This window comes from Rhinopithecus roxellana, chromosome 13 (assembly GCF_007565055.1).
Source record: "Rhinopithecus roxellana isolate Shanxi Qingling chromosome 13, ASM756505v1, whole genome shotgun sequence".
In the NCBI taxonomy this organism is placed as follows: Eukaryota; Metazoa; Chordata; class Mammalia; order Primates; family Cercopithecidae; genus Rhinopithecus; species Rhinopithecus roxellana.
In genome coordinates this window covers 6,473,847-6,544,476 of record NC_044561.1, presented here as the reverse complement: position 1 = coordinate 6,544,476, position 70,630 = coordinate 6,473,847, and the positions used below count along the sequence as shown (strand labels likewise).

The 70,630-nt window shown below is 51.4% G+C and overlaps 1 long non-coding RNA gene and 1 pseudogene across 1 annotated transcript; both read right to left on the bottom strand.

Moving 5' to 3' along the window:
- Positions 1-38,700: 38,700 nt before the first annotated feature.
- Positions 38,701-41,797, bottom strand: LOC104666757. The gene is made up of 5 exons (XR_748596.2): positions 41,698-41,797; positions 41,476-41,542; positions 40,557-40,640; positions 39,657-39,773; positions 38,701-39,111 (listed from the first exon to the last, which is right to left on the bottom strand). It is a non-coding gene; the product is annotated as an uncharacterized LOC104666757 (long non-coding RNA).
- A 1,075-nt stretch (positions 41,798-42,872) lies between these two features.
- On the bottom strand, positions 42,873-64,481 carry LOC104676263 (annotated as a pseudogene).
- Positions 64,482-70,630: the final 6,149 nt, after the last annotated feature.

Here is a 70,630-nt window from a genome sequence, read left to right as displayed (position 1 = left end):
GGGGGATGGTGCTGCTTCCAGAACACTCTCTCCTCCATCTACTTAAGGGCAAACGACCTTATAAGGGAGTCCTGGCACCTTCTCAATTTTTCAGGCTCAGGAGAGGCTCCCTCAATGAGGCGAGCAGAGTCCCTGCCCAGAGCCCCCCACTACACACCTCCCCAGGACGCTGGCCCAGGAGAGGCCACACCCTTGTTTTTCTCCTGCTTCCCCAGCATGGCCTCAAGAATGCGGCCCCAGTGGGGAAAAGGTTCTGGAGAGGAGACAGGCAGGTGAGTGCCTCACTGGCATCTTACCCTGCCCAAGGACCCCTGTACCCTGCGCATCCTGCCCTCTCTAGGCAGAAGCCTCCAGGACTGAGAGCCAGGTCACTGGTCTAGCTCTTGGGGGGTCCAGGGGCCCCATCATACCCTCCCCTGCTGTCTTGTGGGGAACCAGGGTGGGAGCTACCCTTGGAAGCAGTCCAGGAGAGCGGACACTCCCTCTGATTGTTATGCAAATTCCTGGGCTTCGCTGATTACCATACATGCATATTAATCCTGCCTGGGCTGGGATGGGACAGGCTGTCTGGGCCTCATGGCAGGCTGCTTCAGGGCTGGTTTGGGAGCAGTTGAAAAGCAAGGGAAAAAAGGCTGCCGCTCTCTGGCCCTGCTTAAGTGAAAGGTAAACGAGGGTTTTGTCTCCAGGGGTCCTGCTGGGTTCAAGGTGCCAGATGTCTGAGGAGCCCCAGGAGGGTGGAGCACTGACAGGCACACCTGGTGGGCTTGGAGGCGGGATGTAAGGGGATCCGGCCCCAGGGCATCCTTAGCATGGTGACTGACAGTACCCGGGGAACTGGGGGATGGACGCGAGGATCGGGGCAGGAGGAGACCACTGCCGAATTGGAGCCTGGACAGAACGAGCTGGCCTGGAGGGCACTGGCGCTACTCTGCTGCCCAAGTTCCACTCCTGGATTCTGATATCAGCAACGCTCTGGAAGGCAAGACAGAGCATCCCCATTCTACAGATGAGAATGCAGAGGCTCAGACAGGGGAAGAGGCTTCCCCGAGGTCACACAGTGGGAGGGGGCTGGCATCGCAGCCTAGGCCTGCCCCACGGAGGGGTCCCGTCAGGTCTGTGCTGTGTCATGGAGTGGGAGGCTGGCCTGACCTGACAGGCAGCAGGTGAGGGCTCAGCTCTGCCTCTCTGAGCTGGGAGAAGTCGTACTTCCCCTGGTATGTGTGGGTTTCCTCCCTGGGAGATGCATAAATCGTCACACCAGCCTACCCGGCCACTGTGAGGGTTAAACCACAGAGCTCTAGGAATCTGCCTCACTCTAGCTGTTGTTGCTGGTCCTGGGAGCATAAGTCAGGTGGGGAAGGGAAATGGGGCATCACCAGGGGTCCCCTAACAGTGCCTTAGGATCGGGAGAGGCTGCTGTGGCTGGGACCCAGTCTCGGACATCCGGAGCCTTCAGAGCTTGGGGGCCCCAAAGAAGTCATTGGAACTTCGTTTGTGGGGGATGTTGCTGTTTCCAGAACACTCTCCCACCTCCCGGATTCAATTGGGTAAGGTTTTAAAGTCATACTCACAGGTGCTGGAGGTGAGGATCTCAACCTGTTTAGGGGACCGCATTTATACCCACACCTCCCTTCCCTGCCGCACCTGACCCTGTGCCTCTTTGCTGTCTAGAAGCTTCCTTTCTGCTGCATTTCTGAGGCCCCTTCCCTCTGAACGCCCCTCCTGGGCCTCCTCTCGGCCATGTGTGTTTGGGGCCTGTCCCGGGTACCTCCGCTCTTTCCATGCCTCTCTCTGGGTCAACTCAAATTCTGACGGCTCCCAGTATCTCCATGAGCCCGACTCTCATCTGAGCCTCTGCCTGTGCCCTCCTGCAACCCCTGTCCATCCCCAGCCTTGGCATCCCCCAAGGAGTCCCCAGCTCCCTCAGTGCACCCCAGGCTGAGCCTCCCATCTCCCTGGGGCCGGGCATCATGTCTGACCCTCCTCCTCCTCCATCCCGGTCCTCCTTCCCCACCTGCCAGCCACCCCTCTGCTCCATCCCTGCTCAGGCCTCGCCTCCTCCCTGGGCCCCTGCCTGCACCTGACTATTCTGCAGCCTCCACTCTTCCTCCCTGGCAGTTTGCTGATGTCGATGCTACAAGTGGCCTAGGCCCTGCTACCCCTGGGCGAGGGGGTCTCCATTTTCCAAATCTTGCTTTTTTTACCACTGAAGACCACCTTCTGATCCTCTTAGGATGCCACGAAACATCCAATATTTGAAAGTGTTCTTTGGACCTCAAAGGGCAAGAGACACCTTAAAATGTTTGCTGGATGGCGGTAGGAGGGTAGCGCCCTGGTGGGCGCACCTGGTGGGCATGGAGGCGGGGCGTAAGGGGATCTGCCCTCAGGTAGGAGGGGGGGAAGGGAGGAAAGCCACAAGCTGCCTGTGGCCGGCAGAAGTGAGGGAGCGGGGCAGGGAGGTCGGCCAGGTGGCTGCAGAGGGGCAGCAAGACGTGTGGGCTCCTGATGACAATGTCCTGTCTCTGCCCTCAGAGGCTCTGCTGCTCATCTTCATGGAGTCCCATGGCCCCAGGCCCTTTGAGTCTCGAGTTTCTGGCTTCAGATGCCCCCAGTTTCCAGAAGTTAAGATTTCTAACAAATGGACCCAAACCCCAAGCCAGCACCTGGAAGTGGCAGCTGCATGGCTGTGTGGACCCCGGTGCTGGGAGCCTTCTAGGGGCAGCTGAACACGGGGGCTGCGGTGGGGAGAGGGACGCCGTTCATTTTGACATTTCGTCTAAATAACATTCCAAGTATTCTAATGAAAGCCTCTGCACTCCCTTTGAAATACTAGCAATTACAAAGATGAATAATTGCATGATAAATATTAATCTGCACCATCGTAATGAGGCCCAGAAGCATCCTGCTGCTAAGTGAGAATTTAGCTGTTTCCATTCCCGGGCTGGGGAGGTGCTGCCCACAGCCCCTGGGGGATGGTGCCCTGCTCTGAGAGGCCCAGCGCCACCGTGGCCAGCTCATTGGGCTGGACAACAGCAAGCCCGAGCACCACCCTGCTCCTGCCGCTACCTCACTTGATGACAAAGGGCACATTGCTTTCTTCCTCTGGGCCTCAGTTTCCCAAATAGACTTGGTGGGCTAAATTGGGTGAGATTTAGCAGTCCAGGAGGTGACATCTCGAATTCCAGACTGCCTACGATCCACTGGTGGGAAATCCATCCCGTCCAGAGCCTCCCCTCCAGGCGCTCTCTCTCTGGGTGCTCCCGCTGTGCTCGGCATCTGGGAGATGAGCGGGTATTTGCTGAATGAACAGCGATATCCCTTTGCCCAGAAACAGCATCTCACAGCTTTTCTTCCTTGGTCTTCACGAAATCAAAACTGACAAGTTGCCCTCCTTCCAGCTGAGTAAGTGTGGTCATCACACCCCACCCTCAGGAAGGAGGAAAAAGTGGCAGCTTGCAGCAGAGATGGAACATCTCATCCCCAAACCACAGTGACAGCACAAAAGGCTGCCCGTCTGGTTCCAGTCTCCCAAGTAGAGGATACCTGGAGCCTTCGCAGAGCCCGCTGCTTCCCCTGACGGCCCTGCCTTTTGGTGCTGGGCGTCTGCAGACCTTTGGCAACCTTTGCAAATACGATCCTCGCTGCACCTCTTCTGTCTCAAGCAGTGAACCCAGGACACCTGGCGATCTCGGGGCTTGTTTTTTTCCTTTAAACACCTGCTGTGAGTTTTATTGGTCAAGACGTCTTAAACCCTCTCTGGACGTAAACGGTTTCTCTGGGTATCGTCCACTGCTGGATGTGATCCTCTGGCAAGGATCAGATTCCCTGTGTCGGCCACCCAGCAGGGAGCCTGTGGGGCCACTGAAGCCACTTCCCCCAGAAATACAGCAGCTGGGCTCCAGTCAGAGGCAAACATGTCAGAAACCGCGCACATACACACACACACACTCTACATGCCTGTGGGACTGAGGCTCCAGCCCGTGGGGCTGTGTGTGTGGCCTCAGAAGTGCATCTTGTGGGCTCTCTGTGCTCTCATGCCCTTCCTTCCCAGGGTGGCCTCATGCAGCAAGAGAAGGGCTGTGTATGTGTGTATGTGTGTGTGGTATCTGTGTGGTATATGGTGTGTGTGTGTGGTGTGTGTGTGTTTGATGTGTGTGTGATGTGTGATGTGTATGTGATGTGTGGTGTGTGTGTGTTATCTGTGGTATGTGGTGTGTGTGTTTAATGTGTGTGTGATGTGTGGTATGTGTATGATGTGTGGTGTGTATGTGATGTGTGGTGTGTGTGGGGGGGGGTCTGTGTGTTATCTGTGGTATATGGTGTGTGTGATGTGCCTGGCGTGTGTGTGATGTGTGGTGTGTGTGGTGTATGATGTATGTGGTACATGGTGTGTGTGTGTGTGTCGTGTGTGGCATGAGATGTGTGTATGGTATATGTGTGCTACTGGTATGTGTGTGGTATGTGTGTGTGGTGCATGTGTGTGTAACATGTGGTGTATGGTGTGTGTGGTGTATGTGTGTGATATGTGCTGTGTGGCCTGTGGTGTGTGTGTGGTGTATGTGTGTATGGTGTGTGTGCTGTGTGCCATGTGATGTGTGTGGTGTATGGTGTGTGTGGTGTATGTGTGTGACGTGTGTGGTATGTGATGTGTGTGGTGTGTGTATGATGTGTGTGGTGCATGTGTGTGATATGTGGCATGTACTCTGTGTGTGTGTGTATGTGTGTGGTTTCTGACATGTGCCTCTGATTGGAGCCTGGCTGCTGTATTTCTGGGGGAGGCCGCTTCGGTGGTCCCCTGGGCTTCCCGCTGGGTGGCAGACACAGGGAATCTGGGCCTCTCTTTTCGTTTTTTGCCCGTGTGGGTCTGTTTGCCTTGAGGGTCCTGCTGTCTTCAGCAATGGCAGCACCCACCGCTTGATCATGGGTTCCAAGATTCTGGTTTGGTGGGCTCCTGACCGCAGGCTTGGGAGGGCCCCTGCGTCTCATCTTCACCGCGTGTGTATATTGTGTGTCTTTTCCATCGCAGGCAGGGTCCTCTCTGTTGATCTTTTGCAATTCCAATGAGTGAAAATCACTCCCGAAATGCATCTTGCGCGGCCAGAGCAGAGAGCAGCCCCTTGAGGTCTCCGGGGCTCGCGGAGCTCCGCGTTTCTGGAGCTGCTGCAGCCGCCCAGTGGGTTTTTGTGTCCTGTGCTAACTTGTGACTCATGGTTAAAGTTGTGAAACTGAGTCTGTGAGTTATCCTTATGTGCGAATGACAAAAAACCATTTTTTCCCTCCTTGTAAAAGGAGGATCCTTGGCCTTCTATGCTGGACTGTTTGTAACGGAACCGTTCTGCGTCTGTGGCCTGCTCGGGAGCTCCCTCGATTGCAACTGTCGGAGAGCCAATGGTAATAAGAATTGAACATTCGTATGTACGTTAGAGATTTCTGGAACAATGAGGAGTTGTGTGCCACAGGCTGAACCGTGTCCCCAGGCCCCACCAACTCTATGCTGAAGTCATCATCTTCAGGCCCTCAGAGCGTGACTGCATTTGGAGACAAGGTCTTTAAAGAGGCGATTAAAGTTAAATGGGGTCACTGGGGCAGGCCCTTATCCAACAGGACCAGTGTCCCTATTAGAAGAGAAGGTGATAGGGACACCAGTCCTACTGGATTCGGACACAGACATATTAGTGTGGGACGACCATGTGAGGACATAGGGAGAAGGTGGCATCTACAAGCCAAGGAGAGAGGCCACAGGGGAAACCAACACTGCTGACACCTTGATCTCGGTGTAAGGAAATAAATCTCTGTTGCTTAAGTCCCAGCCTGTGGTACTTTGCTATGGCAGCCTGAGCAAACTCTTTTTATTTATTTATTTTAAAGATAGAGTCTCACTCTGTTGCCCAATGTGGAATGCAATGGCAAGATCTCGGCTCACTGCAACCTCCGCCTCCCGGGTTCACGCTATTCTCCTGCCTCAGCCTCCTGAGTAGCTGGGACTACAGGCATACGCCAGCACGCCCAGCTAATTTTTGTATTTTTAGTAGAGACAGGGTGTCACCATGTTGGCCAGGCTGGTCTCAAGCTCCTGACCTCAAGTTATCTGCCCGCCTCGGCCTCCCAAAGTGCTGGGATTACTGGTGTGAGCCACCGCGCTCACCCATATATCATAATTTAGAAATACTGGCCAGGCATGGTGGCTCATGCTTGTAATCCCATCACTTTGGGAGGCCAAGGTGGGACAATCACTTGATCCCAGGAGTTTGAGACCAGCCTGGGCAACATGGTGAAACCCCGTCTCTACAAAAAATAATTAGCCATGCGTGGTGGTGGCTTCTGTAGTCCCAGCTACTCAGGAGGCTGAGGTGGGAGGATCGTTTGAATCTGGGAGGTCGAGGCTGCAGTAGCCATGTTAGCACCACTGTGCTCCAGCCTGGGCAACAGAGCAAGACTCAGTCTCAAAAATAATAATAATAAAAAATTAGTCCTTAAAGAAGGTTCTGCTTGGGCTATGTAGCAATTGCTCCAAGGCCCTGAGCATATGCTGAAGTGGGAGAGACCATTTCTAGCTGGTCTGGAGCTTCATGGCTGCTGAGAGCTCTGGAGGGTTCTAAGTGTTGGGACTTATTTTCTCCCAGCCCTCAAAAGAAATGAGGGGAGTTCTATAGAGATACAAAGTGTGTGCGTGTGCGGATGTCATTCACTGACTGTGGATACTTGCATCTGGCTTTTTTGTATTTGCAAAGCAGGTTGGGAAGGGAGGGCAGAAGGAGGACAGATCTTGAGGGTCCAGCATCCCCTCAGAGGGGGATGTGCTGGGTGGAATGCTGACATGTCCTCCACATTTCCGCCCCTGATGGACACATCCTCCTCCCAGTTACTCAATCAGATACAAATCTAGGTGCTGCTGTGAAAGGGTTTTGCAGATGTAGTTAAGACCCCAATCAGTTGTCCTTAAGAGAGAGGATGATTAGGCAGGGCGTGGTGGTGCATGCCTGGAGTCCCAACATTTTGGGAGGCCGAGGCGGGAGGATTGCTTGAGCTCATGAGTTTGGGACCGGCCTGGGCAAATGGCAAGGCCCCATCTCTACAAAAAAATTTAAAAATTAGCCAGGTGTCATGCTGCACACCTGTAGTCCCAGTTACTTGGGAGGTTGAGGCAGGAGGATTGCTTGAGCCCAGAAAGCCAAGGCTGCCGTGAGCCATGACTGCACCAGTGCACTCAGCCTATGTGACAAACTGAGATCCTGTCTCAAAAGAAGGTGGTGATGGCCTTGGTGGGCCTGGCCTGATCAGGTGAGACTGTGAAGGGACTGAGCTCTCATGGTGGGAGAGATTCAAAGTACAGGAGGATTTGACATGTCAGAGCTTCTCCAAGGCTGGCTTTGAAGATGGAGGGGCCACATGGCAAAGAGTGCTGGCACCTTTAGCAACCAAGGGAGGCTCTGACCAGCAAGAACACAGGGACTCAGTTCCACACCTGGAGGGCCTGGATTCCGCCACATGCAGCTGAGGCTAGAACAGGCTTCTGAGCTCCAGATGAGAACACAGCAGGAAGACACCTTGATTTTAGACTTTGTTTATTGTTATCATCATCATCATCATCATCATCACTCTTTTATTTTAATTATTATTATTTTTTTGAGATGGAATCTCACTCTGTTGCCCAATGTGGAATGCAATGGTGAGATCTCGGCTCACTGCAACCTCTGCCTCCCGGGTTCAAGCGATTCTCCTGCCTCAGCCTCTTGAGTAACTGGGACTACTGGTACCCACCACCACAGCTAATTTTTTATATTTTTATTAGAGATGGGGTTTCACTGTGTTAGCCAGGATGGTCTCGATCTCCCGACTTCGTGATCCACCCGCCTCGGCTTCCCAAAGTGCTGGGACTACAGGCATGAGCCACTGCACCTGGCGTATTTTATTTATTTTTATTATTTATTTATTTTTTAGAGACAGGGTATGGCTCTGTTGCCCAGGCTGGAGCACAGCGGTGCAATCAGAGCTCACTGCAGCCTCCACCTCCTGGGCTTAAGCCATCCTCCCACCTCAGCTTCCAGAGTAGCTGGGACCACAGGCATGCACCATCATGCCTGGATAATTTTTATTTTTTGTAGAGGTGGGGTCTTGCTATATTGCAAGTTCAAGGCAGGTCTTGAACTCCTGGGCTCAAGTGATCCTTCCACCTCAGCCTCCCAAAGTGCTGGGATTCCAAGCATGAGTCACTGAGCCTGGCCCATTTTAGCCTTGTTGAGACCCTGGGTAGAGACGCAGTCATGCTGAGGCTGGACTTACAACCTGCACATTTGCCAGCTCACGAGGGTCGTGTGAAGCTGTGAAGTTTGTGGTAGTTTGTTAACTAGCATAGGAAGCTGGGGACACAATTTGGCCAAGTTCCCCCAGCGTGTGAGTGCAGAGATGGGGCCATGTCTTCCCTGTTCAGCTCAATTCTGTTGCCAGCAGTGCTTCTGTTTGGAGAAGACCTCCCCATTGCCTTGGGTCAGGGTTGAGAAGATGCAGGGAGGCTGGCCAGGGGCTGCTGCAGTTGCCCCAGAGAGAGGAGGTAGCCAGACGTTCTAGTCCTTGTCCCAGCCATGGCTTGGCTAAGCTGGTGCTTCTCCAAGTGGCCAAGGGGGAGGAGGAGAAACTCTCTTCTGGGCTAAGTCTGGGAGCTCCTGGAGAGAGTGGGCTGGTTTCACGTAGAGGGACACAGTCCTGGGAGTGGGTCCGGTGCTGAGATTTATGGGGGTCATTTCACCTCCCAGAGCCTCGACTTTCCTTATCTGTAAAATGGGGATTAAAAACACATTTCCCTACAGGATCACGTGAGAAGGCGGGTGGGGACGCCCTTTGGAAACGAAGGGTTGACCTGTGTGACCTGGCTCTGCCGATGCTCCGGCCCACGCGTGTGACCGCCGGCTGCTGCGGCTTTTTCTCTGCACACGCTGGTTCTTCTGAGCCTTCAGGTCTCAGCTGAGAGCCCTCTTCCTCAGAGAGCCCCCTGTGACTGCTCTGTCAAGGTTGCTTTCCTGGAGGCACCTACTGTCCTTGTGGGACTCACGATGGTGCGGATTCTGTGTGACATTTGCGTGTTCCTCTGTCTGTCCCCTGCACTGAGTTACAAGCTCCACAAGGCCAAGGCTGGGTGTGGCTTTCCTCATCAACACTCTGGGACAGTCCTTAGCACGAAGGAGGCATTCAGTGAGCCCCTGTGGTAAAAAACAAAAAAACAAAAAAACAAAAAACAAAAGAACACCTGCTGGCCGGGCACGGTGGCTCACGCCTGCAATCCTAATCCCAGCATTTTGGGAGGCCGAGGTGAGCAGATCACTTGAGGTCAGCAGATCAAGACCATCCTGGCTAACATGGGTAAAAATACAAAAAAATCTAGCCAGGTGTGGTGGCATGTGCCTGTAATTCCACCTACTCAGGAGGCTGAGGCAGGAGAATCATTTGAACCCGGGAGATAGAGGTTGCAGTGAGCCGAGATCACACCTCTGCACTCCAGCCTGTGTGACAAGGCGAGACTCCGTCACCTGCTGCGTTGGTGGGACTCCCCCTATTCAGCCTGCACAAAAGTCTCACCAGGTTCTGACCCCCTGAGGCCAGGGACTGGGAGAGCTGGAGGCTCTCCAGCCAAGGGGAGCCCTGAGTCCTGGAGCTGCCCGGGCCTGGGCACCCCAGAACCCAACTTCCCTCCCCCTTCCTGCTCTAACTCACAGCCATTTGGTGTTTTTCCACGAGAGGCGGGAATCAAAGTCTTCGAGGTTTTGAAGCTACAGAGCTGATCATTTTCAACTAATAAAACACAATTTGCAAATAGGCTGGCAGAAGCATCCTGTCTCTGCCAGGGTTTGCAACCTGGGTCCCACTCATCTGGAAAAGAGTGCCCAGGGCTGGAGGGAGGCCATGTCCCCTCCCTGGGCCTCAGGGTCCTCAGCTCTCAACCAGTCCCATGGGTCCCGGCTTCTGAGTACCCCAGGGGAGCCAGTGCTCAGCCTCTGTGTGGCCACACTGTGTTCACTGCAGGGGCCCTGTTGCCACCCTTAACCCCGGCTGTCTCCTCCACTCAGCGGTCAGAGTGGCCTGTTGGGGTACACAGCAGGCCCTGCCACATGGCCTCCGCACTCTCCAGCTGCTCCCCAAATCTTCACTGTGGTCTTTGGGGGCCTCAGGGCCTGAGCTCCGGCTCCTGGCCTCGTCACCCTCCCCAGGGCCTCCCCACACCACTGATTCCACCCCAGGACTCACTGGTCCCCAGGCGGGCAGAGCACCACCCTAGGGTCTTTGCACCTGCTGTGCCCCCCAAACTGTGGGGAACGCATCATGCCTTCTCACTAGGCTAAGGTCAAGGCAAAGGACTCCCTCACCTCCCCCATGGCCAGGGGTGGGGGAGATGCCTGAGTGTCCCCGGTGCTCAGGAAACCTCCTCTCTGGCTTCTCAGCTCCCGACGCTGCCTCCCCAGGGAGATGACTGGGCTGTGGGTCCAAAGATGAGCTCACTTTGGAAATATGGAGGTTCTGGGAACCTGCCTTTTCTTCTCCCCTCCTTTCTCCTCCTCTTCTCCCCTCCTTCCTCTTCCTCTTCTTAGCAGCCTCGTCATCTCCTTCTTTTCCTTTCTTTTTTTTCCTTGATGATGTCTTAGGACTTCTGATGACAGAGGCAGAACGGCTCCTCTGAGCTTGGCTTATAATAGGTACTCACAGTCCACCGTGCTCCGATGTCCCTCTGGCGTCCGTTTGTGAAGCACACTGGGTCTGTGTGTCTGTCCAGGCTTCCTCTGTCCCCTGGTGGGGTGGGGCTGGCCATTTGTTGCTGAGTCTTCAGGGCCCACCTGGAAGGCCCCTGCCACCTGAGAGGTCTCAGTGAGCATATCTGGAACACATGAATTACCAAGTCTACGAAATGGGCTTAGTGATGCTTTCCCCTCCACCAGCAGCCTCGCAGGATTCACAAAACCACCTTCATCTGGCTACAGTTTGTTGACATGAACTGGGGCCGGGCACTGTGCCTTTCACGCCTGTGGTCTTGGTCTCATTGGTGCTGCAGGTTTGTAGAGCATGAATTTTCCCTGTTTTACAGCAGGGAAGTTGGGTGATGATGATCCAGGGTGGGGAGCAGGGGAACGCACGTTGCAGGATCCTAAGTTCTCCCTCTTGGCAGCTGTTTTCCATAAACCCAGGATCTGGAAGTTTCCATGGTCAGGGCCCTAGAGAACTTGGTGTCTGCCCCCCAGCTCTGAGCTCACTGCATTGTCAGGACCTCCTTCCCTCAATCTCTGCATGGGTGGGCTCCTCTCACTGAGGGACAGGGACTGGGTCACCTCACGGCCCCGGGAGACACAGGGGAGACATTCTGTCCCAGGTGGAGATGGAGATATGGGAAGGGATTGTGTCTGGGTCTAAGCAGCACTAAACAGGGTGAGTTATGGTCCTGGGGGAAGGTTCTAGGCAGCAGCTAACAGCAGGGCCTCTTTCCAGCGTGCTCTGGAGGAAGGAGCCTTAAAGAGCCTCCCCTTGGATGGGGTGCTCTGCACTCAACCCAGACACACTGTTTCCACCTTCCCATCACTGCCGTGCCGAGGCCGTGCCTGTTTCGAGATGTCAGATGAGACAGGAACAGCTGCTCCAGTGGGTTGGGAATGTTTACCCGCTAAACACGGAGTGCCCGTCACCATGGCAACCGCCCAGTCCTAGGAACAATCCCCCACATCTGCCCGGCACCTGGCATTTCTCAATGCACTGCCTCAGACGTTGGCTCATCCAGTCCTCACAATGTCCTGGATGTAGATCCTCTAATGGCCCCGTCCTACAGGTGGGGGACTGAGGCTGCCAGAGGTGAGAGGACTTGGCCAGGCTCTCACGGCAGGGGGCTGACGCAGAGGGGCTTCCTGGTGGCAGCCTCCACACCCTCATCAGGGCCCCTTCGGGTTGGTGTGACCTGGTGGCATGGAAGCCCATAGCCTACTTTGGAAAGCACCCCTGCTTGTTCTGATGACCCCAGAGGGGGATAGAGTGGGGCCCAGGGGGTGCACAGATGACTCCTGACCACTTCAGAGGGAGCCCAGTGCTGGGAATGCAGGGTGCGTGCAGATGTGTGGGCTATGGGCAGGAATGGGCAGCTGCGCATCCACTAGGACCTGTCCTAGGCCATTGTGTCAGGCAAGCCCCTGACTCCCACCTCAGCCTCCTCATCTGGGGAGGGCGGTGATGTAAAGGTTGAATGAGCACACAGTTGGTGCTTCCCTCATCCGACCCCTCAGCCTCCTGCCCCTGCCTGAGCACGCACGCCCTCCCTTCCCCAGCTGCCCACGTTCCTGAGTGCTCTCAGTCCCGGCCTGTACCAAGTTGCCTGTGTGTCCCCGGGCCGGGCCCTCTTCCTCTCCGTGCAGGGCTGCTCCCATGTTGCTGGGCTGAGCTCCCTGGGTAGGAGGCTGTGCCCTCCCAGTCTGGCCTTTTGGCTCCTGGGGCCCTGCTTGTCCCCAGCCTCACCCGGTACCAGCCTCTCGCCGGATAGAGCCAGCAGGGGAAAAGCATGGCCCAAGTGGCCTTCCCAGCCTTTGTCCTAAGGGGGACAAAGGCTGCCCTGTGCTGCTGTGGTGGCTGGTGACCCCACTAAAGTCGCAGAGGCCACCGCTATGGGCCTGCAGTGGGCACCGTCCCGGGTGCTGCTCACTGTCCACCAAAGCTGGCCAGAGTCCTGCTGGCCGATGCTGTCGAAGGGGTGGGATTTGGTGCCCCTCTGCTGGGTGTGACGGTGGAGAAGGGGCACTGGGTCCCGGGCTAACGGGCAGAACAATCAGCTTTGTTCTCTCGGGTTTTCAGGGTGTCGTTTTGCTGTGCTGGTCCAAGTAGCTGCAGGCCGGGTTGCAGGGTTACAGGGGCAGTTCCCACAAGTGGGGCCAGCAACCCCACCTGTTAGTAAGCCAGGGCCGGTACAGGTCAGAACAGGGGAATGAGCCTCCTTCTCCCTTCATCCCTAAGGGTGAGTATCCCAGGACTCTCCGGGTACAACCTGCAAATGCTCCTGGGATATTCACCCTAAGGGATGAAGGGAGAGGGCCACGCTGTCCTCTCTATCATATTAGACAATAAATGTAAGAGTGTGTTTCAGAATAACAAGAGGCTGTTCCATGGGAGAAGCAGCAGAAGGGCTCATGTCGGATGGTGACGGAATCACAATCACCCGCCAGAAGCTTCCCAGGCACCCTCCTGTGCCCCCCGCTAGCAGCTCCCCTACCCCCACTGTCCCAACTTCTGGCAAGGAGAGATTACCGGCACGCTCAAGCGTGACCCCGTCTGTGTCAAGTGGGAAGCTGTCAGGAACGGGGCGCGAGTCTCATTTCCTTGCCGCTAACTGCCTGCCGTATAAATGTCAGCCTGGCTGTTAAATGACCCTGGTGAGAGGGGCTGCTCCATCAGGCAGAGGGCAGAGTGATGGCTGAGCAGATCCACACAAACAGCCGCGGTGATTGCTTCCGCCGCGGAGCAGGGTGACATTTGCGTCATCATTTGGTGGTCTCCTAGGAGAAGCTGCAAGCAATTGCGTGGGATAACAACCAGAAAAAACAGCCTAAATGACAGCATGGCTGCCCAGGCTCCATCAGAGGGGCTCTGGGGACGGGGAAAGGCTGGGGTTGGCCCGGGTGGGGGCGGGTGCTGTTATTTCATTCTCCAAACTTGTGGTTCATCGTTCATTCACTCGTTCACTAGTTCAGCAAGTGTTTTTATCAGCAAAATTCTTTTTTTTTTGACATGGAATTTTCCTCTTGTTGCCCAGGCTGGAGTGCGGTGGCTTGATCTCGGCTCACTGCAAACTCTGCCTCCTGGGTTCAAGCGATTTTCCTGCCTCAGCTTCCTGAGTTGCTGACATTACAGGTGTGTGCCACCATGAGCAGCTAATTTTTTTGTATTTTTAGTAGAGACAGAGTTTCATCATGTTGGCCAGGCTGGTCTTGAACTCCTGACCTCAGGTGATCCACCACCTCAGTCTCCCAAAGTACAGGGATTACAAGCGTGAGCCACCTTGCTTGGCCTATCAGCAAAATTCTTGATTTTCACCCTCTTCTCTTGACTCTCTCCTTCATCTCTCACGCACTGTCCCTGAAGACCCTGCGTGCGTAGCGGCCCTCCAGGGGATCTCTTTTCCCCTCCCACGCCCCCTTTCCTGGGCCTGGAGCTGGGACAAGGCTTCCCCTCACTGCATGCTGCTTCTCCTGAATCATTCTTCCCCCTCCCCAAACCCCGCCAAACACCAGCCTTTACAACTCACTGCCTGGCTCTGGCCCTCCCCTGCTGGTTCTTGCTGCTGCTTTTCCCATCTCCGTGACCTCTGACCACAGTCACGCCCCGCAGGCCCAGCCCTCAGGTCCCTGCTCTCCGCTCTCTCACTCCTCCCTGGGAGCCCCTCCAGCTACCCGGCTCACATGCACTTGGCAGCCTTTGAGCCCATCTCCAGCCCACATCTCTCCCTTGACTCCTAAACTCACACATCACTGCCAGCTCCATGTCCCCATTTGGGTGCCTGGGGGTGGACTCCCAGGGCCCCCCCCACCCCTGCTGTCCCCCTAGACCTGCTCCAACCTTCCAGTGGCTCAGACCAAAAATCTGCGGGTCGTCCTTGATGTCTCCCTCTCCCCAATATCCACAGGTGACCCACTTGCAAATCCGTCTGTAAAATACAGCCAGAATCGGGCCCCATCTTCCTGCCTGCACAATCTTCGCCCTGGGCTGAGCCGTCCGCATGGCTTACTTGGATTGTTGCAACATCCCCAACAGGTCTTCCTGCTGTCCTGCACCCCCTGCTATGTGCTCCCTGCCACAGCACCCGCCACCCCTTAACGCCCGAGTCCCATGCAAGCAGCTGCATCTTGTTCAGGAAAAAGCCACGTCCTTGTGGGGACTATAAGGTCCTCCATGATCTGGCTTCTTCCCTTCCAGGTCAGTCCCAAGGGGGAGGTAAGGGAGGGAGCTTTGAGGCTGCCTAGCAGACGGGAGGGGGCGGGAGGGAGTGGGGTGTCAGGGTCTCCTGCAAACTGTGGCTTTACTCTGAGTAGGTGAGGAGGGAGTGGTTGGCCCCTGAGATGTGGCTACACTGTGGGCCATGGCTGGAGAGAGGCTGGGGATGGCGGGGGGTCAGGGGACAACCCAGACTGAAGACAGGGACCTGGGCCAGGCCAGGGAACATGGTTGACAAGTGACTGGAATTTTTTTTTTTTTTTTGGAAATGGAGTTTTGCTCTTGTTGCCCACGGTGGAGTGCAACAGTGCCATCTCGGCTCACTGCAATCTCTGCCTCCCTGGTTCGAGCGATTCTCCTGCCTAAGCCTCCCAAGTAGCTGGGATTACAGGCGTAAGCCACCGTGTCTGGCCATAGGTGACTGGATTCTAAAGAAATCTGTAAGTAGACCTGACGGTATTTTCTGATCAACTGGACACAGGGTATGTGAAACAGAGGAGTGCAGAGGGATCCTGGGCCTGCAGCCACCGACAAAGAGTGGTCCTGTCACTCTAGAATCCAGTCACTTGTTGCTGTGGTTGCTGGCCTGGTCCTGGCCCCTGTCTTCAGCCTCTGTGGTCCCCTCACCACATGCCCCATCCCCACAACTCCAAGGCTGTTGGAGGTCTTTCAAGGTGACCTGGGTGCCTGCCATGCACAGTGGGTGTCCAGTACACAGGGATGAAGGCCTTTGTTCTGTGAATGTTGTTTTGATCTCGAAGGGCTGGTTAAGGATGAAATGAGGTGATAGCACATTGGACACTATGGTTCTCACCTTCCTTGTGCCCAGTCTGAGAGGACTGCATTTGTGTCCTCAGAGTCTGGAGGGCAAGTGTCTCCCGGACAGCCAGGACCACTGCATCACTGGTGGGGTGCGGTCGGCATGAAAGTGCAGGCCTTCTATCATGGGGAGGGGGGAGGGGGGAGGGATTGCATTGGGAGTTATACCTGATATAAATGACGAATTGATGGGTGCTGACGAGTTGATGGGTGCAGCACACCAACATGGCATAAGTATACGTATGTAACAAATCTGCACATTATGCACATGTACCCTAGAACTTAAAGTATAATAATAATAAAAAAAAGAAAAGAAAGTGCAGGCCTCTTGCTACGGAATGTCACAGGCTGGGCATGGTGGCTCACTCCTGTAATCCCAGCACTTTTGGAGGCTGAGGCAGGCCGATCTCTTGAGGCTAGGAGTTCAAGACCAGCCTGTGCAACATAAGGAGACCACCCCCCGTCTCTACAAAATATACAAAAATTAGCCAGGGGTGGTGGTGTGTGCCTGTAGTCCCAGCCACTCTGGAGGCTGAGGTGTGAGGATTGCTAGAGCCCAGGAGGTTGAGGCTGCCGTCAGCCAATTTCACATCATTGCACTCCAGCCTGGGCAACAGAGCAAGACCCTGTCTCAAAACAAACGAACAAAAGGAATTGTCACAAACCACAGAGTGCTAAGCACTGCACAGGCCCTGGGTAGTTGCACAGCTCACATGCTTGTGAGGCCTACCCTGCTCAGTGTCTCGGGGCCTTTGGTGGTGTGGGGGACGGGCAGAGGGACAGCAGGGAGAAGCCAGCCCCGTGGTTTCACGTCACCTCATCAAGCATTTGTGCTGGACAAAAATTGCCCTCCTTCCTTTTGATCCTATTTTAAGCTTGGCAGGCCCATGAATATTTGATCAGGAAATCATTTTCTCCATAAATGGAGGAGGTTGGAAGCTTTGCTACAGGAGGGGGCCTGAGAGTTCACTGTCCCCTGAGGGATGGTGGAGGGGCTGGCCAGCCTGGAGGAGAGCGGGCTCAGGCCTGGGCTGGCTCCAGTCTGCTGACCGGCTCTGCTGGGTGGGGGAACCATGGGTCTGAGGCCCTAGCATGGAGCTGGTCTTGGTGGGACAGCCATGGGAGGAGGCAAGTTCCCTTCCCAACAGGGACTTGGGCTTGCCCTAGTGTGGAGGTAGGCTCCCTGTGTCCGGGTGTGGGCAGGGCAGGGGCATGGGAGAGGTGTCAAACCTCAGGGTGATGGTCAAGTGATTCCTAAATATACCATTACAACTCCCAGAACCTCAGTATAAAAAAACCGCCCCTGCCATGCCTCTGCATGAAAAGTTCTTCTAGAAGAGTGCATTTGAGTGAGAAGTTGCCCCAAATCAAACCCAAGTGCTTGCTACTAATGTCCAGATTCCCCACACCAGTGGGGACTCGGGAGCTATTGATCTCTGCTTCTCTGCACGTGGCGGTCTCTGAGAACAGCCCCAGCACATGAAGGAAACGGAGCCCTGCTCTGGGCTGTCCTCTGTGTCCTCCCCACACAGCTGGGAGACACATGCTGTCCTCTCCCCAATTTAGAGACCTGAACATTGGCCTCTGGCTGCTGTGGGCAGGCCCACCGTGCCTTCAGGGTCAGCGTCTGTGAGGGCCAAGCCCTCTCCCAGTGGTCACAGGTCACAGGGCAGCCTGGTTGTGTCCCCACACCCTGCATTGGTGGGGTTAGGAGTGGGGGCGCTGATGGTGTGTGCATGCTGATCCTGTGTCTCCCCGTGAGGTCAGCTCTTGCTATCCCTCCCACCTGGGCTCCACAGCTGTGATTAGCTGGATGATGCCCCACATCCAGCTGTCCTAACCCCCAAACATATGGCTATGCTGCCTCCCATTGTCAAAGTGACTTGTCAGGTGGGATTCAGGCAAGGACCTGAAGATGGAGAGATTGGCCTGGATTGTCTGGTGGGCCCAATGTGATCACAAAGATAGGTCTTCCTAGGAGAGAGGCAGGAGGGTCAGAGTCAGAGAGGAGGAAGCAGAGGCTGGAGAGGTGCGGGGCCAGGAGCTGAGGGATGCAGGTACCTCTAGAAGCTGGAAAGGGCGAGGAATGGATTCTCCCCTGCGGCCTCCAGGAGGAACCAGCCCTGCCATCAGGTACCCCGCCTTTTTTTTTTTTTTTTTTTTTTTTGAGGCGGAGTCTCGCTCTGTCCCCCGGACTGGAGTGCAGTGGCCAGATCTCAGCTCACTGCAAGCTCCGCCTCCCGGGTTTACGCCATTCTCCTGCCTCAGCCTCCCGAGTAGCTGGGACTACAGGCGCCCGCCACCTCGCCCGGCTAGTTTTTGTATTTTTAGTAGAGATGGGGTTTCACCGTGTTAGCCAGGGTGGTCTCGATCTCCTGACCTCGAGATCCGCCTGTCTCGGCCTCCCAAAGTGCTGGGATTACAGGCTTGAGCCACCGCGCCCGGCCCAGGTACCCCACCTTTAACCCCATGAAGCTGATTTTATACTCCTCACCTCCAGAACTGGAAGCGAATACATTTGGGCTTTATGAAGCCATGAGGTTTGTGCTGCTTTATAACAGAGGCACTAGGAGACCCCGCAGGGGAGGGGGCAGGAGCAGGATTCTCTCCCCGAATCCTCCCAACTCCCCCACCTGGGCTCTCACATCCTGTTCTATGACTTGCCGGCTTCACCGTCTGAGGTAGCCCCCCACGCCCTGTTCTCAGAGCCTTGGTGCCCTCTGGAAAGTCGGGCTGCAGTCCCTCCCTGCAGTGGTAGGTGGGGTACCAGGTGTTGGCGGAGACGTGTGAGTGGACCCCAATAAACGTCAGCCTCTCCCTGCCCCCATCTGAGAGTCAAGGGCTTGGATTAGCTGCACCTCTCAACACAAAGCAGGTGGGCGCCTCTGCCAGCTGGAGCACCATGGCCACTGCCCACAGGGGGGCCCTGTGGTGGCGCCTGCTCCCCACTGCTTCCCATGTGCTGGCTGCTGCCTGCTACTTTGTTTCTGCCCCCGTATCAGCATCTCCTTCCCATCTGCACACCCAGATGCAGTGAGCAGGACATCCTGGTGCCAGGGTGAGGCCATAACAGCAGGATGGAAAAGGAGGGGCACCCCTGCTCCCCTCTAACCTGCCTTGAGATTTTTAGCTCTGAAGTTGCCTGCAATACAGCCTCAAAGAGCTGCAGCCACAATTTGGAGGTTGGTTGCCTGGAGGGGGTGCTGGGGTCTCAGAGTCTCTGACTATGGACAGGGGACTGAGCTGGGGGCCTGCCTGCTGCAGAGGGGGGCAGGGCCTTGCGAGGACTTGGGCTGGCAGCAGTGTGACCACAGGCGGGACAGCCTATCAGGATGTGGAAGGAGGTGTCTTTTGCCTCCCAGTTCATGGAGGCAGTCGGGCAGCTGTGGGCAGACAAGGACGCCAGCCCCGCTGTTGGGGGTGAGCAGCTCCAGTCCGGGTATGGGTCCTCACTTATCCTTACCACAGGCCCGGGAGGGAGGTATGACTGTTTAGGTCTCTGCTGCTTCCTCCTTGCACGGCCAGGTGGGGCGGCCTCTCAGGAGGACCTCAAGTGGGTGAGGGAACTGGCACTGACAGAGGGAGGCTCCTGCAGTCACAGCCATGCCTGGGACCCTTCCACCACACCTTGGGCCTAGAAGTACAGACTGGGCCCCACTCTTGGCGCTCGGTGACCTTGGGGACATCTGGCTTCTCCCTGAGCCTCAGTGTCCTCATCTGTGCTATGGGTGTTCTCTTCTCCACCATGTTAGCATGCAGTGAGGTGAGACGGGCTGGGCGCAGGGGTGGTTATCCCAGCTCCTCGTCTGGTTCTAATTTGGTGGCCCCGCTTCCTGGTGACTTTCTGACACCTGACTTTCCTGGTCTCCTCTTGCTGGGATGCCAGCATTGGAGGCGCCTCACCGGCTCCTCAAACCCAGCCCTGGAGATTTCTTCTCCCATCTCCACCTGCCTTGGCCCAAGTGTGACTTTCAGTTGCTTCCAGCCCTTGATTACCCTAAAGCACCCACTCTCATAGGCCATGGTGTGCCTCAGGCTCTGCAGAAGGTTCTAGATAGGGGGACATGGTAGTGGGGAGTGGACAATTGCCTCCACCAGCCTGGTGTGGCATCGCTGATCTCAGAGCTGATCCAGGAATTCTCACCACCAGGAATTCCTCAGCTCGAAGGGACTCAGCCCAGGGCCCTGTGTGGTCTCGATCCACGTCTCTCAAAGCCCCTGTCTCCCACTCGGTTGTCTGCGCTGTTGTCTTCTCTTTGGCTCTCTCGGGAGCCTCTAGGAACAGACTTCTGGGAAAGCCACACTCTCACCAGCCATGGGTAAAGGGGGCTAGGGGTGTTGGCAAATCCTGGCAGTCTCCCCGGAGAGAAGCTCCGTGACCAGCTTTCATACAACGGCCCCTTTCCTCCCTCCCTTGGGGCCTCTCAACATGCCTGGTGTCCCACAGGGTGCTGGCTGCCTTGCCGCAGCCCCTTGGCCCTGGGCCAGTGCTGCCCCTGCCCACACTCACAGGGTGGCCTTGGCAGTCCAGCCCCAAGGTCTAGCCGGTGGTCCTTTTACCACCCAGAATACACCCAGGTCCTGGCTGGGAAGCTCTCTCAGCCCTGGAAGCTCTCTCAGCCCCGGAAGCTCTCTCAGCCCAGGAGCCATGACACTTTATATCCATCCCAAGAAGCCGGCTGCCGTCATGAGGGATGGAGAGACTTGGAGACCAGCCTGGAGCTTGAATTTGACTTCACTTACTTGCCATATAGCCTCGAACAAGTTGGCAAGTCTGATGTGAGCTTTGCCATTTGCCAAGTGGGGCTGCAGCCCCTGCATTGTGAGGTCAGCTAACTGTGCAAGACGGAGCAGACGCTTGGTGCCAGTGCTTGCATGGCTGGAGGGCCCAGAAGGTCTGGCCTGAGGTCTGTCCGGCCTCTCTACTAACTTGAGGGTCTCCTCTGGGACTGTATCAAGCGTCTGCAGATGCCACGAGTGGTCTGTGGCTGGTGGTCAGTGTGGCAGGCTTGGTCCAGCAGATGGACTTGGGTATCTATCATGGGGACTTTGTGCTGAGGTGGCAGCGGCCTCTTGAGCATGAAAATAAATGTTTAATGAAAAGAAATACGAACACTTCAAAGGACTAACAAGGATGCAGGTTTCCACCTCACAAAATTAATTACATTAACATTTGGCATATTTGCTTCTAATTTTCTTTCTCCCTCCCTCCTTCCCTCCTTTTCTGCCTCCTCCTCTCTCCTTCTTCTCATTGGGGAAAAAAAAAAAAAAAAACACTCTATGGTTTTTTATAAAATGATCCATGCTCATTGTATCAGTCAGGAGAATGTAGGTTGTGCTGCAGTAACAAACAGCCCCACATATCAGTGACTTTAAAGCCTCTCCTCTGAAGTGACAGCTCTCATTTTCTCACATCTCATTGCCACATGCATAGGCCAAAGCAAGCCACACGGCCACACCTGGCATCAAGGGGACCAGGAGGTGCATGACCCCATCATGTGCCCCAGGGAGAGATCTGGACACTCAAGTGACCACCACACTCAGCAAACAGGACACAAATAAGGGAGGAAAAAAGCAATATTGAGGGTGTAGAAAGTAGCCACATCCTGCTCTCCAGAAGTAACCATCTCTGATAGCATTTGAGCATCACTCTGGACAAATGAACGGAGAGAGGGAGACTTTTTTTGAAGATGTTATCTCACTATAAAAGATGACTAATGGGCCAGGCACTGTGGCTCATGCCTGTAATCCCAGCACTTTGGGAGGCTGAGGCGAGCAGATCATTAATCAGGAGTTTGAGACCAGTCTGGCCACATGGCAAAACCCCGTTTCTACTAAAAATACAAAAATGAGCCGGGTGTGGTGGTGGGTGCCTGTAATCCCAGTTGCTCAGGAGTCTGAGGCAGGAGAATCACTTGAACCCAGGAGGCAGAGGTTGCTGTGAGCTGAGATCGTGCCATTGCACTCCAGCCTAGGCACCAAGAGGAAAACTCCATGTACAAAACAAAACAAAACAAAACAAAAAGATGATTAATGAACATATTCTATTTAATTTTTGCATTCAAGTAAAATTAAGAAGAATTTGAAGAAATTGTGAAACTTCAAGTAAACGATTTCTTCAACGATCTCTTTATGATTTTTTTTTAAGAAAGCTTCTGAAGAATATTAAAGGATGAAAATCATGGTCAGTGTTTACTCACTGACTTGTGCTGATTTCAGGCAGGGTCCGCAGGCTCCCTGGAGGAAATGTGAATCCGTGAATGCAGAGCCCTACTTCCCCTTCCCTCACCCCTCCCTTCAGTTAATGGTTTTTATAGTCATATTATCATCATTTTACAATATCTTACTCTAAAACATTCACATTCTTTTTTGTAACCACAATTCCTATAATTATTTGTTATTAGTTGTATCATTTTTGTTTTTTAAAGACACAGTCTTGCTCTGTGGCCCAGGCTGGAGTGCAATGATGCAATCTCAGCTCACCACAACGTCTGCCTCCTGGGTTTAAGAGAGTCTCTTGAACGCAAGGTTGGTGCACACCCGCATGGTCACACCTGTCTGCAGTGCCACTCCTTCCCAGGCTGGCTGTTACAGATTTGAAATCACTCCTGGCCCTGGGAATGGGTGGCTGAGATCAGGTGGAGTTAGGTTATGAGAAGAGGGGGTCCCAGGAACCCAGAGGCCAGGCTGTTGGGAGGATCAAGCCTGTGGCCATGACAGTCACCAGGAATTCTATCAGGAGTGGTGTTGAGGGGGTGACAGTGACTGTAATCCCAAGTAGCTGGGATTACAGGTGCCTGCCACCACGCCAGGCTAATTTTTGTATTTTTAGTAGCGATGAGGTTTCGCCATGTTGGCCAAGCTGGTCTCAATCTCCTGGCCTCAAGTGCTCCACCGGCCTCAGCCTCCCACAGTGTTGAGATTACAGGCGTGAGCCATCATGCCTAGCCACGAGTTGTATCTTTACATGCATTGGACATGTAGCAGTTCTTTAGCTGGTTGGATTTTATTGTGGCTTATTTATTTTTTTCCCAAAAGGGTGCGTGGGTGTGTGCTCCCTAATTCCTTCTGTCAGTTCAGTTTATTTACCATACAGTAAGTGACATCCCGGAATTGAATAATTTTGCAAGCCCTGCTTTCTTTCCTTCAAAGCCTGGTGCCTCATGGCCTTAGGAAGCAAAGGTTGCTGTGCAGAGCCTGAGGCAGGCAGTTCTCCTTGCAAACGATTTTCTCATTTATCCTAAATGCTGGAAGGATTCTTTTTCCTTGAAATTCATAACTTTGCTAAGAAATCTGTGTGGAGCACTCTAGCGGATTTTCCTGAAATGTGGAGTGCTTGCTCTAATTTTGGATCCAATGCCTCCTCCCTTTCCAAGCCCGTCTCTCATCTGCTGTATTTACTGCGTCATTTGCGGCACATATCAGGGGCTCTGAATCAGCGACGCCAATCTTCTTTGAGTTGCGCTCATTCCCTAAGTCTAGGAACTGTTCTCAAATTCCCTTTTATCTCTGTCTTTTCAACTGCAATCATTATGGTTATCTCAAGGTTTTCCTCTATACCAGTAATTCCACGTTCATCAGTGTCTAGTCATCCATTTAGTCTTTCATGAAGTATTTATCAAGTGCCGGCCAGGTGCCAGGCAAAGATGGTATTGGGGCAAAAGCATGGCAGGACAGGGAAGGCCTCCCTCTTGGAAGTGGTGGGGATAGAGAGAGGACTGGTGAAATAAACAGCACATCCAGCACGCGAGAGGTCCACAAGGGCTGTGAGGAGCATGAACCGCGATGGGGAGGGTGGCTGGGAAGGCTCCCTGGGAAGGGTATGTTTGAGCAAAACTGTGAGGGAGGTGAGGTCCTTTGCTGCTTCTCGTCTGTTAGGTCCACAAGGATGGACTGTCCCACATTTCTTTCCTCGGGTTCCAAATCTCCCTTTTTATCTCATTCTGCTGGCTTCTCGCCTCTGGGAGTGTTGCTTTTATGGAATTCATGTCCTCAGCCATTTGTTCTCCAGCGTGAAGCCACTGGGAGGCCACACCTGTTTCTGGCTGATGCGGTCTGGGTTGGGCTGTTTGCCTCCCTTCTGCTTACGAGATCCCCCTTCCTTCTCCCTTCCTCTTGGGTGCCGTCTGCTTGCGCGGTTGCCATGGCATCGTTTCATTCCGCTCATGCTTGGGCAGCTTGGTCCTGACCATCTATTTGTTCTGGGGAATTGGCGCATTTGGTTCCGTATTTGGCGTATTTCTCTTTTGATGTGTTCTCTCTTGTTTTTCTTTGAAAATCGCATCTGAGAGTTTGCAAAATGATGCACACTTGCCATGGGTGACTTTTGAGGCACCCCTGTGATTGGCCCCCACTTTTCCGGGATATCTCTTTCCCCTCCAGCTTCTGCCCACCGTGGGTGTCTGGCTGCAGCCCCTGTCTCTGAGCACAGCAGAGGAAACGCTGGCTGGACTGGAAAACCCGGCTTGGTTTTCTCTCTTGAGATGGTGTTAAATGTCTACACTGCAGCTCACACACCTACGTAGGAGCCTCTGTGGGGATGCCACAGAGTGCCGTCTGCAGTTCCTAAGTCTTCACGCCGTGTGAAGAGGCTCAGCCCACAGTTCACATTCCCCATTCTGGGCGCCCGTGCCAGAGCCGGGTTCACTCCTCTGGGGTCAGAAAGCGGTGAAACTCAGAACACCACCCACCTTGCTGTGTGTGTTTGGAATGAGGGGGCAAGAGATGGTGGAGGCTGGGGCATGAGAGCGCCGAGCTGGAAAGGTGGGGCTGGCGGTGAGTGCTTTCCACTGAGCAGGAGCTCTGTGCTTCAGTGGCTACGGATGGTGAGGCGCAGGGCAAGGTGAACGCAGGGTTGGTGCACACCTGCATGGTCACACCTGTGTGCAGTGCCACCCCTTCCCAGGCTGGCTGTTAGGGATTTGAAATCACTCCTGGCCCTGGTAATGGGTGGCTGAGATCAGGTGGAGGAAGGTTATGAGAAAAGGGGGTCCCAGGAGCCCAGAGGCCAGGCTGTCGGGAGGATCAAGCCTGTGGCCATGACAGTCACCAGGAATTCCATCAGGAGTGGTGTTGAAGGGGTGACAGTGACTGAGGAGAGGTGTGACCTGGGGGTGAGCTGCAACTGTTGCAGGGAGGGTAACAAAGTCCAACAGCATGAATTGGGTGAGTGTGGGGCGTTCAGGACGGAGGGAGAGAGAATGGTGTAGAAGCCACAGTGAGGGACAAGGAGACCGCCATGGCCAGTGAGATGTGGGAGAGGGAACAGCCCCTGAGAGCAGACCCCATGAGGGTGGCAGAATCCTTGGAGACGGACAGAGTCTAAAGGTGTAGGTGGTTTTGTTGACAGTTGACTGAAGCCCGGGGGGTGTCGTGGAGGGGAAGGGAGAGGAGCCAAGGGGGGCACTGTTAGGGAACGGATGTGCAGGGCCTTATAAGGCAGAGGGTGATGGGGTCCCTGGCTTCTCATGAGGACTGATACCATCAGGACACAGGGCAAGATGAACTTCATCTCAACGCCCAAGTCAGATGACGATGGCGGCGGGGTGCTGGAGGGAAGCTGTCTTGCCCCAGCCCACAGGGCTCTGAGGCAATCCCCCAGCTCCTGCTGCTGGAGCATGGGCCCCTGAGGACAGGCATCTCATTCCTAGTGGGTGGGTTTTCTTCCAGCCCTGATGATGGTCGACCCCTCCATGGCTTGCAGGGCAGGGCAGGCACTTGGCTTCTAACCCATTTTGTCTTCAGGTAATTAATGCCAGTTTACGATTCCCCTAAGTCTCTCCTCCTTCCTGCCCTCCCTCCTTTTCTCCGGTCCTGCTTTTTTTTTTTTTTTTTTTTTTAATTACTTTTTTTGAGATGGAGTCTTGCTCTGTCACCCAGGCTGGAGTGCAGTGACTTGATCCTGGCTCACTGCAACCTCCGCCTCCCTGGTTCAAGGGATTCTCCTGCCTCAGCCTCCCAAGTAGCTGGAACTGCAGGCACAACTGCAACCACCATGCCCGAATAATTTTTGTGTTTTTAGTAGAGATGGGGTTTTGCCATGTTGGGCAGGCTGGTCTCGAACTCCTGAATTCAGGTGATCAGCCCGCCTCAGCCTCCCAAAGTGCTGGGATTACAGGCATGAGCTACCGCACCTGGCTTCTCCATTCTTTCTTTTCCTAGAGTGACTGTTTTCTATCACCGCATCCTTATTCCACCCGCCATTTGTGGATGTTCTTTACTAGCAAAGCTGTAACTTTTAGGCCTAAACCCTACTGATTGTGTTGTTTATTAAGAGAGAATAAATTGCTGTGAAGAGTCAGGGTTTACATGGTTTTGAATCTTGATCCACTCATTATCTGAGTGACCTTGAAGGAATCGCTTGGCCTCTCTGAGCCTCAGTTTCCCTGTCTGTAGGAAGGAGGCAGTAACAGCGCATAATTTGTGCAACTGTCATAGGGATTCACTGTGCAGTCCTTCACACGGGTGTGGACCAAAGCTTGCGCCCAGCAGAGGCCAGCTGCTCCCCTGTGGCCACGTGCCAGACCCTCTTCCTCACTGACCTCACCAGGCACTCCAGTCCTGCATGGCAGGCTCTGTTCGCTCCACACCAGCCTTCCCTAAAACCCTCTCCTCCAGGCAGCCTCCGGGCTTGCTGGCCAGGTTCTTAGAGGTGCCAGCAACTACCACACTCAGGGCTACAACCTGTCAGTCTCCAAAAGGCACCCTCCCCTCATCTCCTTCTTCGTTGGGTCAGAGAAGATGTGGGCTGCTGCTTGGTGCCAGGCACTGTTCTGGGGGCCTGAGGGAGGTCTGAGATCAGGACAGACAGAGTGCCCCCCGCCCTGTGGAGCTGCTGATCTAATGGAGGAACCAGACTACCCCGCATACAAATGCATATTTATATAAAGTATAGAGCAGTGGGGTGGGAATGGGTCCTGGGAAGAAACATGATGCAGGTGATGGCGGTGGGGGGAGGTGGAGCGTGGACCAGGATGCTGGCAGGTTTAGACAGGGCGGTCAGAGAGGTGACACTGAGCAGAGACTTGCAGGAGGTGAGGGAGGGGCCCTGCCAATACCCAGTACCCGGGACAAGTGTCCAGGTGGCAGGAACGGCTAAAGCAGAGACCCTGAGGCTGGCGCGTGCCTGGAGCCAGGTGAGGGGGCGGTGGGGGGTGGGTGTCACATAGGATCTCCAGGGAGTGGGGTTGGAGTAGAGGCTGGTACGGGGCTGTGACGGGATGGATGTGCTAGGATCTTAGCAGCGGCTGCATGGAGAGGAGACCTGTGGTCTGGCTGGGTCGGGGGCGGTAAGGGGCGATGGCAGGGAACCGTTAAGAGCTTGGAGCATCGTACAGAAGAGCTGCTAGTGGTTCTGCCTGGGGCCGTCGTTGGGGGTGGGTTCAGAGAGAAGTAATGGGGGAGGACCAATGATGTTTGAAGCCTGTGACACTGGCCGTACCCTTGATTTGTCCCCTGGGAAGGGGTCTTGAAAGAGGACCCCACAGAGTGATTGAAAGCAGATTTCACCTCTCAAGGCTCTCTAGGAAGCAGGAGGTTGCACAGGTCCTTGCCCCTCATCCTTCCTGCCCCACTCGCGACCCTGGTTCTAGCCTCAGAACTGCAGTTCCTGGCTGTGCACTGATTTGCTGAGTGACATGTGGTGGGTCACTTGCCTCCTGGGATAATCAGTTTCCCCACTGGTTCCATGAGAGGTGACTGAGGTCCTTCCAGCCTGCCTGGTGCCTATGACAGGAGGAGAGGAGTCATCAGCACCAATTTCCTGTTATTATGTGTCTGTTATTACTGGAAACAAAGAGCGGCGTCTGTCCCTGTCTCCACTGATTAATGAGAGCCCATCCTTGTTCATTTCCAAGATCAAAACACAAGCAGACCTCCTCCTGCGGCCGTTCTCTCTCTCCCTGCTTCCTTGAGCATCAGGGCGGAGGAGGAAATGGCGCCATCTCTTCTGGCTCTGACTCAGCTCCCTGTCAGTGGCTCAGATTAGCAAGTGTCCACTGAGGCCACTTGGCTGGGTGCTGCGGACACAGCCAAGCCAGACACGCTCCCTGCACTTGACAAGGGGCTCATCCAGTGGGAAAAGCAGGCAGTGCACACGATATCACAGTGGGTAGGTAAAAAGTGTGCAGGTGGCCAGTAGTGGGGGTCCACCTTGGGGTGGGAACATGGCTTTTTAGCTGAGTCTTAAGTGATGCTTTAGGTTTGGACAGTGAGTGGGTAGCAGGGGAAGGGGAGCCCAGGCAGGAAGCAGCAAGAGAGGCATCACAGAGCAGGAGGTGGAAAGGACTTGGATTTGAGGGGAGTGGAGGGTACATGGGAACAAGAAGGTGTCCACACCAGCCTCCCGAGAGCTGCAATGGGAGGCTTGAACCAGAGGTGGTGGCTTTGAATGACCTAGTCCAATCCCCTTCCTTACCTCCCTGTAATGTAGAGACTGGAAAACAAAACTTTCAAATTCCCAGGTTCCCTTACAGCCAGACACATGCAACCGTGTAACTGAGCTCTGGCCAGTAAAAGGTGGGTGGAGTTCGCTGGAGACAGCTTCTGTCTTCTAATAAAAAGACTGAAGCCTTCCAAGGAGATGGTTTGTAACTTTCAGCCTTTAGCTTTTCTCTTCTTTCTGCCTGGAATGTGGATGTGATGGCTGGATGCACAGCAGCCATCTTCTGACCATGAAGACAGAGACAATCTTGAGGCTGGCGGAGTAGGAAGCTAGAAGGAGTCGGGTCTGCATGAGTTTCCCGAGCACCCCACCAGCCCTGGGCTGTCTCCTCCTGAGCAGCCACATGGTATGACTGAGCATACAGGGGCTGGCGGAGGTCAGATAAGTCCCTGCCCTGCTCTGGGAGGAGGAAGGCTTTTGGGAGCAGCCTGTGCCTGAAGGCTATTTAGGGTTCGTCCAGACTCCGAGCCTCCTGCTAATGTCTGCCACCACTTTCTCCTGGGACCTGGCTTTGCTAACTGGGGTATCCTCAGGGCCTGGCTTGGGGAGGGTGCTGAATACCTTTTTGCTGCAAGAGGGAAGGATGGCAGTAGCACCAACGGGATGAGGAGCTTGGGAGCTGGAGCAGGAAGGGGAGGAGGTGGTGGGGAAGGCTGGATTTCAGCAGCAACACCATGGGTCTGCTGGATCAATGGGTGGGGTGTTAGGGTCTGGGCTGGAGAGGGACATTGGGATTTGTGAGCAGAGAGTGGGCAGGAGAAACAGTGAGGAAAGGAAAGGCTGCCATGGGCTGCCCACATTTAGGCTCAGGAGGAGGCTGGGGAACCAGCAGAGATGCTGCTGGCGGCAGGAGGTGACTGAGTGCTGTTCCCCCTGGAAGGCCTTTGCTGGGCAAGATTCTGGAAGTATCCTGGGGCTACAGCCACAAAGGAGCACACACCTGGGCCTTAAAACAATGGATGTTTAGAACTTCCCGTACTATGTTGAATGGGAGTGGTGAGAGAGGGCATTCTTGTCTTGTGTCAGTTTTCAAAGGGAATGCTTCCAGCTTTTGCCCATTCAGTATAATGCGGGCTATGGGTTTGTCATAAATAGCTCTTGTTATTTGGAGATATGTTCCATCAATACCTAGTTTATTGAGAGTGTTTAGCATGAAGAGGTGTTGAATTTTATCGAAGGCCGCTTCGGCATCTATTGAGATAATCGTGGTTTTTGTCATTGCTTCTGTTTATGTGATAGATTACATTTATTGATTTGTGTAGGGAAAGAAGGAGAGCATGAAGACAAATACCTAATGCATGGGGGGCTTAAAACCTAAATGATGGGGTGATAGGTGCATCAAACCACCATGGCTGTGTATACCCATGTAATAAACCTGCACGTTCAGCACGTGTATCCCAGAACTTAAAGTAAAATAAAAAATAAAAACAAAAATGGATGTTTATTCTCTCAATCTGCTGGAGGCCAGATGTTCAAAGCCAAGGTGTGGGGAGTGCAGCGCTCCCTCCGAAGGCTGGAGGGGAGGAGCCTCTCTGCCTCTTCTGCCTCTGCTGACTCCAGGCGGTCCTCAGCTGGAACGCATCACTCCCATCTCTCCTCTCTTCACAAGGTCGCCTTTTTCGTGTGTCTGCGTCTTTTCTCCTCTTTTCATAAGGACACCAGTCATTGGACTTAGAGCCCACCCTAAATGCAGGATGCTCTAGAGATCTTGAATCCCATCTGCAAAGACCTTATTTCCAAATAGGGTCACACTCTGAGCTTCTGGGTGGACATGAACCTTTGGGGCAGGCTGTTCACCCCACACAGGGACCCCGTGTCAGGCGTGGGCCCCAGGGGCTGCCGCCTCCAATCCTGCATGGCAGCTGGGCTCCGAACCTCCCCACCCTGGCCGCTGGCTTTCTGGGTTCAGCCCCTGCCAGGAGCCACCACGCACTGACGTCCGTGCCGACTCTAGCTCTGTTCCACTGTTTCCCACAATTAAGCTCCCAGGCCTGAGAAAATCTCCCCTGCTCTTCCGGAGAAATGTGGACAATGCTGATAATGAGTTCTGCCTTCCGAAATTACTTGTTTCTGAGCATTAGAAGTAATTTTCTGTCTGGGAATAATTAACTCAAAGACCTGGGTGAAGCAAGCTAAAAACAGGGGAAGTGAGTGGTTGAAAGGACTGTCTGGAGAGGACCTTGAACAAATCCTTCTGCACTGGGAAGGCACGTCTGGGCCACGCAGAGGCCCCAGGGACCCAATTACCCCTGGGGTCTCCTCCCTCTACCACTCACCCGATGGTTCCGTGGGTTCTGATGTCTTCCAAGGGCTTCTGCTCTCCAGTGCCTTCGGGAGGAAGGGAGGTGCTCAGGGTGACCTGGGGATTGGGACTGAATGATGTGGGTTCAAATCCTGACTCCGGCATGGCTAGCCGCAGCCTCAGCTTCCTCTTCTGCAAAAAAAGATAATGGGACAGGCCACCGGGGCGGTTGGGTATGAGGGTCACGTGGAACAATGCGTGTGATATGTGAGCCAGGGCCCGGTACGTAGCAGGTACTGAGGAAAAGTGGCAGAAGTGTGGGCTGAATGAAGAGAGGAGTAAAGACGAATGGGAAAAGGTACAAGGTCTGGATACGATTCGATTCCAGCTACTTGCTGAGTAAGCCACAAGACCTGGGGCAAGTCATGTGATATCCCTGGGCAAATATAAAATGAAAAATAATACTGACAGGGTGGCGGAGAGGTGAGATGAGATGTCAAATTATCTTGCAAACTGTAAAGTGCGATCCTTCTGTGTTTTACAAATAACAATAGGAAAATCCCAGTGTCCACACCCTTCCTGCTAGGCTAGCCTTTTCTTCTTACCCTGGTGGTTCTCAAAGTGGGGTTCCTGAGCTAGCATGCATCAGCTGGAAACTTGCTAGAAATGCAAATTTTAGGGCTCCACCCCAGAGCTGATGAATTTGGAGTGGGGTGGGCACTCTGTGTCGTGGCAAGTCCTCTAGGGGATTCTGATATGTGCCAAAGTTTGAGACCCACTTTTATCATGTGGGTCCCCCTTTTCCAGCTCAGAGACCCCTAAACGCATTTGGCTTCTCATGTTAACCCTCTTCTGAGCCTCCAGGGCTTCCTGGAGGAGGTGGGGCAGGAACCTTGTTCTGAAGGGTGATGTGGCTGAGGTTGCCTGATGTCCCTCCAGCACCCACTCTCCCATTCTTCAGGGGTCAAACAGGCCTGGAGCTTTGGATAGTCATATGGCTTTGGGAATAAAGCACTGCCTTTGCCAGCTCTCCTTACAGACAGACGTGGCCTCAGGATGAAGTTTCGGCTAAGAAGATAAGCAGACTTGATGCTTAAAGGGAATTGGCTCAGCTGGAGGAGTGGCCCTTGTTAACTGTCTGCTTTTCCTCTTCCTTCCAATCTGCAAGGAGAATGTGATGGCTGGAGCTCCAGCAGCCATCTTGGATCATGAGATGATCTTGAGGACAGAAGCCATGTGTTGAGAATGGTGACACAGACGTAGCAATGCCAGAATTCTGGATAAAGGACCAGCCATCACTCCAGTTCTGAAGGGCTCACTTCTGAGTTTTTAAGGATAGGGAATGAGCTTCTATTTCATTTAAGCTTCTCTTATTTCGGGTTTTCGTGTTATGTAGCTAGACCTATTCTGACTGGTGAAGTAGGGAGAGAGAGCTTCCCGTGGGCAGTGAGGTGCCCCTGGAGGATGCCAGGTGGCTGGGGGCTATAGCTCAGAGGAGAGATTGGAGGGAGCAACTGGAGTCCAATGAGGGATCTGCAATGCCCAGGCCTGAGGTGATGGGGTCTTAGCTGGACATGATTGTGTGAACATCTTCTCCAGCCTCTGAGCCAGAACTGTCCAGCTTGCAGTGTGGTGAAGACTACACATGAGACTGGGCAGGGATTTGTCAGGGGATCGCATAGCTCTGTTGACATCATAAGCGGGTAGGTGGTACCTCCAGGTAAAGGAAAGGGGAGGCGCTCTTGTCCTCAACTTCCCAGAGGGACAGAGACCAGCTGAGTATCAGGGAGATCAGGAAGGGACAGAGAGCCAAGGAGGCCACAGGAAACCTCCCGGGAGTCCCCAGGCTGCGTGCCCCGGGGAGAGTTAGGGACGACTCCAGGCTTCAGGACGGGGAGTTACGCCCTCGAGGAAGGATTCACTTCTTTATTTCTTCCTTGATTCAGGCCCCAAACCTGAAGAACAAAGCCTTCTCTGCTGCCCCTTGCAGGCAAGTGGCCCGATGTAAACATCGTCTCATGTCTCCTCTGCTCCCTAAGGTTTGACCCAGGGCTTAGGAAGAGCTGGCCCAGGACAATTACTTAGAAATGCTGAGACCTGGAAAATCCAGGGTCCAGGACCTTTCCTCTCACTCCTCATTCTACAGATGAGGAAACTGAGGCCTAGAGGGGGACAGCAACTTGCCCAAAGTGCCCGCAAAGCTATAGGGGTGCCAGGACAGCACCTGCTCCCAGCTCCCTGTCCCATGCTCCTGGTGTGCTGCAGGCTGTGACCCGGCCTTCCTGGAGCCTCTCTGTACACGCAGGGGCAGGTGACACCTGAGACCTACAGAGGGGTCTCTGCTGGGAGCCTGGGAGCCGGGGCCCAGGAGGGAGGGGCACTGAGTGGCTGGGAGGGGCATGTGCCGGAACCCACCACACACAGGGACTCTGAAAAAGATTTTGTAGCTCCTGTGGAGCCCTGGCGTCACTTCTCAAAGCTAGGAAGGGAAGGCGTAGATGCCAGCGAGAGTGGGGAGCCAGGCACAGCCGTTTCTGCGGAGCTTCCGACTTGCACTTTGGGTCCCAGTCAAGTTCAGGCTCCGAGCACTGCACATCAGCAGTGGGCGGGGAGAAGAGCCAGGAATGGGGGGATCCCAGCTGTGAAGTCTCCACGGGAAGTGGTGCACGCTGGCTGGTGGGCACCGTGGCTTGTGGTTCCAGCTCCTTCTGGTCTAGGCTGTGCCAGCCACTGGTTCCCTCTGCCAAGCTCAGCCTTGGTCTATGGCATAGTAGCCCTGACCGGGGACTTCGGGGGTGTGAAGGGATTGGGGCAGGGGCCAGCATGGGGGAAAGGCTTCTTCAGAACAAGGAGAGCACGTCAGGACGTGAGACACATGGGTGGCGATGGAGGCACAGGGAGAGTGGGGGCTGGAGTTCCACGCCATACCAGGGAAGCAGACAGAAGGGCCGGGTTTGAACGTGCCACGACCTTGGGGTGAGGTGGCCCCGACTACAATTAACTCTAAGGGGCATGGACCGGAGGACTAAAGGGTGTTCCAGTCCCGGGACCTGAGTCAGGGAGCGCAGAGGGCATCCTGCCTGAACTCAGCTCCTGCAGGCAGCCCACTCCAGCCCTCCTGGCATCCTCCTGTGACGGGGAGCTCACCTCCACACAGGCGGTCAGCCCCTCATGGGGTCCCTCTGTCCCTACTGAGCTGAAGTCTGCCTCTGTGTAGGATGCCTCTGGGGTCTTAACTTCAACCGGCCTGGAGTTATTCCCAGGACCCAGCAGAGGAAATGGACGCGCCTGCCACTGTTCAGTCATTTGCTGGTCTCCCCTAGCGTTCTGTGTGCTAATGACAATGGCCTCCACTTTCTGAGGGCTCTGGGACAAGTGCAGGGCTGGGCACCTCTCCTGTCTGAGATTGTCAATTCCTCACAACAAATCCAAGAGTCTGAGATTTCCTCTCTGTTCCGTAGATGAGGTCGTGGAAGCACAGAGATGGGAAGTGACTTGTTCAGGGTCACTCGGCTGGTCCACGGAAGCAAGATCCCAGCCGAGGTTGGGCAGTGCCACCCCCTGTGCCCTGGTGTGATCCAGTGCCCATTTCCCCTGCCTCTACGAGGACCAGGCTCCCTCTGAGATCACCTGTTCAGTCCGCACGTGCTCTGCAGGGAATGCGGTCTCAGTTCTGGACAACCTCACTGAGTGGTTCTGGCCCATCTTCTATCTTCAGGCTAGTGCCTCAGGGTTTCTAGGGCCTAGACTGCACACCCAGTGAGAGAGGATCCCCCCAGTTTTGCACTCCTTTCTAGCAGACCGCAGCTGGCCACACAGCACCTGGCTGCCCTGCAGCTCCCTCGGGCTCCAGCCCAGCTGGCTCCCAACACGCTTCTGCTCGGGGCTTGGCAAAACAGCCCTGCTCGTCCAAAGCAGGCGTCCTGCTGAGCCTCAGATGCCTGCAAGGCCAGTGAGGAGCTGTTCCTCCCACACACCTGGCCACACAGGACCCTCACTGCACAGGCCAAAGCCATCACAGACTCCCCTTTCCCAGGGCTGGAGACTGGCTGTCTCTCCTCTCTGCTCCAGCCACGGTGGCTTCCTGGTATCCAGTGCACCAAGCTCACTTCTGCCTCCGGGCCTTGGCACCTGCTGTCACCTCTGCCTGCGATGCCACTGCTGCAGCTACTCTCACGCCCACTTCTCCTAATTTGAGCATCTTCCCAAATGCCACCTCCTTGTAGGCTTTCCCTGGTCACCTCATCTCCCGTGGCCTCGCACCACCTCACATCTCTCCTGACCGTTATCCTGTTCTAATCTCTTCTTAGCACGTGGCAACATTTCCTCTTCCTCCCCCCTCCATCCTCCTCTTTCTCCCTTTCTCCTCCCTCTCTTCCTGCCCTTCTTTCTCCTCCTCCTCCCTCTCCTCCTGTTCCTCCCCTCCTCCTTCTTTTCTTCCTCTTCTTCTCCTCCTCCCTTCTTCTTCCTCTTTCTCCCTCCTCCTCCTCTTTCTCCCCTTCTCCCTCTCTTCCTCCCCTTCTTTCTCTTCTTCCTCCTCCCCCTTCTCTGCTTCTTCCCCTTCCTCCTTCCCTTCTTCCTCTTCCTCCTTTCCCTCTTCCTCTCCCTCCTCCTCTTCCTCCCCCTCCTCCTCTTCCTCCTTCCTTTTTCCTCCCTCCTCCTTTATCTCCCCTTCTCCCTCTCTTCCTCCCCTCCTTTCTCCTCCCCCTCCCCCCCTCCTCTTTCTGCCACTTCTTTCTTTTCTTCCTCTTCTTCCTCCTCCCTTCTGCTTCTTCCTCTTCCTCACTCCTCCTCCTCTTTCTCCTCTTCTCCTCCCTCTCTTCCTGTCCTTTCTCCTGTTCCTCCTTCTCCTCCTCCTCTTTTTCCCCTTCCTCCTTCCCTTCTTCCTCTTCCTCCTTTCCCTCCTCCTCTGCTTCTCTCTTCTTCCTCCTCCTCCCTCCTCCCTTCTTCCTTTTTCTCCTCCTCTTGTTCCTTTTCCTATCCCCCTTCTCATCCACGTCCTCCTCCTCCTCTGTGTCCCAGCAGCACATCAGCTCCAGGAGAAGGTACTCTTGTCTGTTCTGTCTGCTGCTGGGTGTTGGGCACCTAGAATCATGCCTGTGTACAGTAGGCATCGGGTGAGTGTTTACTGACTATGCAGCTACATGTGCCTGAGGGAGTCGTGAGATGGAGGAAGAACAGATCTTGGTGCCAGACTCTATAAAACCATGTGACCTGGATGACTCGCAGGGCCTCCCTGAACCCCAGGATCAACTTCTGTAAAATTGGGCAAAAGACACCAACCTGCCTCGAAGATTCCACTCCAGGTGGGATCTAGGTGGCAGATGCCCAGCCCACAGGGTGCGGGGCAGCTTATGATGCACCCCAACTTCTCAACCAGAGCCTCCCAGGCTCCCCATCTAAGCCTTCTGTACACCACTCAGGCGTCCACAACACGTTTAATTTGATTTAGGGAGGGAAATCTCTATTTTTTTGGTGGTGTTAGCATTGACTGTCTATTTCCTGCTTGGGACTCAGTGCCGAGTTGACATTAATGTAGAAAAATTAGTATTATCAGGGCTGCCTTCGGAGCCATCTCTCACACTGCAGTCTGCGACACGTTAATTAAACTTGATAAATGCTCTTGTCTAAAGATAACTTTTGAACAAAGGATCCAGTCAACCTACTTATTAGCTGGCTACGTGCTCTGGTAAATTGCCTGGGAGGCTTTTGGAACTCCCTGGGGACTGCGGCTGGGGCCTGCAGGGCTCTGTCTTGGGGAGAGGGCTTCTCGGCTCTCCCAGCTCTGGGGACGGGCAGTGGCACTATGACAGGAGCACCCCCCATGTCCTGGGGGCTGGGGAGGGCACTGTGGACCCGGAGGGCAGGATGGGCATCTCAACCCAGCTCCCAGCAGGGGCTCTGTCCTCTTCTGATTTGCATTTCCCTTCACAAGCCCCTTCCGGCTCAGCACCCTGCCCTATCACCGTAGCAACCCCATCCCATATGGACCATCCATCAGGAAGCCCATCAATATGACTGCTGCCCCCGCTGTGGCGTGGTCCTTGGGGCCCATCCTGCGGTGGTATCATCTCCATGCCATTCAGCTACCAGTCTTCCTCTCCCTCCTTCTCTTTCTCCTCCTTCGTCCTCCTCCTCCTCTTCCTCCCACCCCCAGTGATCTCGGCTCACTGCAACCTCTGTCTCTCAGGTTCAAGCGATTCTCCGGCCTTAGCCTCTCAAGTAGCTGGGGTTACAGGCAGGCACCAGCATGCCTGGCTAATTTTTTTGTGTTTTTACTAGAGGCGGGGTTTTGCCATGCTGGCCAGGGTGGCCTTGAACTCCTGACCTCAGGTGATCCACCCGCTTCGGCCTCCCAAAGTGCTGGGATTACAGGCGTGAGTCACCACACCTGGCTGGCAGAGTTAATTTCTAAGGAGAGGGAAGGAGGGGCACTGGGCAGGCCCTTGGCAGCCTCTGCCAGGAAGGCTTTCCCAGCTCTGAGTAATTCTCTTTGTAGCATGTCTCAATTGCAATTTTATATTTGCTTTTTTCTTGACTTGTTTGATGACTGTGGGCTCCCCAAGGGCAGGGGTTTCTGTGTTTTCTACATTCCCTAGCAAACAATAGGTGTGTAATAAAAATTTGTTGAGTGAATGAATGAATGAACACTCATCTCTGTGTCCCTAGGCAAGCTCCTTTCCTTCTCTGGGCCTCAGTTTCCCCATCTATAAATCAGGCCATCTTTAAGCCTCCTCCTGCTTCTCAACCTTATGATGCTGCCCTCACCCAGAGCTCCAAAGATCAGACAGGGTAAGGTGGAGGGAACCTTTACTAGGCACCACCTGTGTGCCAGGCCCTGTGCAAGGCAATGGGAGTTTGACGGTGGATCTGACAATGCTCTGGTGCTCCAGAGACAAGGTAAGCAATTCCACAGTGTGGCTTGTGGCAGACACAGGGAAGCCCCTGGGTGGTGGAAGCCAAGAGGAGGCCCCTGGCCCTGGACGGAGGGTCAAGGAAGGCTGCAGGGGCCTGAGTGATGGGTGCAGAAATAATAGGAAGCAGGCCAGGCGCAGTGGCTCACGCCTATAATCCCAGCACTTTGGGAGGCTGAGGCGAGTGGATCACCTGAGGTCAGGAGTTCAAGACCAGCCTGGCCAACGTGGTGAAACCCCATGTCTACTAAAAATACAAAAACTAGCTGGGTGTGGTGGTGGGCAGCTGTAATCCTGGCTACTCAGGAGGCTGAGGCAGGAGACTCATTTGAACCCGGGAGGTGGAGGGTGCAGTGAGCTGAGATGGTACCACTGCACTCCAGCCTGGGTGACAAAGTGAGACTCTGCCTCAAAAAAAAAAAAAAAAAAAAAAAAAAAAAAAAAAAAAAAAAAGGAAAGAAAGAAATAATAGGAGGCAAAGTTTCCAGGCAAAGAGAGCTGCCTGTGCAAAGGTCTGGAGCAGGAGAGAACATAGGTCCCATTCTGTTAGTGTTGCCCTGAGGCGGGGGATAAAAGGGGACATTGAGGCCCAAGAGGAAAGTGCAGGATGAATCAGAGAGGCCCAGAGGGCAGTGGGGAGCCGTGGGTGAGCTTAAAGCAGGGGAGTGGCGTGCTCAGAACTGTGCTTCAGCATGAGCAGGTTGACTCCTCTGTGAAGGCCGGCCCAGAGGGCCAGAGGCTGAAGGCTGGGATGCGGTGCAGAGATGGCACCTGGACTCACCAAGGTGGCCTCCATTGGTGACTGGATACAGGAGGCCTCTGCGCTTGTTCGTAATGTGTTTTCCTAGCCCTTAATCCACTTAATCCTCTAGACTATAGCCCTGGGGGCAGGCATTGGTGCTAGGTCGCAGTGATGGCCTCACTCTTCGGGGCAGGCATTGGTGCCAGGTCGCAGTGATGGCCCCACTTTTCTACCTTCCCTGGAGCTGCCCGTTTCACCAAGGCTAAGTTGGCCTGCCCACTTCTCACTCTGGGCTTGGCCCTGTGATCCATGTTGGTCAACAGGACAAAGTGGAAGTGGCTGTGGCCCATCTTGAGCTGGGGTCTCAGGGGGTTGTGTATCCTCTGGTTGCTCTCCTGTGCCTCTGCCATTGCCACAAGGACACACCCAGCTCAGCCTGGGAGGGTGAGGAGCACTCAGCCTCATTGCCAGCAGCTGGCTGCCCACCAGACATGTGGGTGAACTCCACCAAGACCAGAAGAATCGCACCACAGAACCCAGCCAAAACTGCTGAACTGTGAGCCAAATAAACACTTATTTGAAGCTCCCAAATTTTGGGTACTTTGTTACACAGCTTTATTGTGGCAATAAGTACAGTTTTCTGTCTTCATTTTAAAGACAGTGTCTTTTGAGTTCTCGTGGCCAGGGATCCTGCTCCGAGGTCTGTGTGATTTGCCTGCACTGTGTGACCTCCCAGCACCAATCTCAGAGGCCTCAGCTCCTGGGGGACAGGAAGGCAGTTTTGCCCAGCCCTGGGCTGCAGTAGTGCTGCAGCCTCACCTGTATCAGTGTGGCCACTCCACTCTGCTGGCTTTTCACTCATTGCCACTCCTGTGGTTCTGGCCCGGAGTGACAGCATCATTATCTTCAAGATGCAGCAGTAGGAGTCTTCATTTGATTGTGAGCCTCATGTCTCAGAGCAGAACTGACTCCTGCTGGGAGGCAGGGCTGCATCCTCTTTGTGAAGCTGAAAATGAAGAGGAAAATGTCGTTGGGGGTTATGAAGAATGTGGTGGCATTTGTGACAGATGGCAACGCAGCAAAGTTTCCAATCATCAGGCTTGAAGCTGTTCTTTATTTGTAACTTTGCCTTTTCAGTGCAGGTCAGTTTGGGCCTTGTTATTTTTCTCTAGGCTGATGGCAGAAAGCCAGGTGTGGTGCTGGTGGCCACGGGCAGGGTTTGAGCACCCTCCTTTAGCTGGCCTGTTCAGCCTCGCCTCTGATGCCATCTCTGCTGTGCTATGGTATAAGGAAGAAGCCAGAAAGCAGGCGACGTGGGTTCCAGCCCCAGTTCTGCCTGTTACTGGCCGTGTGGCTGTGGGCATATTATACTCCTCTCTGGCCTTGAGGTTGTCATTTGCCACCCTCTACACCAGCTGCCTTTGGGGCATGGGGGAGGAGACAGAAGATGTTGGTGGGAGTCAAGCCATGAGGCTCAAAAACATCAAGGGCACAGAGAGGTCAGAGGGGGCTGAACACATTGGCCAGGACTCCCAACTGCAGGAAACTCACCAGTCCAGCCTGCTCTGCTGACAAGACGTCCCTCCAGATGTCCAGAGGAAGTTCCAGAGGAAGTCTGCCAGCTTGATTTCCCGAGCCTCCGTTTCCTCTTCCATAAAGTGGGTAGGGCTGTGGCAAAAGTTCCATGGCATGAGGCATAAAGAGTGCTCACCTAGGCTAGCACTTCGTGAGCTCTCTGGGGACATGGGCCATTTTCTCCTCCTCCCAAGGCAGGCCAAGCTCCAGGAAGTAGAAGACCTTCCAATGTGGAAGGAGAGGGTACTCAAGGGGTGGCCCAGTAGGGCTGAAGGTCTTCCCAGGTGCCCTGTGCAAACTTGGGGGCAGGTGGGTGGTGCATGGCAGACCTGGCATTCCTGGACGTGGAGGCAGCCCATGGCCACAGCTGTGCTGAGACTCAGGCCACTCAGTCCATCCCTCTGCATCCCTCTCCCCCTCCTCCCTAAAGCCCTGCAAACCTGCCTTCGTGGCCCTTCTCTTCCCTGATGAGGCTTTGGAACGAGCTTCTTTTTTTAGCTTCTCCAATCAGGCTGGCATCGTGCTTGGCTATTGTTAGCATCTCAGCTCGACGTCTCCTTCAGAAAGTGATGAGATCATCCTCCCAGAGGTCCACGGTCACCTTTCCACAAGGCTCGGCAACGTGCAGACCTCCCCTCCCATCCCCTACCCTGGTTGCAGGACAGGGACAGCGACGGCAGTGAGAAGAGGAGTCAGGGACTGAGCTAGGAGCAGGAAGGGAACTGGGAGTGAATGATCAAGAAGAATCTACCGTGGGCTCCAGTGTCCTCTCTGCCCGCCAGCAACCCTTCCTCACCTCTGGGGCCAGCACTTTGTTTTTCTCTCAAGGAACCAGCTCTCCTTCTGTGTCATGCTGTACTGACCCCCACGCCCTACCAGCCCATCATGCACTGTGTTCCCCTCTGGTTCAGTGATTGTCTCCCATGCAGGATGTGTAACCATCCATTCTCCTTAAACAACCTGTTTTGTTGGAGTGAAAGTTTGCCTCCTTAAAAATAGGAGTTACCAGGTTTGCTTGCAGCTAGGAGTGGCCATGGACATAAGAGAAAGTCTGCCAGTTTGATTTCCCCTCAAAGGGGATGCTCTCAGGGGCACACACCCTCCTTCCTGCCTGGAATGTGGATCTGATGTCCAGAGCAGGAGCAGCCACACTGCAACCATGAGGATAAAAGGTGCAAAGACTGGACTTACTGAGAAAGATGGTGGCAGACACACACACACACACATACATTTGCCTCTTCTTGAAATCCCACTAAAATGATGGCAAAGATCACTTTACAGACATTACCCTCAAGCAGAAAGAGAAAAGGGGAGGAGGCCCAAGCACCAACATTTTGGAGACTGGAAACCTGGTGGATGAGCCGTAACCCACCAGGTAAGCCTGAGAAGCTGAAACACGGCCAGCAGCATGCAAAGCTGAGAAGCAACAATGGGCTGGGAGGCTGGAGATGCCACAGACTTCTGGAGGGGAGTGAAGGAGGATTGTTTCAAACAAGAGCAGTTAGTCTTCCTCTCATGTGAGGGACAGGGGCAGAGACAGCTCTCCACTCCCACTGCTTGCACAGCTGGGAAATTGCCCCTCCCTGAGCCTGGCAGAAAACCCAAGATTTATTTTAAGAAAGGGTCGGGCAGAGGCCTCTGGATTGGGGGATGCCACTCCAAAAGCAGGGCATGTACTGAATATTGGAGACCCCCGCCTCTTTGTCCTTGCAGCCCCTGGAACACCGGCAGCCAGGCCTCACATGCAGCAGGCGGGAGCTGGGGGATCATTTTGGTTGGGGTCAGTTCCACTGACCTTCCAAGTGGAAATCCTCACACTCTGACCCCCAGTGACCCCTCGGGGAAGCGCTCTGCCAGATCACCTGCAGTGGAGACCACAGTCAGAAAATGCTACCCAAGGGCTCAGCACTTCCAATCAGCTTCTTTGTTTTTTAAATGAAGTAGACATTTAAATGATGTTTATATTCAGTGAAGTGCACAGATCTTAGCACAGTTTGATGAATTTTGGCAAACTTACTCCAGTGTCACACGCCTCTCTCAAGGTAGAGGACATTTTCTGCAGCTGTAAAATCTCTCACCAGGTCACCCTCCCAGTGGATCCCTGTCTCTAGCACCTGCCCTCCCCACCCCCCGCAGGCCGTGCTGTTCCGATTTCTATCAGCATAGAGGAGCCCTGTCTATTCTAGAAGTTCATATAGATGGCATCACACAGCACATACCCTTCTGTATCAGGCTTTGTCACCTAGGAGAATGTTTTTGAGAGTCATCTATGTGTTGCAGTTTGCTCCTTTCTGTGGTTAAATGATATTCCATGGTTTAGAATGGAATATTTATCCACTCTCCTGTTGACGGACGTTTGAGTTCTTGACAGTTTTTGGCTATCACAAATAGAAGTGCTATGAATATTCTTGTACAAGTTTTTATGTGGACACGTGCTTTCATTTTTTAATTGAATAAATAACTAGACATAGACTTGTGTGGTCACATCGATTTTTGTTTAACTTTATGGGAAATTGCCATATTGATTCTTAAAGTGATTGTACCATTTCACATTCTTACCAACAATGTATGCATTCTAGTTGCTCCGTATCTTTGTCAACACTTGTTAGGGTCTTTAAATTTTAGGCATTCTGGTGGATATGTAGTGGCATCTTGCTGTGATTAAAATGTGTACTCCCCTCCCCCAATGACTAATGGTGTTGAAGATCATTTTAATGTATTTATTTGCCATTTATATATCTTTCTTGGTGAAGTGTTTGCTTAAATCTTCTGCCCATTTTTGGGAAGTTTTAATTTTTTTTTTCAGACAGAGTTTTGTTCTTGTTGCCCAGACTGGAGTGCAATGGTGCGATCTCAGCTCACTGCAACCCACACCTCCCAGGTTCAAGTGATTCTCCTGCCTCAGCCTCCTGAGTAGCTGGGATTAAAAACATGCACCACCACGCCCAACTAATTTTTATATTTTTAATAGAGAGGATTTTACCACATTGGCCAGGCTGGTCTAGAACTCCTGACCTCAGGTGATCTGTCCTCCTCAGGCTCCCAAAGTGCTGGGATTACAGGCGTGAGCCACCCCGCCCAGCCGGATTTTTAAAATTATTGAGTTGTAAGAGTTCTTTTTTTTTTTTTTTTTTAACCTCTGAACTTTTTATTGGCCTCCTGCTCCTCAGAGGGTACCCTGATTCTACTGCCTTAATGTCTCAGAACTTTGGGGTCATTGGTCTCAGACACCCCTTTGCCATCTACTATCTGGCGGGTGGTCCTTTGGATGGTTTGCATGGACTTGCTGCTGTCCAGGGCATTATCGAGATTGAAGTCCTCGCCATCTTCCAGTAGGTGGCAGTAGGTGGCGATCTCAGCCTCCAGCTTGACCTTGATGTTCAGCAGGGCCTCTTACTCCTGGGCCTGGTGCTGTCCCTCTGCCCGGGTCTGTGCCAGCTCTGACTGCAAGTGCAGCAGGATCCCGTTGAGCTGCTCCATCTCCAAGGTGTAGTGGGCCTCCACCTCCCTCAGGCTGTTTTCCAAACTGGCCTTCAGATTTCTCATCGAGTCCAGGTCGATCTCCGAGGACTGGACTGTACATCGCAGCTCCATGAGCGTCATCTCAGCAGCTCCAACCTTGGCAGACTGCGTGGTGACCACTGTGGTGCTCTCCTCAATCTGCTGAGACCAGTACTTGTCCAGCTCCTCTCCGTTCTTCCGAGCCAGCTCGTCATTTTGGGCCCGGAGGGCTGCCATGATCTTGGCGAAGTCCTGAGATTTGGGGATCTACCTCCACGGTCAACCCAGAGCTGGCAATCTGGGCTTGTAGGCCTTTTACTTCCTCTTCGTAGTTCCTCTTCATGAAGAGCAGCTCCTCCTTGAGAGCCTCGATCTCTGTCTCCAGCTGCAGCCAAGTGACGTTGGTGTCATCAATGACCTTGTGGAGTCCATGGATGTTGCGCTCCACAGACTGACGCATGGCCAGCTCTGTCTCCTACTTGACTCTAAAGTCATCAGCATCAAGACAGGCATTGTTGATTTGCAGAACAATGCAGGCATTGTCCACAATAATTGCCAAGCTCTGAGCCCTCAGGTCCTTGATGGTCTTGAAGTAATGGCTCCAGTCTCTGACCTGGGGTCCCTTCTTCTCCAGGTGCTCCCAGATTTTGCTCTCCAGCTTCCGGTTCTCGGTCTCCAGGTGCCTCACTCTGTCCAGGTAGAAGGCCAGGCGGTCGTTCGGGTTTTGCATGGTCTCCTCGTTCTGGGTGCGTTCCATTCCTGCCAGACCCCCAGTCATCCCCGTGGCCAGGCCCACGGACCCTATGCCGGCCTGGAAGCTGGTGGAATGGGACACGGAGATCCTGGAACCAGAGCTCCCGGTGCCTGTATAGATGCTGGCTGCACTGCTGACTGGCCGGGCACCATAGCTGGGTGCCTGGGCAGAGCCCAGGGACCTGTAGTTGGTGGAGAATGTGGAGTGAGTGGTGAAGCTCAAGCTGTCCGGGGAGGAGGGCGAGAAGACAGGACTCGGGCTTCGCCAAGCAAGAGTTATTTACATAATTCTAGATACAAGCCCTTTGTCCGATGTGTATTTTGTATATATTTTCTTCTGATGTGTGACTTTCCTTTTCATTTTTGGAACAGTGTGTTTTAGGGAACAAACACTTTTAAGTTTGATGCAGTTCAATTTATCCAATTTTTCTTTTTATAATTTGTGCTTTTTGTAAGATATTTTGCCAAACTTGAAGTCACAAAGATTTTCTCCTATATCTTCTTGAAAAAGTTTTACTTTAGCTCTTACATTTAGATCTAGGATGCATTTCAAGTGACTTTTTGTATATAATGTGAAGTTTCAAGGTTCATTTTTTAAAAACATACGGCTGTGAAATCATTTCAGCACTTTTTATTGAAAAAAGTTTATTTAAACGTTTGTTGAAAATCAATTGACTATATATGTGTGGGTCTATTTCTACAGTCTGTTTTCACTTCTATTGATCTACATGTTCATCTTTATGCAAATTCCACAGTCTTGATTATTGTAGCTTTATAATCAGTCTTGAAACCAAGTATATAAATCCTCCAACTTTGTTCTTCTTTTTCAAAACAGCTCTTGGTTATTCTGAGTTGCTTGCATTTTCATATTAATTTTAGAATCGGCTTGTCAAATTCTACCAGAAAAGCCTGTTGGGATTTTAACTGGGACTGTGTCACATCTATAGATCAATTTGGGGAGAATTGACATCATAACAATTACGTTAGTTTGGGTTTTCTCAGGGTTCTTCTGTTTCCAGAGAAACAGAACCAATAGTATATCTATCTATCTATCTGTATACAGCTAGTCAGATGGATATGAGAGAAGATTTATTGTAGGGATTGGCTCATGTAATCATGAAGGCCAAGAAGTCCCATGATGTGCAACCCACAACCCGGAGATGCAAGAGTGCAGGTGCTATCATTTAGTCTGAAGGCCTAAGTACTGGGTAGGGGCAGAAGAATGCTGGTGTCTGTTTCAGAGTCTGATGGCCTAAGAACCAGGAGGTCTAGTGTCCAGGGATAGAAGAAGATGGATGCCCCAATTCAAGGGGTGGGGGAGGGGGGAAGAGAGAGAGAGAAAGAGAGAGAGAGAGAGAGAGAGAAATAGAAAGAGAGAGAATTCATCCTTCCTCTGCATTTTTGCCTACCCACATTTATAAGGATGGATGTCTTTACTCTGTCTACTGATTTAAATTCTAATCTCTTTCAGAAACACCCTCCCATATACAGCCAGAAATCATGTTTTACCAGCTACCTGGGCATCCCTTAGCCCAGTCAAGTTGACATGTAATAGTAACCATCACAACAATGTCGAGTCTTTCACTCCATGAATACATTGTATCACCCTATTTATTTTGGTCTTTAATTTCTCTTGCCAATGTTCCATAGTTTCCAGTAAACAATTTTTGTTTATATCCTCAATAGTTCATGTTATGCTATGTTAAATGGTTATTTTCTAAAATTTCGATTTCTGATGGTTCACTGCTGGTATATAGAAAACAATTAATTTTTATATATAGATTTTGTATCCTGAAACCTTGCCAGACTCACTTATTAGTTCTTGTGGGTTTTTGTAGATTTGTTTAGATTTTCAACAGAAACAGTCATGTTGTCTATGAATAAAGACAGTTTTAGTACATCCTTTCCTATCTGGATGCCTTTATTTCTTTTTCTTTTTTGTGCTTCAATACACTGGTAAGCACCTGCAATACAATGTTAAGTACAAGTGGTAAGAGTAGGCATACTTGCCTCATTTCTGATTTGAGGGGGAAGGAGGAAGCATTTAGCTTTTCATCATTTACTATGATATTAACTGTGGATTTTTCTTAGATGCCGTTTTTCAGGTTGAGAAAGTAATCTTCTATCTCTAGTTTGTTGAGTTTAAAAAAGGAAAATCAGGAATGGATGTTGGATTTTGTCAAATGCCTTTTCTGTATCTATTGAGAGGATTATATTGTTCTTTGAAAATATTTTTAACTAATTAATTGATAAATAATAGCTGTGCATATTTTTGAGGTACATGTGATAATTTGATACATTTACATAATCAAATCAGGGTAATTGCAATAACAATGGATGGATATTTACCTTTTCTTTACACTAGGAACATTCAAATTACTCCCTTCTAGCTATTGTGAAACGTATAATCAATTAACATTAATTATAATCACCCTACTCATCTGTTGGACACCACGTCTTACTTCTTCTATCTAATGTTTTTCTTATTTAGCCTTTTAAGATGGTGAATTACATTGATTGATTTTCAGATGTTAAACCAAGCTTGCCCTCCTTGGGTAAGCCCCATGCTAACAAGGTGCATTATTCTTTCTATCTGTCTATCTGTCTGTCTGTGTGTGTGTGTGTCTGTGTGTGTGTGTGAATTTAAATTTGATATGCTAAAATTTGTTTAAGAACTTTTGTGAGAGATGTTGGTTTGTAGTTTTTTTTTTTCTTGTAATATTTTTGTCTAGTTTTAATATCAGGATATTGCTGGCCTTACAGAATGAATTGAGGTGTGTTCCAACATTTTCAACTTTATGAAAGAGTTTGTATAGAACTGGCATTATTTCTTCTTTATATGTTTGGTAAAATTCACAAGCGGAGCCATTTGGACATGGAGTTTTCTTTGTTGGAAGGTTTTTTTTTTCACTACAAATTAAATTTCTTTACTAGGTATAAAGTTATTTAGGTTGTCTATTTCTTCTTGAGTGAGATTTGGTGGTATGAACACTTTCAAGGAATTTGTTGAAAGTTTATCTAAGTTGTGTGACGTATTGGCATCACAATGTTCATATTATCCTTTTAATGTCTGTAGGGTCTGTAGTGGTATCTCCTCTCTCATTCACGATGCTGAAAACTTGTGTCTGCTCTCTTTTGGTCATGATTAGTCTGGCTACAGGTGTATTAATTTTAACAACTTACTTAAAAGAACAAACCTTTGTTTCTATTTATTTTCTTTGTTTTTCTTCTGTTTTCCAATTCATTAATTTCTGCTTCTCATCATTCCTTTTTTCTACTTACTTAGCTCTACTTTGTCTGATTTCTTAAGATGCAAGTTTAAGTCAATTTGAAAGCTTTCTTCATTTCTAATAGGAGCATTTACCAATAAAAAAGATTTCCCTCTGTGCACTGCATTAGCTGTATCCCACAGATTTTGATATGTCAAGTTGTCATTTTCGTTTAGTTAAAAATGATAATTTCACTGTGATTTCTTCTTTAAATAGTAAATTATTTAGAAACGTGTTTTATAGTTTCAAAATATTTGGGCATTTTCCAGGCATCTCCCCATTATTGATTTCTAATTTAACCCAATTGTGATCGGAGAACACACTTTGTATGATTTAAACCCATTCCAACTTTCTGAGACTTGCTTTAGGGCACAGGAAATGGTCTATCTTGGTAAACGTTTTGTGCTACTTGAAAACAGTGTGCTTTCTGCTATTGTGGGTGGAGTGCTTTATTTGTTGATTAGGTTATGTGGTTGATAATGTTCAAATCTTTTATATTCTACCAATTTTCTATCTAATCATTATATTATTAAATAGGGGTATTGAAATCTCCAGTTACAACTGTAGATATGTCTATTCCTTCTTTCAGTTCTGTCAGTTTTGCTATATGCATTTTGAATTTCTGTTAACAAGTGCATAAACCTTTAGAATTAGTTGTCTCTTGATGCAGGGACCCCTTCATCATTAAATGACCTTCTGTATTATTGGTAATATTATTTTCTGTAAACTCTACCTTTCCAATATTAATATCCACACTTCGAGATTTTTGAGGTTAATCTTAAGAAGGCATATATTTTTCCATCTTTATTTATTTATTTATTTATTTTTTGAGATGGAATTTTACTCTTGTCACCCAGGCTGGAGTGCAGTGGTGTGATCTCAGCTCACTGCAGCCTCCACCTCCTGGGTTCAAGCGATTCTCCTGTCTCAGCCTCCTGAGTAGCTGGGATTACAGGCACCTGCCACTATGGCTAATTTTTTGTATTTTTAGTAGAGACAGGGTTTCACCATGTTGGCCAGGCTGGTCTTAAACTCCTGACCTCTTCTACCCGCCTTGGCCTCCCAAAGTGCTGGGATTACAGGCATGAGCCAGCACGCCCAGCCTTTTTCCATCTTTTTACTCTTAACCTATGTGTGTCTTTACGTTTAACGTTGATGTTCTGTAATCAGTGTATAGAGTTTTACCTTTAAAAAAAAAAGAAAAAAACTTAGCTGGGCATGGTGGCTCACGTCTGTAATCCCAGCACTTTGGGAGGCCAAAGCGGGCAGATCACCTGAGGTCTTCCTATGTTGCCCAGGCTGGTCTCAAACTCCTGGGCTCAAGTGATCTTCCTGCTGTGGTCTCTCAAAATGCTGGGATTACAGGTGTGAGCCACCGTGCCCAGCCTGATCCGCATTTTTGATGGTCTTTATTCTTAGGTGTTTATTCAGGTTTCTGCTTAGTATGTGCATCGTTTTCCTTCTGTCCAAAGGAGATCTTTTAGCATTTCTTGCAGCGCTGGTCTGCTTGGGATCAAATCTGTCAGTTTCTTACGTTAAATTAAATCTTTACCTTGTCTTCATTAGAAATACATTATCTCTACATAGAGTTCAAACTTGACAATTAATTCTCCATCAATACTTCAAAGTGATGATGTCACCCATCTTCTGACCTCTATTGTTTCTTCTAAAAAGCTTTCTGTAAACTTTGTCTTTGTTCTTCTGTGTGTGATGTGTCTTTTTTTGGTCTCTTGCTGCTTTTAATGCTTTCCTTTAACAACATCTGTTTGCAGACATTTGATTATGAGGCACCTTGGTGTTTTCTTTCATGTTTCTTATGCTTGAGTTCACTGAGATTTTTGGATCTACAGATTGATAGTTTTCATTAAATTTGAAAAAAATATGACCACTATTTTTCCAAATTTTTTTTTTTTGTGTCCATCCCTCTTCCCCATCGCTTTTCTTTTCTGAGATTCCAATGACATGCATATAGGTCATTTGATGCTGTGTTCATTGTTTTTCACTTATTTTCCCACGTTTTTTGATAACTTCTTAGTCTTACGTATCCATATTCACCCGACTTTTCTTCCGTGTTGTCTAATTTGTTGTGTGTTTTTCATCTCTTAAACTCTGTCTTGGGTCTTTTAAAAAACTCTTTCATGTCTGTTATTATCAGGTGCATGCTTGCCTCTATTTTCTTGAACAAATAGAGTCTATTTCTTAGGGTTGTTTTAGTATCTATCTTCGTCTGGTAATTCTATCATCGATGTCATTTCTGGGTCTGTTTCTACTGACTGATTTTTTCCCATATTGTGACCTGTCTTTTTCTACCTCTTTGCATGGATGCTGATTTTTGATTAGGTACAAGAAATTGTGAACTCTCATTGTTGGGTGTGGTTTAATTAATTAATTAATTTAGCCTGTATTCCTTTAAATATTTTTTACAAAATTTTCTGGGCATTAGATCAGTTACTTGGAAACAGTCGGATCCTTCTGAGGCTTGATTTTAAGCTTTGTTCCAGTGTTTCTTTTTCTAATCTGAGGTCACTTCCTCACATGCATGCACTGATCAGTACTCAGCTAAAGAATGGAGGGTAACCCCTTGGGGTTATAGGTATAGGTATAGTCAGTTGTTTGGGCACCATTTGTTAAAAAGATTTTTCTTTTCCCTAACCTGCTTTAGCACCTAAGGTAAAAATAAATCAATAGACCGTATAAATGTGAGTTTCCTTCTGGCCTTTATTCTGTTCTAGTGCTTTTATTGGTCTATGTTTATGCCATTATTGTACTGTCTTCACTATCATAACTTTATAGCAAGTCTTGAAATTATATCGTAAAAGTCCTCCAATCTTACTTTTCTTTTTGAAGACTTTTTATTGGCAGTTCAAGGTTTTCCAATTTCTGCTTACATTTTGGAATCAACTGTGATGATTGTAAGGTTCCGGAGGCGCTCATGGAAACCAAGCAGATGTTGAAGCCATGGTTGTACAGCCTGCAGAACCATGAGCCAATTAATTCTCTTTTCTTTATGAATTATTCAGTCTCTTGTACTTCCTCATAGCAATGCATGAGTGGTCTAACACAGAAACTGTACTGAGGAGTAGGTCTCAGATGAGACTTTAGATCGGACCTACGGCTTCTGAGTTAATGCTGGAATGAGTTAAGATTTCAGGGGACTATTAGGAAGGTGTGATTGTATTTTGCAATGTGAGAAGGACATGAGATTTGGTGGGGGGGGCCAGGGGCAGAATGATGTAGTTTGGATATTTGTCCCCACCCAAATCTCACGTTGATTACCTCCAATGTTGCAGGTGGGGCCTGGTGGGAGGTGATTGGATCATGGGAGCGGATCTGTTATGGCTTGGTGGTGTCCTCCGGATGGTGAGTGTGTACTCATGAGACCTGCTTGTTTAAAAGTGTGTGGTGCTGCTTCCCCATCTCTTTTGCTCTGCTCTTGTCATGGGAGGTGCCTGCCTCTCCTTCGCCTTCCGCTATGATTGCAAAGTTCCAGAGGTCCTTGACAGAAGCTGAGCAGATGTTGGGGCCATCCTTGTATAGCCTGCAGAACTGTGAGCCAATTAAACCTCTTTTCTTTATTTAAAAAAGAATCAACTTTCAACTTTAAAAATGACTGCTAGGGCTGGGCGCGGTGGCTCCTGCCTGTAATCCAGCACTTTGGGAGGCCGAAGTGGGTGGATCACTTGAGGTCAGGAGTTCAAGACCTGCCTGGGCAATATGGCGAAACCCTGTCTCTACCAAAAATACAAAAAAAGTAGCTGGGCATGGTGGCATGTGCCTGTAATCCCAGCAACTCAGAAGGCTGAGGCAGGAGGATTGCTTGAACCTGGGAGACAGAGGTTGCAGTGAACTGAGACTGCTCCACTGCACTCCAGCCTGGGTGACAGAGTGAGACTGTTTGGTATAATCGACATACAATAAATGACACACATTTAAAGTACACAGTTTAGTAAGTTATGAAACGTGTGTTCCTGTGTGAGCCATCATCACAATCAAGACAATGGACATGAGCTTCAGCCCACGAGTTTTCTTCTGACTCTTCTGTTTCCTTAACCCCCAACCCACCCTGGCCCCTAGGCAGTCACTGATTTGCTTTTTGCCACTATAGAGTGGTTTGTCGAGATTTTGATTGGGATTGCATTGAATCATTAGATAAATTTGGGGCAAATTGCTATCTTATAAATATTAAGTCTTCCAATCAGTGACCATACTATATCTCCCCATTTGCTTATTTCATCTTTATTTTATCTCAGTACACATTATTTATTATTATTGTTATTTTTATTATTAGAGATAGAGCCTGGTTCCGTTGCCCAGGCTGGAGTGCAGTGGCGCGATCTCGGCTCACTGCAGCCTCCACCTCCTGGGTTCCAGCTATTCTCCTACCTCATCCTCCTAGGTAGCTGGGATTACAGGCATGCACCACCACACCCTGCTAATTTTTGTATTTTTTTTATTAGTAGAGATGGGGTTTCATCATGTTGGCCAGGCTGGTCTCAAACTCCTGACCTCAGGTGATCCGCTGTCCTCACCTCCCAAAGTAATAGGATTATAGGTATGAGCCACCGCGCCCGGCCAGAACACATTGTTTTATAGCCTTTAATGTAGAGGTTTTACAAATATTTTATTAAATGTATTCCCAAGTATTTGACGTTTTTTATGGTATTGCAAAGGTATTACTTTTAGTATCAGTCATTACAGTGTATTGAAATTTGTCTTTCTCTATTGCCTTTCTATCCTGTGACCTGCTAAATTTGCTTACTAGTAAAGCAGTTTAAAAATCCCTTAGCTTTTCCAACATATATAATATTATCTGTGAATAAAGGCAGGTCTATCTCTTTCTTTCCATTCTGTAATCTTAAAAAATATATTTTTTTCCTGTTGAGTTTTCCTGGGCAGGCCCTCCGGTCTAATGCTGAACAGAGAGCTCACATCCCTGCCTTGCTTGACTCTTCGGAAGGAAGCATTTGTTCTTCACCGTGATGTGTGAGGCTAACTATAGAATTTTGTTTTGCTTTGTTTGCCTTTAATCAGGTTGAGGAAGTATCTTTTCAAACTTTTTCCTAGTTTGCTAAAGCTTTTTTCTGACAAACGACTGTTGAATTTTATCAAACGCTTTTTCTGCATCTGTGGAGCTGGTCATATGGGCGGTCACCTTTATTTTTTGGATGTTGATTCATTTTGTAATGAATGACAGTAACTGAGTGTTGAATGTTGAGATCTGAAAACAATGTTTCATCTATTCCCCCCCCTCCAGTTTTATAATGATTAACGGTAGCAGGGCAAGTGCAGTACTGTCGTGGCTGAGGGCAGCCACTCAAAACCAGCTCTGTTAGAGCTGCACAGTCAAATATGAGCAGCAACCCAGGGTCACCAGATGAAAGATGTGACCAAAATAAACTATCAGCAAGAAGCAACTTGGAGGAAATGACACTATGGAAAGAAAAGAAAAAGTTAAAAATACCATCACTGATCTGCTCAGAGGAATAAGACATCCTTCTGTCAGAACAAGCAGCCATAAAACAGAACAGGAGTGCTTAGAAAATAAAAATATTACAGAAATGAAAAACTCGATAGAAAAGTTGGAAACTCAATATGATCCACTATGGTAGAAAGCAGAACAAAGAAGACACAGAGGGCCAGGGGCGGTGGCTCAGGCCCAGCACTTTGGGAGGCGGAGGTGGGCCGATCATGAGATCAAGAGATCGAGACTATCCTGTCCAACACGGTGAAACCCCGTCTCTACTAAAAATACAAAAATTAGCTAGGCATGGTGGTGCCCACCTGTAAGTTCCAGCTACTCGGGAGGGTGAGGCAGGAGAATCGCTTGAACCCAGGAGGCAGAGGTTGCGGTGAGCTGAGACTGCACCGCTACACTCCAGCCTGGTGACAAAAGAAGAAGAAGAAAAAAAAAGACCCAGAGAAAATAGAAGAGAAAAGGTAAGAAAATGAGAGGAAAGCCCAGAAGTTCCACAAGGAGAGAACAGAAAGGCAGAGGGAAGCATTTATCAAGGAAACAATGAAAACATTTTCTACCTGCAGGACCACTGATTGCCCAGAAAAATAGATGAAAATCAACCAAGACCAAACAGATGACCCTGACATTTCATGATGCTAGGGACAGAGAAATGAAGCTGGGGGATGTGGAGGAGGAGCTGTATACAGAGGATGGGGGAAAAGAATATCTTCTAACTTTTCAATAGCAATTTTGGGAGTGAGAAAACCGTGGAGCAATTCCAGGAGATTTCTACACCCAGTGTGCTGAAAATTACTGTTGTGAACAAAATTCCTTTGTCCATGAAGTTTGGCCAAGAAGCTAATTTGCAGGACTTGAGCAGCAGACGGGGTGTAGTAGCCATTAATTAATTCCTGAAAGTCTCTGATCGATGACAGGGTTTTGTGGAAGTGCCCAGTGGGTTCCAGTTTATTTTCAGTCTTCTGCACCCACACTCTTCTTCCTGCCAGCCCCACTGACCACCTGCAGCCCCAGGCCTGTCTCAGAGGCAATGGCTTCTCCCAGACCCTCCCTAAAACCCCTCCGGCTTGTTCTCACATCTATGGCTGGATACACTTGGCTTCAGGGTTTTCCTGCAAGCCTGACTTGTCCACCTGTGTGGACAACAGGTGGCTAGTGACCCTCTGTCCATCTGGACCTTCCCTTTTCCAACCCCTCCCACTATTGTGCAAGGTCTAATTTATTTCTTTTCTGTTCTTTCTTTCTTTCTTTCTTTCTTTCTTTCTTTCTTTCTTTCTTTCTTTCTTTCTTTCCTTCTTTCCTTCCTTCCTTCCTTCCTTCCTTCCTTCCTTCCTTCCTTCCTTCCTTCCTTCCTTCCTTCCTTCCTTCCTTTCTTTCTTTCCTTTCTTTCTTTCTTCTTTCTTTCTTCCTTTCTTCCTTTCTTTCTTTTCTTTCTTTCTTTCTCTTTCTCTCTTCTTTCTCTTTTTTCTTTCTCTTTCTCCTTCCTTTCTCTCTCTCCTTCCTCCCTCCCTCCCTCCCTCCCTTCCTTCCTTCCTCCCTCCCTCCCTTCCTTCCTCCCTTCCTTCCTTTCCTTCCTATCTTCCTTCTTCTTTTTTTTCTTTCTTAAATGGAGTCTCACTCTGTCACCCAGGCTACAGTGCAGTGGCACGATCTTGGCTCACTGCAACCTCTGCCTCCCAGCTTCAAGCCGTTCTCCCGCCTCAGCCTCCCCAGTAGCTGCGACTACAGGTGCTCACCACCATGCCTGGCTAATTTTTTGTACTTTCAGCAGAGACGGGGTTTCACTATTTTGGCCAGGCTGGTCTCGAACTCCTGGCCTCAAGTGATCCACCCTCCTTGGCCTCCCAAAGTGCTGGGATTACAGGTATGAGCCACCATACCTGGCCGCAAGGTCTAATTTCTGCAATGACATCCATACTAGCTCTGCTCCTAACCAATCACTGTCTGATAGAATTTTTGGCATCTTTGGAAGTGTTTCCAGGGAACAGAAACATATGCATAGCAATCTAGAATTGATTTTCTGGTTTGACTAGATTTAAAGGCATTAACAACCCCATGGCCAGAGGTAATTAGGAGATTTGTCATCCATGGCATGTGTTGGCAAAGCAACTACTTAAATCATCACCCAGGGTCTCCCAGACCAAGTGCCTATAGAGGCCAGGCTTTGAGTGACTGAGAATCTGCAGCTGAGAATGTTTTTAGTGGCCATGAGGAATAAACGGACAGTGGGTCTGGCTGGCGACATGTAAGTGTTTTGGGGAATTTGGAGAAGGAAATGATAGCTCAGGATTGTAAATTCCCAGCACAAGGTCCAGGTTGGGAAGACGAGTGTGTCTCTGACTTCCTGGAAAGACATCCTCATCTCTTGTAGCCACAGGATTGAGAGATTTTGAAAACCAGTCCCAAAGTCTAATCTTGCAGGTGAATGCAGTTTAAGAATGCAGTTAAATTCACAACACCTCGTATCTAAATTAGAATGATTGGGAAAAAGCAAGACTCTCTTTCTCTTTCTTTTTTGTTTTGAGACAGAGTCTCGCTCTGTTGCCCAGGCTGGAGTGCAATGGTATGATCTTGGCTCACTGCAACCTCTGCCTCCCAGGTTTAAGCAATTCTCCTGCCTCAGCCTCCTGAGTAGCTGGTACTACAGGTCCCTGCCACCATACCTGGCTATTTTTGTATTTTTAGTAGAGATGGAGTTTCACCGTGTTGGCTAAGCTGGTCTTGAACTCCTGACCTCAAGTGATCCGCCCACCTCAGCCTCCCAAAGTGCTGGAATTACAGGTGTGAGCCACCGCACCCGGTTGGTATAGCATCATTCTAAAGGCTCCTAGGATTTTCAAGCTTTTCAGAATCGCAAGTTGACATTGGCTTCTACTTAAAGTCACCAGCTTCACTAGCCCCTCACAAGAGAGTCAATCTGTCCTCTGAAGCTTCAAAGCTAGGCATTGACTTCTCCTCTCTAGCTATACACTAGATGGCATTTTCTTCCAATAGAAGGCTATATTATTTACATTGGAAATCAGTTGTTTAGTGTAGCCACCTGCATCAATGATCTCAGCTGGATCTTCTGGAGAACCTGCTGCAGCTTCTTCATCAGCACTTGCTGCTTCTTGCACTTTTACATTATGGAAGTGGCCCCTTTCCTTAACATGTTGTGGCTGGTAGGATCTGCCATCCACATCACTCAAACTTCACATCAGCAAGAAGGCTGTTTCAATTTCTTAGCATTCTGTGCTCACTGGAGTAGCACTTTTTTTTTGAGAGGAGTCTCACTGCATCAACCCGGCTTGAGTGCAGTGGTGCAATCTCAGCTCACTGCAGCCTCTGCTTCCTGGGTTCCAGTGATTCTCCTGCCTCATCCTCCTTGGTAGCTGGGATTACAGGCACGTGCCACCAGGCCCGGCTAATTTTTGTGTTTTTAGTAGAGACAGTGTTTCACCACGTTGGCCAGGCTGGTTTCATACGCCTGACTTCAGGTGATCCACTCGCCTCGTCCTTCCAAAGTGCTAGGATTATAGGCGTGCGCCACTGTGCCCACCTTGGAGTAGCACTTTTAATTTCCTTCAATAACTTTTTCTTGGCCAGGTGTGGTGGCTCACTCCTGTAATCCCAGCACTTTGGGAGGCTGAGGCAGGTGAATCACCTGAGGTCAGGAATTCGAGACCAATCTGGCCAACATGGTGAAACCCCATCTCTACTAAAAATGCAAAAATTAGCCGGGCATGGTGGCACGTGCCTGTAATCCCAGCTACTTGGGAGGCAGAGGCAGGAGACTCATTTGAACCTGGGAAGCGGAGGTTGCAGTGAGCTGAGATGGTGCCACTGCACTCCAGCCTGGGCGACAGAGTGATACTTTTTCTTTGCATTCACAACGTGGCTGACTGGTTCAAGAGCCCCAGCTTTTGACCTGTCTCAGCTTTTCGCATGCCTTCCTCACCAAGCTTAGCCATTTCTAGCTTTTGATTTAAAGGGAGGGACATGGACTCTTCCTTTCATTGAACACTTAAAGGCCATTGTAAGGTTATAATTGGCCTATTTTTAATATTACCGTGTCCCAGGGAATAAAGAGGCTGGAGGAGAGGAAGAGAGACGAGGGAAAGATGGCTTGGCGGAACCCTTAGAGCAAACACAACATTCCTTCGTTAAGTTTGCCGTATTCTGTGGGCGTGGTTTGTGGCGCCCCAAAACAATGACAGTAGTGACGCCAGGGATCCCCAAAGGTGTAGTCACCATGCTAGGCAAGGAACCCAGCTGCTGTGCTTGCTTTGGGCAGAGGAAATACAGGATGAATACAGGAGAGGAGGCTGTACATGCCAGGCACAGCCATGTGAGCGGCGGTGGAAGGGAAGAGGGTCAGTTAGGAGTACTTACTTATGCTGTTGTTACTAACCTTTTCAATCAATTAACCAATTATTATTATTATTATTTTTTAGACAGAATTTTGCTCTTATTTCCCAGACTGGAGTGCAGTGGTGTGATCATGGCTCACTGCAACTTCTGCCTCCCGGGTTCAAGTGATTCTCCTTTCTCAGCCTCTTGAGTAGCTGGGATTACAGGCACCTGCCACCATGCCCGGCTAATTTTTGTATTTTTAGTAGAGACGGGGTTCCACCATGTTGGCCGGGCTGGTCTTGAACTCCTGACCTCAGGATCACCTGCCTCAGCCTATCAAAGTGCTGGGATTACAGGCATGAGCCACCACGCCCAACCCCCATATTAACCAATTATCATTTCCGTCTTCCAGTCCCCTGTTATCTTACATAAGCTATGTTCATCGTGACTGGCCTTACATCTTGATAGTTAAGTCACAGGATGTCAAAGAGGGAGTGTGACTCAGCCAGAAGGGGGATTGCCCCCTCCGCAGATGGAGAAAGTCTATTTTTGAGGCTGGGAGGGTAGAAGATTAACACACTTTAGATTTTAATAAGAAACAGTTGCATCGTGTGAGGAAGCAGCCTGATTTCATCACTGTCTTTATTAGGAAGTTAAATAGTGAGAAGGGGCTTGTGTAGATGGCAGGCTGACAACTTGCGGGCTGTTGGCATATTAAAGCACAGGATGTCAGTTCTACTCCTTCCTTCTATCCATTCATCCATCTATATGCCCACCCATCAATTCACTCACCCATCCTCCCATCCACCATCCATCCATCCATCCGTCCATCCACCCACCCACCCACCTACCCACTCATCCACCCATCCATCCATCCATCTACCCACCCATCCACCTACCCACCCATCCACCTACCTATAGATCTATCCACCTACCCATCCATCCATCTACCGACCCATTCACCCATCCATCCATCCATCCATCCATCCATCCATCCATCCATCCATCCATCCATCCACACACTCACCCACCCATCCACCCTATCCATCCACCTACCCATCGATCCATCCACCTACCCATCGATCCATCCACCTACCCATCCGTTTGTCTGTCCATCTGTGCATCCGTCCGTCCATCCATCCATCCATCCATCCACCCACCCACCTACCCACCCATCCATTAACTTATCCATCCATCCACCTACCCATTCATCCATCCACTGTCCACCTACTCATCCATCCGTCCATCCATCTATCCATCCATCCACTCACCCACCCACCTACCCACCTGTCCCTCAAATAGTTGTGTCTGCTCTGTGCCGTACTCCAAGGATGCTAAGCAAAGTTAAACCTACTACTTGGCCTTGACCCCTTGCAGACCTCAAGCCTTAGGACTTGGCACTGACTTTCCTCAACCTTTGTTGGCTTTGATGGTGGAGGAGATGGAGGTGACGACAGGTGATGAGCACACAGTGTGGACAGAGGGAAGAAGGGCAGGGGCTGAGAGCTCAGAGGCAGTGCCCAGGGGCATGGTAGACTCAGGAGGAGACATCTGATATTGACCTTGAACTCATGATGATTTCTGAAAAAGGTCATGGACTTTCCAAAGCATCCACATATAAAACACTTGCAAGCCTTCATGCATCCATGGTGGCCATTATTTTAAAGGGTATTACTTCTTTTTCTTTTCTTTTATTTTTGAGACAGAGTCTTACTCTGTCACCAGGCTGGAGTGCAGTGGTGTGATCTCAGCTCACGGCAACCTCCACCTCCCAGATTCAAGCAATTCTCCTGCCTCAGCCTCCCGAGCAGCTGGGACCACAGGTGCGTACCACCACACCCAGCTAATTTTTGTATTTTTAGTAGAGACGGGGTTTCACCATGTTGGCCAGAATGGTCTCGATCTCTTGACCTCGTAATCCACCTGCCTCAGCCTCCCAAAGTACTGGGATTACAGGCGTGAGCCACTGCGCCCAGCCTATTATTTCTTGATGTAGAGGAGAAGCTCTGTTTCTGTGTGTGTGTGTGTGTGTGTGTGTGTGCGTGCTTGTGTGTGTGTGTGCGTGTGTCTGTGTGCTTGTGTCTGTGTGTGCGTGTGCGTGTGTCTGTGTGTGTGTCTGTGTGTATCTGTGTGTCTGTGTGTATGCCTGTGTCTGTGTGTGTGTCTGTGCGTGTGTCTGTGTGTATGCCTGTGTCTGTGTGTGTCTGTGCATGTGTGTCTGTGTGTATGTCCGTGTGTCTGTGCATGTCTGTGCGTGTGTGTCTGTGTTTGTGTGTTTGTGTGTATCTGTGTCTGTGTGTGTGTGTGTTTACAGAGAGGGATAGGGATCCCAAATTTGGAAGGAAGAAAAGGAGGGAGGGAGAGAAGAGAGGGAGAAAGAGAAGGGAAGACAAGGAAAGGGAAAAGAAGGAAAGTAAATATCCTCCCAAACATAGCCCTGTTGGGTTGTTTTGTCTGTTCTGGCCTCACATATAAATGTCATCTTGGAATGGGTTATCTTTTCTGTCTGGTGTTTTCCACTCAACACTGAGAGAGTCATCGTCGCTGCTGCCTATGTCTGTGGCACTTGCGTTCTTGTTGCTGTGAAGTATTTCAGTGTATGGCTCTCCCAAGTGCTCTTCTCCACCCGCTGTGATGGGCGTACGGGTGGGCTTCTAGTCTGAAACGGTCATGAACACCCTAGTGGGTGTGTGTGCCCCTGCAGTGAGCAGCTGCGTGCATTTCCGCCCTCTGCAAACATCCCTCAGAGCGGGATGGCCGGGTCACTGCGGGGCTCAGGTTCAGCTTAGTAGATATTACCAAGTGGTTTTCAAAATGGCTGAGCCGGTTTCTAATCCCGCCACTATTTATTTCATCTACAGGACAGAGGCTGTGATGATTAGAGAGGAGCAGAGACTAGAAGGGGCATGGAGGAGGTTTTTTGTTTGTTTGGTTTGGTTAGTTCGGTTTTGGTGTTGGTTTTGGTTTCAGAGACAGGGGTCTCACTCTGTCACCCAGGCTGGAGTGCAGTGGCGCGATCTTAGCTCACTGCAGCCTCCACCCCCCCTCCCCAGGCTCAAGCGAATCTCCCACCTCAGCCTGCCCAGTAGCTGGGACTACAGGTGTGCACCACCACACCTGGCCAGTTTTTTTGGTATTTTTTGTAGAGATAAGGGTCTCACTTGGTTGCCCAGGCTGGTCTCGAACTCCTGGGCTCAAGCAATCCCCCCTCCTCGACCTCCCAAAGTACTGGGACTATAGGCATGAGCCACCATGCCGGGAGGCGGTTTTTGAGGTGCTGATAACATTGTATCCAGATCTGGGTGCTGGATACACGGGTCTGTAACCACTGACAATTCACCCAGCTGCACACTTAGAATTGGTGCACTTTTCTAGATACATATTATACTTCAATATGTTTTAGAAGAAATGTGTCCATAAACACAGACACATATACACAACTCTGCAGCAAGGGGCGTGAAAAATTAAACAATAATAAATATTTTTTAAAGAGACATGGCTGCTCGTGGTAGCTCATGCCTATAGTCCCACTACTTTGGGAGGCTGAGGGCGGCAGATTGCTTGAGCCCAGGAGTTCGAGACCAGCCTGGGCAACAAAGTGAGACCCTGTCTCAAAAAAAAAAAAAAAAAAAAAAAGAAAAAAAGATACACACGAATCAAATGTCCCCACGTCCTCTAGTTATTGCCATCTTTTCTCTTAATAGGCAAACATGTACGGGTCACATGCTATGTGCCAGACACTGGGTATACAGTGGTTCACTAGACAGTGCTTGCACACACAGGGCACAAATGCTAGGGGCAGGAAAAAAATCATAGACGAGGAGCCAGACGGGCACATCTGTGATGGCAGCTGTGATGTGTGCTCTGAAACAACAGGGGTTGCAAAGAGAAATGAAGGATCCAGCCTTCACTTAGCCAGGGCGTCTAGAAAGAGCTGTCCTTGTGGGACCAGGTAGGCCCAGTCAGGAGGAAGTAGTGGGTAACAAGTATCCTGGGCGCTGGGAACAAGAGGAGAAGATCTCAGCACATCCAGAGACCAGCAAGTAAGCTGTAGGCCTGAGGGCCAGAGAGCAAGGCAGGGGAATGGCACAGGGCGGGGTGAGTAGGCAGCTGGAGGAACAAGGAGCTGGAGTCTCATCCTAAGAGCAGTGGGAGCCACAGAGTGTTCAGGCAGGAGAATAGCATGATTAAGTTTAGGTGCCAAACTGCACCTTCCCATGATAACCCCACACAGCCAGCTTCATCCCACCAGCGCCTCACCAGCCCGTACCCTCACTCTATCACCACCATTGCCTGGCCGGTGGGTTTGCTACCCCCTACTGTGACCGTGGCCTGGGGGTGGCCATCTGGCCTTTGGAAATGGCAGCTTTTCCAGGCACATCTTAACGAGTCTACATCCCACCCTCAGTTTTTGGGGAGTCTCACGTCCAGACATGGCCATAAGGTGGCCCTGACTTTTGCCACAGTGACGGGGTTGGGCACTGCATCTGGATCATTCACCAGGACCCCCGCAGAAAGTTCCACATGAGGCCACAGTCCTTTTTTTTTTTTTTTTTTTTTGAGACAGTCTCACTCTGTCACCCAGGCTGGAGTGCAGTGGTGCGATCTCGGCTCACTGCAAGCTCCACCTCCTGGGTTCACGCCTTTCTCCTGCCTCAGCCTCTCGAGTAGCTGGGACTACAGGCACCCGCCACCACGTCCAGCTATTTTTTTTTGTATTTTCAGTAGAGATGGGGTTTCACCATGTCAGGATGGTCTCAATCTCCTGACCTTGTGATCCGCCTGCCTTGGCCTTCCAAAGTGCTGGGATTACAGGTGTGAGCCACCATGCCCGGCCGAGGCCACAGTCTTACATTCAGGCTGGGAAAAGCTCTGCCTCTCTGAGAAGCCCCCGTGATCTTTTCTTCTCTCCAGGACCAAGAACCTGCCCCCATGGCCCATTCTTGGAGCCAGGCTTGACTGTCTTCCCAGCAGCTCTGTTCAGTGTGATGTACTCCCTTTGTGTTGGTACCTCTTGATTCCAAGACTCAGACTTACACAAAGTTGGGGGGCTTATTATCAGGATAATGCAGAAGCTTGGGAAAGCCTAAGAATGGCTCAAAGCAGAGCTGCTGGGCTGGAGGTTTCCTGGGATTTCCACTCCACACCTCTGGCTTCATTCTCTCTACCCCATCCATCCCTGTGCAGGAGAAGCAGTTTCTCTCTGGGTGACAGGTTCTGTGCCTCAGTCACCCTGGTCCTTGATTTCTGTGTCTCAGCCCAGACCCGAATAGGTCATCTCTGTCCAAGGGCAGGAGGTGGCAGGACCTGGGCAGTTCACACAGAACATCAGGTGGAGAGGGACAGGCCTGGGGCAGGGGCACAGCCGCAACCCCACCCCCGCCCCTGCTGTGCAAGAGTAGGCATACCCTGCCTCTTCCTTCCTTTACTTAACTTTTCTGTTCTTATTCAGTGAACCATTTTATTTATTTTTTATGTATTTATTTATTTGAGACAGAGTCTCACTCTGTCACCCAGGCTGGGATGCAGTGGTGCAATCTTGGCTCACTGCAACCTTCGCCTCCCAGGTTCAAGCGATTCTCCTGCCTCAGCCTCCCAAGTAGCTGGGATTATGGGCACCTGCCACCACGTCCAGCTAATTTTTGTATTTTTAGTAGAGATGGGGTTTCTCCATATTGGCCAGGCTGGTCTCGAACTCCTGACCTCAAGCAATCCACCCATCTCAACCTCCCAAAGTGCTAGGATTACAGGCGTGAGCCACCACACCTGGCTAGCATTTTAAACAAGCCTATTTTAGAAACATCTATGAAGCAGCAATGGTATTTCATCTCGTGATCTCATGGTATCTTCAGTAGAGCCCAGCAACAGAGGCACTGTATGTGGCCATCTTGCAGGTGAGGAAACAGGCTTAGAGGGGTGAGGAGACTTGTCCAAGGACACACAGCTAAAAAGTGATACAAAGGATTCATACTAGTCCTTTCTGACTCCAAAAGCCGTGTGGGTTTTTTTTTTCCCCCATATCAAGACAAACTTGTTCTTAAGGCTAATTCCAACCCTCTCTGAAATGTGGGGAAGAGTACAAATGCATCCAATAAATAAACAAAAGCATTAGGATGTCTGCCTTCATAAGGCCCAGCTGTCTGGGGTCGAGCTTAGGAAGAACCTGACGCTTCAGTTCTCCCGCAGAGCATGAGCTCCTGTCGCAGCAAAATGCCTCAAATATCAAAACCTGACTTTAATTAGCAGAAATCTCTGGGTGTATGTGGTGCCAGGATCCATCTGGGATGCAAGGAGGCAACAGCTGTTTATTAGCTCAACAGCCGGAGGCGGGCGCAGGGAGAGTCCCTCCAATAGCCCTGGGGCCTGCCCGCTCCTCCAGGGGTGTGGGGAGGTAGCCGAGCCCCTGGCATCCTCCGCTCCAGGCGATGGAATCCCTGGCAGCAACATCACCTGTTTCTGGGGTGGGACATCCTGGGCCCCGAGATGCTAGAGATTCCTGGGGCTGGCAGGAGAGTCCGTGGCTGAGGAACTACCACCGACACCTGTGTCTGCAGCCATTGGACTCAAAGTTGGAGAAGGTTTGATCCATGTCCCTCTTGGAGGCCTTTTTGAAGGACCCAATTATCCCAGACCTGGTGCGGTCGATACCTTGACCTGCTAAAACCCAAGGCTTCTTAAAAGCGTCTGACAGCCACTTGTCACCCAGAAGCCGCCAGCGTCTGAGCAGGGAGCCGAAAACGCTCTTTTTCAATGCCAGTGAGAAGGTCGTCAGCAGCGGGATTGGAAACCTGTTTGCCTGTCAAGAATTTGCATTCACACTGTTAATTCCTCAAGCTGCTCTCCACTGCAGAGAGCGGGAGGTAAAAAAGCCTAAAGAGATGAGAGCATTCTCCGATGAGTCACATGGCATTAACCTTAAGTAACATTTGCACAGCGCTTTCGGCACACGGGCGCTGCTTAAAACGCTGCACACACATTCCTCTTCCAACTCCCTCAACAGCCCTGTGTGGCAAACAGTGTTGCTGTCATCCCCAATTACGTATGGGACACTGAGGCATGGAGAGAAGTCAGGTGTCCAGGGCTGCACATCTAGCGAGTGGCAGAGCAGAGATTTGAACCCTGGCAACCAGTCCTGGAGCCCAAAGGTCAGCCAGGACGTGCCTCGGTCACCTTTGCACCTGCCCTCATTTTCCCCACCTGAGTCCCGACCCTCCTGTGCACCAGGCCAACCTTCTCAGCCTCATGACTCAGCTTGACCCTGATGTCTTCCTGGAGGCTTCTGGGTATTCCGAGTGATTGGCGCTCCCTCCTGTCACTCTCTTTGTCAGCCTCAGCCGTCCTTCCCCGCCCGTCCTCCCCAGCCAGCCTCTACCAGCCTGATTCATCTCTGCATACCCAGGGTCCCCACACAGTGGAAGCACTTCCAAAAGTCTGTAGGAAGGAGGGAGCCAGAGTGAGGAAGGGCAGCGGCATCGAATCTCCTGGTGGAATGGTTGCTCTGAGAACTGAGTGGCTATCAGCTGGTTTTACCACAGTCCCTGCTCCTAAGCACAGTGGTCCAAGCTGCTCCAGTCAGGCATGACTGTGCCCTGGAGAAAAATAACAATCATGACAGTAGCTGACCTCAAGAACCACTCACTACGTGCAGACATTATTGCGGGCGTGTCTGATATAAGTCACCCCATGAGGTAGGTAGGACCACTGTCCCTACATTGCAAATGCAGCAGTGGAGGGTCAGAGAGGCTAAGTCACTTTCTCAGGATCACACAGCCAGGAAGTGGCAAGGCCGGGATTCAAGTACCAGGATGCCTGATCTGTGAGCACGGACACTTGACCAGTGCTCTGAGATGGCTCAGGCAAGGCTGGAGCACCCCCTCATCTGACAGCAACGCCCCTGCTTTCTCCACCGCCCTCTCTCCTGCTTCATACAGCCCTTCTGGAGGCTTCTGTGGGCTGCGCTGCCTTGCACTTTCTCCTTTCTCTTTGTCAGGGTCGTCCTTAGGCCTGGGGCCTTAGCTGGGATGAACCAGAGGCAATGCTAGCAGGGAAGCTCCCTGGGCTGGCCAAGGGGAGTTTAGTGGCAGCCTCACGGTGGGCAGCCCAGGGCAGGGCAGCAGAGCAGGGCACTCAGTGGACCAGAGAGGAGATGTCCATCGGTGGGAGAGGGCCAGGTAGGTGCAGAGAACCACATGATGCTCCCGGGGAGGGAATGAAGCGGGTATGCATGGCCTCCTGTCTCGGTGTGTTGTTTCTTTTATTTATTTTATTATTTTATTTATATTATATTATATTATATTATATTATATTATATTATATTTTTTATTTTTTGAGACAGAGTCTTGCTCTGTTGCCAAGGCTGCAGTGCAGTGGTGCAATCTCGGTTCATTGCAATCTCCGCCTCCCAGGTTCAAGTGATTCTCTTGCCTCAGCCTCCTGAGTAGCTGGGATTACAGGCACGCGCCACCATACCCGGCTAATTTTTGTATTTTTAGTAGAGATGGCGTTTCACCGTGTTGACCAGGCTGCCGCAACTCAGGAGAGCACAGAGAGGTGAGAGGAGCTGGCCTCCTTGAGGAGGTGATGTGGGAGCTGGGTTTTGAACATTGAATAGCGGTTCGCCAACTGGCCAGAAGGAGTGTGGGAAGAGCATGTGCACAGCTGGAGGCGTGGGGCCCGGGGTGTCTCTGGTGGGGGTAGTGAGAGAATGGCATGAAGTACTCAGCCCTGTTTTCACACTTTCTGACTCCCCCAGATTGTCTCTGGACTATTAAGAGAGAAGGTCCTGAGGTTTGTAGGGCACACAGTTCCTAGCAATGGTGGAAAAGAGAAGCAAGGGAAAGGGGAAGACCCACTCCCAGCCTGAGCAGGAAGGACCCGTGCAGAGCGCCACCCTGTGCTGGGTGGGGGTGGGGCGACTGGGGAGGAGTGGTCCTCGAGGGGGTGGCGTCGCATGGAGCGTGCAGTGTCAGCCTCTCGGGGGTCACTTCAGCCTCAGCCAGCACCCGGGCCCACGTGGTGGGCAATGACGGCTCCTGACTCCCTGTGAGGACAGTGGACCCAGGCCCAGCCGCCCAAGTGAACACCCCCATCTCAGTGGCCTGGGTCCTCCTAAGATCCTGTAGGAAGAGGATGGAGCCCTCCGCAGGGCAGGTGGGGTGTTTGTGAGACCCTCCCTGATGCTAAAAACAGCAAGGTCCCAGGGGCACAGGACAGTGGCCGGATATGCAGCTGGGCGTTGACAGCCTGGGCCATGGCAAAGTCAGTGTTGTGTAGGGCCGCCGAGGACCCACAGGCAGAGGCATGCAGCTGTCACCTGCGATTTGGATGGATGATTCTGGTGGTCCTGTCGAGAGTGAATGGCATGGGGAGACCCCACGCTGGGAGCCCCCCTCCTCAGGCACTCACATGCAGGGAGGCCTGAGCAAGGATAGGGGTGGTCGGCGGGGTAGGGAGATGAGGGCCTGAGTCCACGAGGGCCTCAGAGGCCCAGCTGGCAGCTTGAACCCTTCCATCCCCAAGATGGGGATGAGCGGCTACAGCGCTGGGGTGAGCTGCCCCGGCCATGGGGCCAAGTAGCAGTGCAGGTCATTCATTCACTCAACAAACCTTCTTTTAAAAAATTTTATTTATTTGTTTATTTAGTAAAAGATGAGGTCTTGCTATGTTGCCCAGGCTGGGCACATAGGTGTGAGCCACTGCACCCGGCCTCACTCAACAAACTTCCATGGAGGGTCTGCTAAGTTCCAAGCAACATCAAACCAAAACAGGGGGTGACCTCTGGCCCATTTGGGGCTGGTGGTCGGCTGGGAACATGACAGAACATGAAAACACACACAGGATACACAGGGTGGTTGTAAAGTGAGCTATTCACGTTATCGAGGTGGCATTCACAATGGGGGAAAAGAAAAAGGATGGAGGGAAAACAGTGGAGCACGGAGGGGGAGAATGGGGGGATCCATCTAAATGGGGAGAAGGGACCTCCGCAGGAAGGAATGAGCTAACGGCGAGGCAATCGCTGGCTGGGACGGTGCCCAGAGCAGATGCTGTGGATGCAATTTCCTTCATCCTCACGGCAGCCCTAAGACACACCACTAGCTGCCCATTTCATAGAAGATGAAAACAGAGGCCCAGAAAGGTTAAGTGCATTGTCTGAGGTCACACAGCCAGGAGTGACAGGGACAAGTTTATGACCCAGCGTGGCCCTCAGTGACTCTGCTGCTCTGTAGGTGGGAGCCTGGGGTGGAGTCAGGCACAGGGCAAGGGTTTGGAGCAGAAGTAAGCACTCCTGGGAAGTGCAGACTTTGCGATGGAGTGGAGACATGGCGCTGGAGTGGAAACGTGGCGCTGGAGTGGAGACGTGGTAGCAGAGTGGAGACGCTGTAGCAGAGTGGAGATGCCGCGCTGGAGTGGAGACACAGGCTGAAGTGGAGACGCGGTAGCAGAGTGGTGATGCCGCGCTGGAGTGATGCGGGCTGGAGTGGAGACGCCGGGGTGGAGTGGAGACGCGGCGCTGGAGTGGAGAGGCGGTGGAGTGGAGACATGGCGCTGGAGTGGAGACGCGGAGCTGGAGTGGAGATGCGGGCTGGAGTGGAGACTCGGTGCTGGAGTGGAGACGCGGAGCTGGAGTGGAGACGCGGAGCTGGAGTGGAGATGCGGGCTGGAGTGGAGACCCGGCGGTGGAGTGGAGACGCTGCGGTGGAGTGGAGACGCCACACTGGAGTGGAGACGCGGCAGTGGAGTGGAGACATGGTGCTGGAGTGGAGATGCGGTGGTGGGGTGGAGACTTCGGCGCTGGAGTGTAGACACGACGATGGAGGGCAGACACAGCGCTGGAGGGCAGACGCGGCTGTGGAGTGGAGACGCGGCGGTGGAGGGCAGACGCCACAGTGGAGTGGAGACCCCGCGCTGGAGTGGAGACCCCGCGCTGGAGGGTAGACGCCGCGCTGGAGGGTAGACGCCGCGCTGGAGTGGAGACGTGGCTCTGGAGTGGAGACTGCGGGCTGGAGTGGAGACGCGGGCTGGAGTGGAGACGCGGCGCTGGAGGGGAGACGCGGCGCTGGAGGGGAGACGCGGCGCTGGAGGGGAGACGCGGGGCTGGAGGGTAGACGCGGCGCTGGAGCGGAGACGCGGCGCTGGAGTGGAGACGCGGCGGTGGGGTGGAGACGTGGCGCTGGAGGGTAGACACGGCGCTGGAGGGCAGACGAGGCAGTGGAGTGGAGACGTGACCGTGGAGTGGAGACCCGGTGGTGGAGTGGAGAGAGCGGCGCTGGAGTGGAGACGCTGGGCAGGAGCTCTGAGCACCCAGGCCTTGCTGCATTGTGACTTCATCAGCATTGGGGGTGGAAGGTGTGGCATCTCCCTCTGGCCCCTCCCCACCTGTCTTCTACAAAAGGCCTGATCTTGGCATCCCATGGTGAGGGGTGAATTGTGTTCTGTGTGTTTTGCTCTGTTTGGGGACCATCAAGGGCATCTCTGAAATGGGGCTTGGATTCTGGAACGCAAGGTCTAGCACGCCGTGTTGTCACGCCACCCACCTTGTGTCCGTGGCTGGTTCAAGGGGGCACTTTTGCGTGAGGACTGTCCTCAAAATGCAAAACAGTAGATGCGACCTCTTCAGGCTTGTCCTCCCTTTCAGAACAGCCCTGGAGTTAAACGCTGGATTCGGTCTGGGACTCAGATCCTTAAGCTCATTGTAGACACCCAGACCTCATGCCACAAATCTTAGGCTAAGCAAGATAATCCAGACACAAAACACAACATACGCAAACGATTTCCTGATACGGAGTTCAGGACAGGCACAGCCAAGCTCTGCGGATAGAAGGCAAGGTGGTGGTTACCCCTGGGGTGGGTCAGGGATTGACAGACCAGGGGCACGAGGGAACATTCTAGGGTGACAGAAATATTTTGTATCTTAACAGGGATTTGGCTTAATCAGGTGAATTTATTTATGAAAGTGAATTGTACTTAAGATTTGGGTCTTTTACTGTATGTAAATTATACCTCAATAATAAAATAAAATGGGCATAAAAAGTTTGCCAGGTGAAGGGAAGGAAAGGTTTCCAGCCAGTAAAGATCAGAGGCAGAGGCATGGAGGCCTCGGGGGAACGGTGTGCTTGGCAGAAATGGAATTATATTGTTGGGCCAGATGATTAAGGAATTTGCTGTGGACTGAATGTTTGTTGTCACCCCCAAATCCACACGTTGAAACCCAAATCCCTAATGCAATGGTATTTGGAGATGGGGCTTTTGGGAGGTAATTAGGTCACAAGAGTGGTGCTTTCATGATGGGATTAGTGCCCTTGAGAAAGAAAGCCTGGGGAGTTAGTGTGTGTCCTCTCTCTCTCTTTCTTTCTCTCCCCGCTCTCTCTCTCCTCTGCTGTGTGAGGACACAGGATCTTCCAGCACCTTGAGCTTGGATTTGCGGCTCCAGAACTGTGAGAAATAGAATTCTGTTGTTTCAGCCCCGTCTAATGCATTCTGTTCCAGCAGCCTCCTCACACTGACGAAGACAGAATTTGATTTAACGGCAATCTAGTTCCAGCTTCCCATTTTACAGGTAAGTAAAAGGTCAGAAGGAGTGATAACTTGTCCACATCTGTGCAGTTTGCCAGTGGCAGAGCTACAACTCCAATTTGGGGTGTTCTTCCACCCTGATTGTGTGTGTGTGTGTGTGTGTGTGTGACTGGGGTAGTTTGGAGAGAGCAGTGATTCCATTGGGGTCATAGTTGTTGAAGGAAAAGAGCAATTCACCCTGATCTGTGTTCATGCCCCCCAAATGGGCTAGCTGTATTAAAACAACTCTTAATAAAACAAATGCAATGATCTGTGTTCATGCCCCCCAAATGGACCAGCTATATTAAAATAACTCTTAAACACATGCAGTTTCACCCCAGTGTGCCACTCCAAGAAGCCAACCCTGGGTGTTTGCCTCTACCTGCTCTCTGCCCTCTGTCATTTGAGTAACAATTTGGCACAATGTTTCTGCACCAGGGACTGGGCCACGCTCTCTACCTAACTTGCTCTTGCCATCCTCCTGGCAAGCTCTATTCCAGGCTCCAGGTACACTCTTTCTTCCTGCCTCATTTTTCCTTGCCTTGCTTTCCTGCTCTCAGAATCAAAGAGGAGAATCTTTTATATGCAAACGACGTGGCTTCACCAATAAGATGTAGAAAGAGCTCCACCGGGCCATGGGTTCTGCTATCTGAATTCCTGAGGTAAAGAAGAGCAGGCTCTGTTCAGCTATTCTGAAACAAGAGCCAGCCAAGAGCAATTCTGAAATTGCTGCCCCTGGAAATTAAATCACTGTCTGTGGTGGAGATTAGTGAGTTGGTGATGAGCTTGGGTGTGGGGGCTGGCCTTCGGGTCGTGGCTCTGCCACTTGTGAGCTCGTGCAGCTAAGTGAGTCCCTTCAGCTCTCAGCATCTCCATCTCCTCATCGGTAAAATCGGGCTAACGAGGGGAGCGGCTACGAAGGACTGCTGAGAGCATCACACGAGAGGCTGTGAAGTGCCTGGCAGCTGGTGTTTGCACTAGAAATACTCTCCAATAGGCAGCCTCCGGGCTCCTGCCACTGTCTGAGGTCTGTGACTATGAGACATTGGTCCTGAGAGCCTCTGCTCCCT